The sequence below is a fragment of the Antennarius striatus genome, chromosome 7 (genome assembly GCF_040054535.1).
Source record: "Antennarius striatus isolate MH-2024 chromosome 7, ASM4005453v1, whole genome shotgun sequence".
Classification (NCBI taxonomy): Eukaryota; Metazoa; Chordata; class Actinopteri; order Lophiiformes; family Antennariidae; genus Antennarius; species Antennarius striatus.
Window position 1 is genome coordinate 22397362 of NC_090782.1, and position 55704 is coordinate 22453065.

General features: G+C 42.2%; 4 protein-coding genes across 6 annotated transcripts; 1 reads left to right on the forward strand and 3 right to left on the reverse strand.

Moving 5' to 3' along the window:
- Window positions 1-2373: 2373 nt before the first annotated feature.
- Window positions 2374-16745, reverse strand: dnai3 (dynein axonemal intermediate chain 3). Its single transcript, XM_068320414.1, has 21 exons — window positions 16730-16745; window positions 15832-16016; window positions 15461-15565; window positions 15223-15348; window positions 14942-15141; window positions 14654-14770; window positions 14308-14504; window positions 13841-13959; window positions 13054-13143; window positions 12749-12838; window positions 10839-10958; window positions 10100-10173; window positions 9817-9952; window positions 9558-9657; window positions 7779-7903; window positions 7010-7070; window positions 6560-6690; window positions 6240-6447; window positions 5962-6053; window positions 5721-5837; window positions 2374-3191 (listed from the first exon to the last, which is right to left on the reverse strand). Exons 1-21 carry the CDS (start codon window positions 16743-16745, stop codon window positions 3096-3098), a joined length of 2505 nt encoding a protein of 834 aa, XP_068176515.1. The 3' UTR covers window positions 2374-3095.
- A 2695-nt stretch (window positions 16746-19440) lies between these two features.
- mcoln3b (mucolipin TRP cation channel 3b) lies at window positions 19441-24170 on the forward strand. The gene is made up of 14 exons (XM_068319051.1): window positions 19441-19773; window positions 20399-20622; window positions 20704-20868; window positions 21253-21406; window positions 21644-21719; window positions 21805-21901; window positions 22070-22169; window positions 22312-22424; window positions 22790-22939; window positions 23023-23124; window positions 23246-23368; window positions 23461-23667; window positions 23771-23901; window positions 24033-24170. Exons 1-14 carry the CDS (start codon window positions 19731-19733, stop codon window positions 24070-24072), a joined length of 1725 nt encoding a protein of 574 aa, XP_068175152.1. The 5' UTR covers window positions 19441-19730; the 3' UTR covers window positions 24073-24170.
- Window positions 24171-24341: 171 nt separating this feature from the next.
- LOC137598652 (G-protein-signaling modulator 2-like) lies at window positions 24342-38446 on the reverse strand. 3 transcript variants are annotated; one of them, XM_068319048.1, is made up of 15 exons: window positions 34987-35727; window positions 33203-33424; window positions 32598-32733; window positions 32116-32255; window positions 30891-31014; window positions 30613-30728; window positions 29582-29737; window positions 28376-28484; window positions 28026-28191; window positions 27635-27723; window positions 27194-27361; window positions 26614-26779; window positions 25932-26117; window positions 25731-25846; window positions 24342-25125 (listed from the first exon to the last, which is right to left on the reverse strand). In XM_068319048.1, the coding sequence occupies exons 1-15, from the start codon at window positions 35124-35126 to the stop codon at window positions 24961-24963; spliced, it is 2199 nt and encodes a 732-aa protein (XP_068175149.1). In that variant the 5' UTR covers window positions 35127-35727; the 3' UTR covers window positions 24342-24960. The 3 variants fall into 3 exon arrangements, with proteins under 3 accessions (XP_068175149.1, XP_068175151.1, XP_068175150.1); XM_068319050.1 differs by lacking the exon at window positions 34987-35727 and adding an exon at window positions 38329-38426 and having other exon boundaries at window positions 24345-25125; window positions 33203-33446; XM_068319049.1 differs by lacking the exon at window positions 34987-35727 and adding an exon at window positions 38329-38446 and having other exon boundaries at window positions 24346-25125.
- Window positions 38447-40480: 2034 nt separating this feature from the next.
- si:ch211-262h13.5 (uncharacterized protein LOC571127 homolog) lies at window positions 40481-45573 on the reverse strand. The gene is made up of 7 exons (XM_068319878.1): window positions 45267-45573; window positions 44353-44463; window positions 43785-43872; window positions 43062-43228; window positions 42591-42698; window positions 41995-42069; window positions 40481-41531 (listed from the first exon to the last, which is right to left on the reverse strand). The coding sequence occupies exons 1-7, from the start codon at window positions 45492-45494 to the stop codon at window positions 41049-41051; spliced, it is 1260 nt and encodes a 419-aa protein (XP_068175979.1). The 5' UTR covers window positions 45495-45573; the 3' UTR covers window positions 40481-41048.
- Window positions 45574-55704: the final 10131 nt, after the last annotated feature.

Genomic DNA, 55704 nt, shown 5'->3' on the forward strand with positions numbered 1-55704 from the left:
GATCACTTCTCACCTTCAAAACTCACCTATCAACAATTTAAAGCATCGTCAACAAAATTTGAACAATCCCAAATCCACAGACAACATGAGCGGGTGAGCTATATCAGATTTGTTTGCACAGTCTTCTATTTTTACGCTAAGCTAAGCTACCTGTGTCCTGGTGGTAGCCTCAAACTCCACATTCCATCTTTGCTTCTGTTTCCACTATCTTTCGTTCACTGCCGGTAGGTCTGTAGCTGCTGATATCGCTAATAGCAGCATGGTGACAGTATGAAAATACGGTTCAGACTTCCCATGGTGAAAAGCCTTGCAGGTTTTCCCATCTGCCTGCTCCGGTAGACTGATTAGATTAGATCACAGGGCCCACTCTTAAGATACAACCTGGTCTGACTGCAATGGACGTTTCCAGGAAACAGCATCACATTGAAAACCTGCCTTGTATTGCGCCAACTCTCCATCCACTATGCTGCTAGCTAAAACTCTCGTTGATCTATCGTCACTCAAAGAAGATTCACGCAAAAGTGAATCGTCGACACAACATCGCGGTGGAGTATTTTGAACAGGGCTAACTTTAGCATCTCTCTCCATTAGCTCGGGACCGGGCAAAATGAACGGAATGCAAACGTTCAAGAGTTTGAAAATTAGAAAGTGAAAACAAGTCAAGAGGGAACATTCCACAGTGGAGCCCCCGTCACCCGATCTCTTGTGAGGTCAAAGGTCGACTCGTGAACCTCGCCACCAGGTTTTAAGGAGAAACAGTGTTACAGTTTACGGCAATGAGATGCCGATAAGTTCAGCAAGGATATTTTTAGCAGATCAGCGGTGATTGTGTAGTTTTTTTGACCTACATCTTTTTGATGATGTGCAAACTCATTCATTTCTCTGAGGGAAACATTTAGACTCCGTTTTAAAGTTCTTCCCCATTTGGAACTTGAAATGTTGTACAACTCTTTGACTGTTGTTAGGGAAGGCTATGTGTGAAATGTTCAGGTCGGGGTGCTCCCATGGTGGGAGATTTAGGCAGTGGACCCTCACTCCACTGCAGCCCACCAAACACCCTCCCCAGCAGGAGCGGCTAAGAGGCCATCCAGAACAATGCCGAGGGAATGGCTTAATTCGCCAGGCCAGATTTACAGCCGCTCCTTACACAGCACCTGCTCACATTGTTTCCTCGGATTTGGTTTGAAAACAAGAATTGGGAATAAAAACTGAACTGCAGGCATGCCGTCCCACACGGACACCACCCTGAGTGAAAGATTTCTTTTAATGTTAAGGAAATCTCTTGGACTTAGATGAAGAAATCAACTGAGGGGAAATTGGACATTATGAAAACCCTTCATCCTGGGGTGGGGGTGGGTTGAGGTTTGGGGGGTCGCTAGGTTTATACGATGTTGTCCATTGTCCGAAACATAAAAGAAACTCGAGTTCTAAGCAGAAGAGCCTAACCTGCAAACGGCTCTTCATACGTCTGTGGATTTTTGAAATGCCACAAGTGTTTACACTGAATACAAGCTCGCTCAATTGCACAACATTCTTTGCATCGGCGATTACAATAATAACTAACCGAGGCGGGGGCGAAGACACTCCCAGCGTGTCTCTGTGCTGGTTTGCAGAAGGCACATTCTTTAGCTGGCCTGGGAGAAAGTGAGAGGCTCCACAGAGGAAAGAGGTCTGCAAAAACAGAAAGGTCTGAGGAGGGGACGACTGGAGAGCAGAGGCCCCTTTTGTCACCCGGGGTCTCAGCGGAGCCTCTGGGGGCCATATGGACGCCTGCCTCCGTGCACCCCTTCACATCGGCCCATTCTTCCCCCTCCCCAGCGCTCCGTGACGGGACCGTCCACGTGAATGAGTCATGGCTGGACTGACGTTGACACCAGCTCACTTCTGTTGAGGGGAATGAACCCCAGTCCCTTCGTCCCTCCCCACCCCTTTCGCACCCGACATTCAACCGTTTCTATTGCCGTCCTCGCTGTCCTCGTCTCTTTTGAAGCATCTCCGACACAGTGTGACAACCTGGCAATAGACAGCAGCCACCACCCCCCCACTCCTGCCCCCATCCCTGCACCCTTGTTTTCCAGGAGAATACAGGCTGTCAGTTGTGACTATAGGTTTGCTGGACTGATCGTGACCTGAAGTGGACCCAGCTCTCTGACGCGTCCTTATTTTCTCCCAGAGAAGGAGTGAAACTAATAGGAGTCCATAAAGCTGGACAGAGAGTTGAGTCTAACCCGTGATTGGACAGAAGCCAGACAGGGATTTATTGCAAGAGGCAGAGGCGACAAGTCTACTAGCAGATTCTAGCTCTGGGGTCGACAACCCAAAATGTTCAAAGAGCCGAATTGGACCCAAATAACAAAAATAAAATCTGTCGGTAGCTGCAAAAAATTCTAAGTCTTATATGAAAGCAACACAGACTGTAAGTGTGTATTATCCTACTGTCAAAATGACTAAGTAGGCTATAAATACATGATGAGTTTCTCCGCTGCCCATCGGAGTTTACACACCTGAACAACAGCGCAGTCTGTTCAGTATCGATCACATCACACAACTCATCGCAGGCAATTGAGTAGGTTGAGGTTGAATTAATGTCCTTGATTTGCTGATAGGTGACGTTGTTTGTCCTTTCCTTCACTGTCTTCGCAGAAAGAGGTATATCTTTATTTTTCTTTATTATCTCTCGGGGTGCAACACGGTACTGGAGTTTGGAGATGCAATCCACTTCTTAAATGTATTTTTGCGCTCCTCTAACTTTTCCAGTAGTACTGAAATCACACTTTTTCTCTTAATCCCAACTAGGTGGTCAATCCCAACTGCCTTCCCTGGGAGTGTCTTTCCACATTACTTTTTTTGGTGTTCGACAGCTTCTCCTTGAAAAAGCAAACATGCAAGCAATCCTTCCACATTGTCAGTGAAAAACAATGATTCGGTCCATTCTTTCTTGAATCCTCTGTTCTCATCAGCTTTCTCTTTTCCTTCTGGGATCCATGGCCCATCACACACCCACCGATTTGTTGGTTGCCGACTCCTGTTGTAGCTGAACCGCTTTATTATACACTATGCTATAAACCCTGGATATCATTGTTATTGTTGTGCCTTTAACAGCAGATTTCCTCCATCACCAGATATTCCTCGTATTCCTTCCTGTATTCCTCTTCATTTTCTTCATTGGATTTTGCAGGTTTTTCGGGCTCCTGTGGTTCAAAACAGACAAAAGAGTCATGAATGAAAAGAAGTTGGTCACACTTAGGTAGGGCAACCGGAAAAGTCTCCTCCATAATAAAATACAGGAAACGGTGGCCTCAGGAGAGGCCTGCTGGGATGCTTGAGATGGGAGTACAACTCTGTATCATGATAGTCTTCATCACTTTGAGTAGTCCTACTTTTCCTGAGTTTTATTTGATAAATTTTCCTTCTGACATCTCCTTTAACCAGAGGCAGAGTGTTTGTCAAATGATAATATTCTGTAATCACGGTTATTCTCACGACTGCCCTCTAAATGATCCAGCTTCCATACTTAGCAAACAGACTGCCGGGCAATGGCTGTCGATAATTATACTCTCCCTGGAGCAAAGGATCAAATACCGATCTGGATGAATTAAACATGAGGGAAGGGAGTTGGGAAGAGAAATGGGGACTAAGCAGAGGACACAGAGGAGGTGGAATGGCCTCTAGATTTCCAGGGTCAATCTTGATGTACGGACTTTTAGCAGGGCCAAAGAAAACGTTTGGTAGATCTCACTGTCAGGCTGTTGACCTCTACCAGTTGGATCAAGTGTGAGGAGAGAAATCATCACACTTAGCTTTTTTCTACATTACATCAACCAACCAACAACCCTTCAGGGGTGAATGAATCTAAAGTATATTGGGTACACTTGATCAAAGATCTGTGTTGGGGGTTTTTTTTAACTATTAATCCCCGAAGAATCCAGAATTAGGAATTGAGAATCCACTCTACACACAGGTGAGTAGGTACATGCATATATACAGTGCCTTGTGAAAGTATTGGCCCCCCTGTTTTCTCAGCTCAGCTAATGGACTCCAGAAGTTCCCTGATGACTTCTGAATGATCCAATGTTGACCTAAATGACTAACAATGACAAACAGAGTGCACTTATGTGTCATTTGGTCTCTGTTTAAATGCACCTGCTCTGTGATGGTCTCAGAGGTCTATGAAAGGAACACTGGAGAACAAACAGCATCATGAAAACCAAAGAACACACCAGGCAGGTCCGAGATAAAGTTGTGGAAATGTTCAAAGCAGGAATGGGATACAAGAAGATTTCACAAAATATAAACTTCTCCCGGAGCACTGTGTGAGCAATAATATCAAAATGGAGAGAGCATAAAACCACTGCAAACCTACCAAGACCTGGCTGTCCCTCTAAACTTTTAGCCCAAACAAGGAGGAAACTAAGCAGAGAAGCAACCAAGAGGCCCATGATCACGCTGGATGACCTGAAGACATACACAGCTGAGGTGGGACAGTCTGTCCATCAGACAACTATTAGTAGTACTCTACATAAATCTGGCTTTTATGGAAGAGTGGCAGGAGGAAGCCATTTCTGAAAGAAAACCATAAAAAGGCCCGTTTGGATTTTGCAAGAAGCCACATGATGACATGTGGAACAAGGTGCTCTGGTCAGATGAGACCAAAGTTGAACTTTATGGGCTGAATGCGAAATGTTATGTTTGGCGTAAGAGTAACACGGCACATCACCCTGAAAACACCATCCCCACCGTCAAACATGGTGGTGGCAGCATCATGCTCTGGGGTTGCTTTTCTTCAGCAGGGACTGGGAAGATCGTTAGAGTTGATGGGAAGATGGATGGAGCCAAATACAGGGCAATTCTCGCAGAAAATCTGTTGGAGTCCGCAAAAGACCTGAGGATGGGGCGGAGGTTCACCTTCCAAAAGGACAATAATCCTAAACATAAATTCAAATCTACAATGAAATGTTTTAAAACTAACCATATAAAGGTGTTAGAATGGCCAAGCAAAAGTCCAGACCTCAATCCAATAGAGCATCTGTGGAGAGATCTAAAAATTGCTGTGCACAAACGATTTCCATCCAACCTTAAGGCTTGAGCTGTTTGATACGGAGGAATGGGAAGATAGTTTTGTCTCAAGATGTGCAAAATTTATAAAAACATACCCAAAAAGACTTGCGGCTGTGATCGCAGCAGAAGGAGGTTTAACAAAGTATTAACTCAAAGGGGGCCAATACTTTTGCACATCCTACTTTTCAGTTTTCTATTTGTAAACACAATATACAATGTTGGATAAATTTGGTTCCACTTCACGACTGTGTTTCACATGTTGTTGATTCTTGAAAAATATTTTCAGTTTTTTATCTTTAAGTTTAAAGCCTGAAATGTAGCAAAATGCCAGTGAGTAACTTGTAAAGGGGACGGCGCCTTGCTCAAGGGCGCCTTGGCAGTGCTCGGGAGGTGAGCTGACACCCACCCCTGTCAGCTCACCCTCCAAAGTGGCTAGGCGGGAGCAGGAATCGAACCGCCGATCTTGGAACATTGGACGACCCGCTCTACCGCCCGATCTACCGCTGAGCCACCCCCACCCCCGTATTTGTCCTTCTTGCTCTGTATATTTGGAATATATCTATACAGGTGGAACAATAATTCATCAGTCGTTTTCTTTGTTTTCCTTGGTTCACTGATGCCTTTTTATTGGGTTGTTCATCGGCTGATTACAGTCAGCTCACCGTTCTCATCCTGGGTTCTCCAGCTTCCTTCTTCTGTGTTGCCGGTGATTCCTTTTTGCTGGAAATGTTCTTCAGCCTGTTTTCCTCCCGCTCAAAGTATTTTTCCACACTTGATTTCTGTAGGCAAGCATGAAAGAAAGATTATTTCACATCTTTATTTCTCTTTGCATATGACTAATGACTAAAAAAAAAAAAAATTAAAAGTGAGTGCAAAAGATACGACTGGATTGAATTACAGTACCTCATTTTTGGAGGGGCGGTAGAGTGCCTTTGGGATTTGTAACACGCTGACCGCTCCTTTGTCATCTCCCACAGCCAGGAAATGCTGCTTTGCTGTGAGAAGAAAATACAAGAAAGAAACAAGTTTCATAGATTGGAACTCTTTTATAACAAGGGAGATTATTCAAATCCTTTAAGGCAATTATTTATTCAACTTGGTGGCTTATTTTAACCTATTTTGATTATCTTGAACCCAATCTTATCTGTTTTTGTTACTAAAGCAGGAGGTGAAGGGCTCACGGGAGGCGGTCCAGGGTTTGATGCTGGTGATCTTGGCTTCGGAGGCCTGTGAATGAACGTAGACGGGCTCGTTGGTCTTTTCGTTCAGGTTCCACACCTCGATGCTGCCGTCCTCCTTCCCCGTGAAGATGATCGCCGGCCGGGATGGGGACCAGCACCCCGTGGTGTACAGCTGCTGGGAGCTCGGTGACAGGATGATGGGGCCGTGCTGGGGGGTTGAAACATTGAGTTGAATATTGATGATTAACACTTTAAATTCTAGGACGCCTTTATTCGTCTGATTTTAATCTATGAGGGTTTGTAGGGACCGGTGGCCTTACCATGATTCTTTCCTTCCAGATGGCAAAGTTATACCCTCCAATCGTCAGAACGACGTTTTTGAAGAAGGGTGATCGCTGCACCGTGTTCACACACGAGTGATGGATGTTAAAACAGTGAAGGGGTCCAGTATCTGAGAGAAACAGGAAGTGAAACGAGGCAATACTTTAATAGAACAATTATTATATGTGGCATCGGCAAAACCAAATACCGTGATGTTGGTTTAGACAAACTTGCTCTCGTGATTCAACCGACTGCTTCTTTTTCACTCAGGACTTCCATTACTGTTGTGGTTAACATTAGAACTAACTCAAACGAAAACAAACCACACCCCGGCCTCCTTTGGCTCGTGGTCAGTCGAGCTTTGAGGTTTTTGGCCGGTCAAGAATATAAGATTTGCAGGTTTATTTTGCTTTCAGATCACTCTAATAGTCACATGGCAGAATACTCACTGCGCAGCCGACCAGAGTCGTCTTTCTCCATTTTCCAGTCGATGAAAACAGTCTCCCCGATCTAGAGGTAAAAACAAACACATAACAGAACGAGGAAGCAAGGAGTAATCCTGGAAACGCCTGATTTCTCTCACACAGATTCTGCAGGTTCTACCAAGTAAACTTAGTCTTTTGAAGACAATAACAAACTCGACTCATCGCCCATTCACTTCAGACCTAATCCATCTTGCCATGACAACACACAAGTATGTGTACACATGAGGAGTGTGTGTGTACACAAGAGCGAGGCTAAAATAATCCAAGCTCTTCGCTCTTGGTTACAATTTCCACTTTTGGTGTTGGAATGGATCCAAACGCTGCAGAGTCGTTGATGCATTGTTGGTGATGAGCGGGTCATACCGAGGGCCCGACTGGGAAGATGCTCCTCATGTAAATACAGAATAACGTCAGGGAAAGGTGGGCCCTTAATGACGGCCCTTCAACACAGATTTTTTTTTTGTTGAGGATTTTCTTACTCAAAGATGCAGCGGACTGTAGAATTGGTATTTCCAACAGGTTTTAAAAAAAAATCATATTTTTGGGTCTGTTAATGGATTAGATTATTAGACGGTTGGATTCTGAAATTTGAAACTGATTGTGTTTTTGTTTAAGAATAAATAAAGATAAGAAGAGAAACGGATTACTTTATTACTACTTAAATACTTATTATTAAAGTCAGACAGGAGTTGTACTGAAACACGGTACTGCTCATTACTGTAAGAACATTTACCTCGGTCCCGATACAGAGCTTGATGTTGGCATCTTCGAGGGTTTGTAGAGTTTTAGCCGAGGGCACTCGGAGCCGGCTGTAGTCTGGGAGGAGCTCTGATCTATACCCACTTCCAACTGGTTTTTCTACCATAGAAAACAGCGGGAGGGGGGGTAAGGAAGGTGCGGGAATTAACAACTAATTGTAACATTCATGGGCTTTTCTCAGACGAGCAAGAAAGTCAGTAGAACCTCATGAGGGGCAAACATGTACATCCCAAAAAAACTCACACATTTAAAACCAAAGGAAAATGTAATAAGGGAAGAATTTCAAAATACACCTGATGTTCCAGGAATGAAACATACATAACATGAAAAAAAAAAACGATTACATGTATTTCTGATTCAATGTATGGCAAGGAAAGAGATTGAACAGTGGCATTAGTGTAGCCTGCTCTGTAATCTGACCATGAACAAGATGACAGAAGGACAAAAGAGGGGGCGGTGGAGAGGGGGTACAGCCGAAGTGAATGGGCTGGTAAAAGGGGATGTGAGTGGAGTGGGAAAGAAAAGAGGTGGAGGTGGGAATGAGGATTGTGTTGAGAAGGAGGAGGGAGGGAGGGGGGCCGGTAAGGGAGAAGGGTGGGACGGTTGAGATAGGCAGGACTGGTTGTGATGGTAGAGTCATTTTCCATCACAAAGGCCTGATGGTCTGTCAGGGACAGTGCAGGACTATCTGTTCACACCCGCCGATCAGCGGCCTGCTCCCAATCAAGCCTCTGCTGGATTAGTTTCTCAAGGTCGGATCGGATTACCCGCTCACACATCTCCTAAATCCACTCTCCCCCAGTTAAGATGTGTGTAAAGATAAAGAGACAGACGATACAGCTGCACCTGTAGACATTTTACGCAATTTTGCGACGACGCGCCGTCGCTCATCTGTTTCTACGTCCCACGAAAGTGGAGCTTTCCTACGATGGCTGCAACTGTTTTAAGGTGCAAGATAAAAGCCACAGAGAAAAGATTTAGATCGGCGTAGATTCAATGTCAGCTATTAAAACTTTAATAACAGGGTAGCTGGAAAAAAAACGGCATATTTATTAACTCAGTTAGCGAACATATTAATTCCATAACCGCCAGCATTCAAAGCTGTGTTTATGGATGGACCTTCATCCAGACAAAGACCAGTCTCTTCTTGACCAGCAGGACACACACGATCATCTTCTAGCCTTCGAGGAGCCTGAGCAGCATATTGCAAAGAGCTGACAGTCAGCAAGGTTAATGCTCTGCAACTATGAGGGCCTTGTCTTGGAAGTAACACTTAATAAAGTGCTATGAAACCAGAGGAGAGAAGAGGGAGACGGGCGGAGAATGAGAGTACCTGGAGGCGAGGTGAACCCTGCCCCAATGATCACTGTGTTCAACCATCCAAAGCAGAATTTGAGAATCTAAGATCCTCCCCCCCAAAAAAAGAAGAAGAAGATAAAAGAAAATCCTTGCAGACATTTGAGATTGACAAACTGGGATGGTTGTGTTTGTAACGGCTGTTTTTGCATCATAGGTTTTTGCGTTTAAAGGTGTGACTAAACATCGATGTGCCTTTACTTGACAATTTGTTTTGTTGGTAAGCAAGTGGCCTTAAGTTGCTTGGCATCCAAAACTAAAACCAGACAGTGGTTATTTGTACAAATCTGTGTTTGGTTAACTGTTATTTGTGTGGGTGACCGAAGGGAATAGGGCGAGGCGCTGCCACAGACAGAAACAAATAAAGCGAGGTCGCCTGAAGGCGAGAATCGCTCACCTGTGGCCGGACCCGTATTATTACCAGCGCAGGTGTCGTGTCCCAGGCTGAACTTCAAGGGAGTGTATTCCCCACTGGTATCGATCCTGGCAAAGGAAACCTGACACACCACAACAGAAGGAGATGACGTTTGACGTCTGAAGAACTGACAGATTAAACAACGTTCCAAACAGATTTGTAGAGATTTGGAATCTAAAGAAATGAAATGTCGAATTTAAATAAATTGATTTATTTTCATGTTGAAAATGCAGCCTAAAACCTTGATCAGAGGTTTCCATGTCCGGTCCAGGTGTTTGAAAGTGTCGGGGGCGCCGGAAGTCGTCGACTGGGGATTCCTATCCACGGCTGATTGGCTCAACTGTTTCTGCACTCGCACGTCCCAGAGCATCAGAAAGCTACCGGGGGACACACACAAACAGTAGTACCTGCAGACCTTATGACTTTAATCTAGCAGATGTAAGTTTAAATCTGTCAAACTGTAAATACATTTGATAAATGAACTCTTGAATGTTTACTTGCATGTTTTCCGTGTGCGACCTTACCCGTCCGGTGAGCAGGAGATGATCTGAACTGAAATGTTTAACCTGTTCTCCACCACTAGGCCCGTCCTGCTCATCTGAACAGAGAGAGAAAAAGAATCAGAAAATCAACTAGCATCCATTCAGGTGGTTGGAAAAAGGGTTCCTCAAGATGCTCGACTAATTTATTTATCCTGATACAAAATGTCTTATTTCATCATTAAAGTGACAATATGAGACGAACATGCAATTATTGGAGGATGCCAATAATTGTATATTTATGTATAAGCTTGGTGCCTCCTGGAACCCCAGGGGCCTAATCTCCTGTTGATATTGTTTAATTCAAGTGACTTTTAACCTTAGCCAGATAAGAAATTCTAAAACCAGATATAGCAATCATTAGAGCAATAAGAGACCTGACTGTGTGGCGTTTCGTGTTTATTTTCACTTCGAGTCTTAGGTGTACAGGAATGAAATGTACTCTTGCTGCCTTTGGTATGTTGGAAAATGTTCCGCAGTGTTTACATTAGATAGAAACATGGGAATGCGAAAAGGTTTGACAATGTTTTGCTGAGAGTTCTCCTGGGTCGTCACACGAAACGGCTTTTGTTAACAAAGAGAGGCCACATAAAAAAAATATGGTTTAACCTTGTGGGAGCATTTAGCACCTTCACAAAGCACCTGGGATGGGAAAAAGGTCAGGAAATAAGTGTCTTTAGCGTTCGCTGTTCTATTTCAGGAGATCTGACGATGGTCTGCGTACCTCAAATGTCGGTGGCAACCAGTGGATGTCGGTAACCGGGGCTTTGTGTCTGCTCTCTAAGGCAGAAAGCCCACAGCAGCGCACAACAGGAGTCTTTTTCTCCAGGTTATCATCGAGGTCCTGGTGGGAGGTTGGACACAAAAGAAGCAGAATGTACAGTGATCTCTGACAATCCAAACACAACGGTGTTACGCGACGGTGACCAGACATCGTACAACGACCCTGCTAGGTATTCACACACTGTAAACCATAGTGGTAGAGCGTGCGTTAGAGCGTGTCGTCCAATGTTCAGAGATCGGCGGTTCGATTCCCGCTCCCGCTTCCTGCTCTACTCTACCTCCTGCGTACAAGCCCCCTGTGTGTGTTTGTTTGTTCAGGGGCTGTGTACAAACTAATGGACTAACTAAAGTGTGCTCTTAATTTCCCTTTGGGGATTACGAAATTAAATTTTAAAAAAAGGTTCTTTTCTCTTGAACCTTGTAGGACTTGTCAAAAAATACGGAAAGCTCCATTTAGAGGAGATGTTTGGTTTGTTTATTCTGGGATAGAAAAGCGTAGAAAAACATAAAATGCATGAAAGCAGAGTGATTGTGTTTTGAGCGATTACACAGGGATTAAAACATATTCAAGAATGAATTTGTTGTCAATTAAAGATCCTAAATCCCACATGCCGGACCATTAGTAAGTGATTATAATGCCTTTATTGCAGCACACAGTTGAGTACTTAACAAAGTAAAGAAAGAAAGGTTTAAAACCTCGTAGCTCGCTTGATAGCATTGTGTACCCATAAATCAACCTACTACAGGGTTTTTATTCTACATTTATCTGATAGGCTACAGTAGCAACAGGTGTTGTTGAGCACAGCTTTCACACCGCTCGAAGTGGCAATAAAGACTTTTAGCAGATAAGCAGATACGACGGCTGCTGCTTGCACTGCAAACAAAAGGGAGAGGAGTGATCTGATTTGCCCGGGTGTTATCTTCTATACGGTGGAGGATGGAGGACTTGTGTAACAGCTGGAGTCCCTGAGCTGATGCTGTTGACTCTGGAGAATGAAGAGCAAACAAGCACGGAGAGAATGGAGGGAGGTACGGAGGGTGGGAGAGGGGAAAGTATGAAAGGAAGCAGCAAGAACTGGGATGGAGACAGCTGTTCTTGTCGAGGTAATAAAAACACACAAAGCAAATGGGGGCTGGATGATGGGGGCATACGTGTCTATTTAAACACAGCGGCCGAAAGGAAGGAGGTCAGACTTTGAGCGGCAGAAAAGGTTTAATATTTGGATGTCTGGATGTCTCGACAGGAAACGGTGGATTTAATGGACAAACTAACTGTTCATTTAAATCTGAGTGCTGGTTTTTGTCCCTTTTACCTCTCTCTGTGCATCTTTTTTTATTACAGTTCATAATCAGATTTAAATAGCGCACACATACCATTAAATATTAGTTTACTCTGTGGTTTCAGTATTTTCAATGCAGTACACATACTGCTCTATGTGGGTTTTTTGCAAGAGCCATAACAAGATGCTCTTGCAGTGGGGGTCACGAAAATGACACAACCGTGCTTTGAGTCAGGCTTGGCATTAGCGGGTTTGCGGAAATAGCTTTGACAGCTGTGGCTAGTTCAAAAAGGACCATTACACCACTGCATTCCCATCTAATGAAAGGGTGAGGATGAGGAGGGAACCCAGGAGTCCATGTTTCATCATCTCACTCTGTCATACGAAGAGTCCAGCCGCGTGCTCCACCACACCGAGGGCCCACGTTTGAATAAACCGAGCTGACATCATCGCTCGCAAAAGAACTATAGTAACTGATACCACACGTAAGGTAACAAAAGTTAGACAGGGAACACCGTGTGTCACTAGATCAACAGTGTGTACATTATAGGGACAGGATGTGAGCGCTTACAAGTGTGTCGGTGTTGACAGAAACCTTTTTACTTCCAGCCTGCGGTGCTTGTAGGTGTGTGACATGAGCAGAAATGTCCCACAATGCAACCTGTGACAACAACAGTGAGATACAATCAATCAATCGTGTATCAAATACAAAGAAATGTAATCAAAATCAAAAAAAGGGATTTAAAAGATGTGAACGCGATTGAAAATATATCGGATTCATCACATTTATTCTTAATCACTTTTATTTTGAAAGTGCCGAGGTAGCAAACGAAACTTAGGCAGCAAATGAAGAGATAAACCAGATCGAGTCAGTACCTGGCCATTTACGCAGCCGCCAACAATAATATTTGGATCGGTGGGGCAGAACTCAAACGCAAAAATGTCATCTGGGCACTCCAGCAGCAGCTGCAAAGAAGACAGAAAGCCACAGACACAAGGCAGAAATATTAGACTTCAAAAGTACATAGACATACCAAGTGTTCGTTTATTCTCATCTCTCCATATGACGTTCATCTTTTAATCCACAAAACCAAATGCAAACAGTAGATTCCATTTCATTAGGCAAGAGGGGTAAAAGACCCAGGAGAGGCAGGATGGGGTTACAGCTTTTCAGCATCGTCTTTAAATCCCCTGGGGTTTAAATTAGGGGCAATAGTGAACTAAACACTGCCCAGACTAGATAAATATAATTATTTCCATTATCTGACGTATCTGGTTTCCTCTCTGCCACTTTGACCACCGCTCAGGCAGATGGTGAAACCGAAGCACCAATGGAGGCACACTTCATCCACAACTCATATTACCTTATGAGTGATTTTTAGCAACGCAGCTCTATTGATTGAAAAGCCCAGATCAAATCAATAGAGCTTCTCAAATTTTCCTAGAGAAAATAATAATAATAATAATCCTGAGACAATGACGCAAAGCAAATCCTTATTTTACAGCCATTTGTCAGAGAAAATTGTGTCTGGAACAGAAATGATAAGAACAGAATTTGCCTTTAAGCTGTCAGTGAGACACAAAAGCGTCTCCATGGGGTTTTTTTTTTAAACTCCTCCATTATCAACTTTGACTCTGACAGCCCATCATGTAATTTCCATACCTGGGGGTCACAGGGGTTAGAGAAGCTATGGAAACAAATCAGTGAGGGTCTGCCAGGAGAAATCCTGGACTCGTTCGACTGCTCATCTTTTTTCGCTGTCAAAGCCACAGCTAACACACCTATCACATAAAAAAAAATACATCACAGCAAACAGTTTGTGCACTGCCAAGCAGCAGAAATACAGATGAAAGCTACTTAGTTAGCTATCTTATTTAGCTGTACTGCTGCCACAATAGATTAAGAGTTGAAGTGAGAGTAACTCCTTAATCATCAGTGTACAGCTTCAACGTTTTTAAGGTTTGTGTTATAATAGACATATAAAACCATGTACTCAATATCAATATCGATCACATTTGTTCTGAAATATGAACTGAAGAAATCTGATACAAATAATGGATTTTACACCAAGAACTGAACGGAGATTATTGATGACATCATGGTATTTGAGTAGCTAAAGAGTCTCGTACCGTAGATGGTAGGATGCCACGTGATGCAGCTGATCTTCTTGTCCTTTGTGTTCTTCTGGTCTCTGAAGACCTGATGGAGCATCAGACCTTCAGAAATCTTTGTCGACCAGTCGCCGTCATCGGCTTCTGTCTCCAGATCGCTCCAGTCGTCGGAGAAAATGTTCATGAGTTGTTCTTGCTGAAGGACTTGGAGAACCCTGAAAAGCAGACATTTTTCTCCTCAGCGTCCTTTAGAATATGAATGTGTAGTACGGTAAAGCGTGAGCTTGGGTCAGATATCAGTTCTCCTCTAAATTTTAAAGTCACTTAGGAAGCAGAATGAGGAATTGCTAGCGCATGCTTTTACCCGGGTGTCACAGAGATGCAAAAATTCTTCAGACTCTCAGACTGGAGGATTTTCTCTTTGTCTTCATCACTGAACTCTCTTGGAATGTACTGGGTGAACATATTTCTCTTAATGATCCTGAAAAAGTGGGCAGAAAATAAATATGCAATGCATTAGTGGAGACTCTGATATATGGTGTATAAGGTGGATTTTATTCCATGGATATAATGTGCATCTTCTGAGTGTAAGGCACAAAGGATCCGCTCTACAGAGAACAGATTCATTTGTGCTCCAGCTTTGCTGGCGTACCATTGTGTTTGAGTGGTGAGGCTTTGCACCCTGTGAACCGCCTGCACCCCGCAGTCCCTCTCCATCTGCTTGATGCTGAATCTGCTGTCTTCGTAGGGGTCGTACTCGGCGTAGCTATTCTTAGCACGCGCAGGGTCTTGGTCTGAAAAACTGACTGGTGCACCAAACTTCCTCTGCAGTCTGGATAACTTGTACTGCAGCTGAGGACAAAGGGAAAGAAAAGGGAAATGAAGGAAAATAGCATTTTTTTTATGTGCCTGATGTGGTTTTTACCGCACTACCTTTGGTCTGATCGTTTTGACAGATTCGTTGTCTATTTCCAGTTCGCTTCCAAGAGATACCCATGGCTTTGATTTAGGGGGTCCACTGCATTCATCCTCCTCTTCTGGTTTCTCTGTTTCTGGGGGCTGCAGAAAAACAGAAAGGTTTGAGAGCATATGAAGAACATAAAGCATTACATCAGAAGTTTATTACCTTTTCTTTTTATTTACAACAAAATAAAATCTAGTGTGTGTTTACACTGAAGAGTCTGTTCTTGGTCTCTGGCGTGATCACCAGGTAGAAGTTGGAATTGTAGGTGTAGTCTCTGTCATAAACCAGCAGGAGCTCCTCCTCTGGGTAGTCCTATACAGGAAGACACATGTGTGATTAGCAGTTATCAATCAATAAATAAATCTCTGTCCAGATCCTGAATAAGACAGCTGGTATTACTTCAGACACAACAAAACCAAAAATTTAAGAGGTCACATGATCTCACCTGAAGCACGAACACTCTCTCACTTTACGTTGATCTATTACTGTATATATTCATCACCTTTCTCTTTGTTAAGTCCAGATGTGATGTAAGATTAATTCTATATTTAATGCATTTTATTACTGGATCACCTCACCAGCACAGTCTGCTTGATGGGGCTGAAGTCCGACACCGCAGCCCTCGTCTGTATGTCCTGTAGGATGTCATCTTTTTTAAGCAGCTTGTAAGGATTCTCCTCTGTGACGTCATCATCGGCACGGCAACCGAAGAGCTCCTGGGTGTTTGATGTCACGATCAAGGGTAAGACATCATCGGGATGATCTTGGTGAGAGGGTTCACAATTAGTATGTGAAAAAAATATATAACAAGTTGGAATTTCTTTTTCAGTTGACCTGGATTTGAAAGGTTAGCTTGTCTTCTTTTCTCTCCTGTTAGCTGTTTAAAGTTCAGGTTCAGGTTTTCATACAGCTTCATCCATTAGATGAAGTGATGGCAGAAAAAAATGAACATATGAAGACGCAACACACTGGTCAACTGAGATTCCCAGAATAGACTTAACTTTAAATCTTACATTGCCTGAGGAGTTTTTACACCTATCCTTGCCCCTAATTTTCAGATCAAACACAGGCCTCTGATCTTTCACCTGCCCCTCCCTCCAGGGCGGACCACCCTACGACATCACAGGATGAAATGCAATCCATGCAGCATCCAAAAAGAAATGATTTTCTACCTTACAAGTATGCTAACGGCAGATGGGCCTGCATGAACTGCAGACGTAAACTGCTCGGTAGATGGACCCATTACCACTACAAAGCTTTCCTATAACAGTCTTTGCAGACGCCTCCATATCAAAGTCAGACTCGGTCCGGGACATACGACAGTAAACATGGTTCTCCATAATGACAGTTTTCATCCCGCTCGCGGCCTCTCTGTTCAAAGCCTCTCCAGAAGGTTGCTGAGGGAACGCTGGGAATGCTAAAGCACAGCTTAAGTAACCACTTCCCAGCTGGGTGTGTCCACCTTTTCCCACTCACACCACTTAGGCTTCATGCCAGATCATTGTAGTAGAAACACACACTCCTCGTGTCAGTTTTATCTCAACCGTGGCATTAATGTTTTTATTTGTTTGAGATATAGAAAAATGCAATGACCCATTAAGGGGCTCTATGTTTTGATTTTATCTTTCTCTGTTAATGTGAGTTAAATATCCCAATCGTCTGCATCCATAACCTTCTGTATTATATTTTAGGAAGAAGACTTTTAGGCGAGGTTTGAGGTCAGGATTGGGTTAAGGTTTATTTTAAAGGCATGATCTTTAACTGCCCCAGGAGTAAATGACATAATCTATAGTAAATAGATATGCCTGCATTGGGTCAAAACTATGTTTAAGTGCTGGTATGTTGACAGTAAACCAGATGAAGACAATGGGGACCCACAGCTGACTGGAGTGCATGTCCAAAGGCTATGTAACAGGACGCTCAAGATCACGTCAGAAGAGGGAATATCCTTTCTCCAATTCCTCAAAGACATTTTTTACACCCCTACTTCAAAGCGAGTTCTGTTTTTCCTTTGTCATTTGGTTTATCTATTATAAACATCTGTCTTATCAGACAAATCAATAAAGCTGATGAATTTTAATTTGAAATTTGAAATTAAATAATTACACTCAAAAGTTATACAACATTTAAAAAGTTTTTTTTTTTTAATTTATTTATTGTGAAACACAACTTAACAAGTGGGCGGAAAAAAACATTCATACCTGGTTTTTCCTCAGGTGGTGGTGCCGGTGGAATCTTTTTAGAAGTCTTTTTTGCCTTTTTGCCTAGTTGGGAGAATCGGTGAACAGACGTTTGACTACTATATTGACCTGATTTGATTATGCAATGAAAATCAAATAAAAAAAATTCCCCATGGGGATAGAAACAGGATGGTTCTTCCTCTTCAAATATGCATTTAACATTTACTTTACTTGAATAATTGCACTCACTTTTTTTTGGCATCTCACCTCCTGCACTGTTTCCTGCACTGTTTTATATAATTTAATAGGCAGCAACCTGTCTGACGACAAGAACAAAGTTTTACACCGAAATTCACCACCGAAAGATTCTATTTCCACGTCAGACACTGACGGAGCAGCGTCCGAAATATCATTATTGTCGCAATGTCGCCATCTTGTGGACAGAATGATGAACTTTATTTTTCATTGTTGAAAGTATAAGTCATGCAGAAAATTGATACACTTATTTTCTGTTTACTGATGCATTAATGTGTGAGCAGCAAAAAATGGTGTTGTTTCTCATTACACATTATTGGTACTGTTATCACGCAGACTTGTCAGTGGTTTGATTGAGAATGATAATAAATAAAACCATCTTTACTCAAAGCACACAATCTGAGGCCTGTTAAACAGGAATGAAGACTGTTGTTTTGTTTGTTGTTCACTGTTGCTATGGAAACTGAGTCCATTGACTGTCGAATGCTGCTGAAGAAATAGAAATACAGTATGCTGGTCCTTACTGTTTGGACGGGTCGTTTGCTGCAACAGCTGGTTGTTCTTTGGAATGGCTTCTGCCATGTCAGTAGGGTTTATCTTAGCAACTTGGAAGGAGATATTACTTTGATCTGTGAGCTTCAAATGTCACTTGAAGATTGAATGTCATGAAAACATCAAAGTAAAGTCTTGGACGAGAGTTGGAGATCAGCGACATCAAACATCTCAATGGAGGTGATACGCCCTTGTTGCAGAAAAGAGGAATGGACTTCGAGTGAAATCATCCATTCATCTTCAGGACCAGCTTCTTCCGCCGTCGTGTGTTGCTGGAGCCTTTCCCAGCAGACTTGGATCGTGAGGCAGGGGTACACTCTGGGTACGACGCCAGTGCACCGCAGAGCCACATGAAAGACACACAAACACGCCAGTAAAAGTTTGTAAATAATCCAGATCATTTTATTGTGGTGTGAGATTTTAAAGTTAAACCTGAGGTCAAACTGTGCATCTTTGTACAGACAAGGTAAAGGTTGACTCTTGATCAAATACATACATGCAATTGGGATTACTGTACCTGTTAATATTAGCTAAGATAAAATATGAGAGCAAACTGATAAAATATTAATCATTTCACTAACATTTCTGCAATTGATTAAAAAGTGCATTTATTCGAATCAGATTTATATGAATATATATAAATTATAAATATAAATTTATATAAATATATAGAAATGAACATCTAAAATTTTTTTCAATTGACTCTTAAATTGTTCATATCATAATAATTGTTACTTTGTAACGCAAAAGAATAGAAAATTAACATATTTTAGTACAGATTAAACCTTTCCAGTAGCAGCAATGCTACACAGGTTAACTCAAGGACTGTTTATGTATGCACAGCTAGCAAGGAGGACTCAAAATGTTTGAGTCGTTGCTTATTGGATTGAACATTACGTCACATAACATTTAACTTTCTTTTTTTTTGTAATTAAACTTAATGCTTTAATTAGTATTCTTGGTGTTCTTGTTTTGCTATCCTGTTCTAAAGTCAATGTAGCACAAATTAGCATACTTGCTCGCTCACTACCGGTAGTTTTGTTTAGCAAGTAAACGTTTGTTGAATCGAATATGTTGCCACTCGGAGATAAATATCATTTAAATCCAAATATTTTATTATTATTATTATTAAGTCAATAGTTAAAAGATAATTAAATAAATTTTACCGGTAGCTAAAATAGCTTGAAATCCTCTTCGCTCATCCGGTGGAATGTTTGGTTCCCATGGTTACAGGGTTACGCTAAACATTTGACTGACATATCCGAAAGCCAATCGGATTCCAGAAGATGTGTGACGTAGGCAATCGTAGGCTGGTTACCTGAGACTGTCACAAACAGATTTGTGGGATTCGCTCACAAGACAAGCCGCAGTCCGGAAGTTTGAACGAGCCTGATTACGGTTATTGAACAGCGGAAGAAAAGAGCAAATGAGTTAATAAAATAATAATAATAATAATAATATATAGTAATAAAATAAATAACAGAAGGTGGATGCGACAAGACGTGAATGAAGTTGACCTCGTCCGGGACTCAGGTGAGCAGACCACCGACACAATTTATTAATGTTCGATATCGTGATCTGTGATGGCTTTCAGTGGATCGATGCGATCGAATGCCCTATCATCCTCCACGACAACAGGTCTTGTTCATAATTGATGGTGGAAAGCGATCAGGTGTTTCTGAATGTGAGCTGCTGTGTGTGACTGAACACTGCTGTGTTGTGGTCAACAATTTACTTGTTGATCTGAGGAACTGGAAGAACGACAGTTTTAGATTCTTTGATTGCTCAGGAAAAAACAAAAAACAAATAAGGAAGTATTTTGCTCCATTAAGTCGTTTTTTGGACATTACTATTGTATGAGAAGCAGTAATTGTAATTCCTATTCTTTTCCATTTGTGTTCTCTTTTGTGTGTGTGTGTGTGAATGTGTAGCTTTTGATCGCAATGACGTCAAACACCCAGGAGAAAGTCCCATAAACAAACACTGCAGCCAAAACGTCTGAAACAAAGCAATAATTTCTTGCACGTCAGTTGTGTTTGTCCCACCTCGAAGGCAGTTATACTGCATTTATATTTGTTCTACACCACCTAGAATACACTTTGAGGTTGTCTCACTATTTGTCCTCACACACAAGTTCCATTTGTTCATTTACTTGCAGGTATGGAGGAGTCGAGTGAATTCTATGAAGCGTATGAGAGAAACGACCCCCCTCCGTGGGTAGATGGGCATCAGTGTGTGGAGGATAACAACAACAATGTGGAGTGTCTGCGAAGGAAGATTAAATACTACTTCATGAATCCCTGTGAGAAGTACCACGCTCGTGGCAGGAAGCCGTGGAAACTCATCCTGCAGATCGTCAAGATCGCCATCATCACCGTCCAGGTATTCTCAGAGCAGGTGTTTGATGTGTCGTTCCACCCGTTTTTGGGGGGTAACAAATGCTTTCTTCTTTCCTCTTTTCAGTTAATATCTTTCGGCCTGAGCAACCAGATGGTCGTCACGTTCAAGGAGGAAAATCTGATGACATTCCGGCACCTCTTCTTGAAAGATTACGATGGAAGCATCGAGACGTACGCCGTTTACAGGCAGACCGACGTTTATGATCACATCGGATACGTCATGGATCAGGTGGCTGAATGCTTTCCTGTATCATGACACCATAATATATATTTGCTTATATTTGTTTCTTTTGAGCATGTGACTGATCACCTGAGGAGTTTTTTTTTTTTTTCTCTTATTGCTCTTCCACTGCAGCAAATCATGATTGGGATTTTACAGTTTCACATGCTCATCCGTGCAAAAAAAGCTTTACAGGCTTTTATGATAGGTAGCAGCTTGTCATGGGATTGGACTTTGTACATATGACCTTTAAGTCGATCAGTTTGTCTCTGCTCGGACTGCAACGAGCTGTAAAATCCATTTCACTTCAACTGCTTTAACTTCATGCTGTGCCGCCAGATTGTCAACACACCTGACTTTACTATACCCAGCATCTCCATTATTTATTTTCAGTATGGACATTTGCAAAACATCACAGTCGGAAATCACGCTTATAAGAAAGATGGCAGTTTCTACACCCCCCTATCGCTGTGTCAGGAGTTCTACAGAAACGGTACCATCTTCCCTGGAAATGAGACCTTTGAAATCAATGCGGAGGTGGACACGGGTATGTGTGCACATTAAATACTCTAAACTACACTAAAAATGAAAAGTTGTTTTTTGGAAGTGATGAACTCACATTCTAAAACAATAAAGTGCTCTTGAAATGGAAGTAATGTTTATTGCTTATTACTTTTTGCACAGTTTGACGTTCAACATTTCAGGCCAACTGGATTCAAATGAGCTCATTTAGCATTTGTCAGGGTCAGTTTTACATCGTCTCCTCGCCGTTTGTATCTCACAGATTGCCTGGAAGTATTCCCGATGAGTAACTCATCATCCCAGGAAGTACTTCAACATCTTGACTTGCATTTTAAAAGGTTTGTAAATCAGTCGCTACCCTCTGTTAGTTCTTGTGACAGATGTGAAAGCCTTCAGTTCAATTGTACCTAATCTGCCTTCCAGGATGGTCTCTGTCAAGATCACATTCGTTATAAAGGCCATAAATTTACAGACAGTGAGACACCGAGAACTGCCAGACTGCTACGACTTCACAGTTATGGTACGCTGAGCGGATCGCCTTAGACTTGGGCTAAAAACAGAGATATGACACCTCTGATTACTTCTCTCCTCGAGGCTTTGTAAAGACTGGTTAAAATGATAATGTAAGAGTCCGTGTGAGTGGACGTTTATTCCCTTCCTCCCTTAAACAAAGTTTTCTGCTCGACAGGTCACTTTCAACAACCAGGCTCACAGCGGCAGGATAAAGGTTGACCTGGACAATGACGTAAGCATCAATGAATGCAAAGACTGGAAAGTAACCGGAGCTTGTGAGTTCTCCTCCACGTTTGAAGGAATCACCCACGTTTCTTCAAACCCACGTCTAAAAGTCAAGATTCTAAACTTTCAATCTGTGCTGAAAAGTATTTTCAGATTCTACAAAGAGACTGACTTTTCTTTTTTGTTTCTCAGATTCCAGGAACATCTTCCTCACTGTGCTGTTTGACTGCCTCATCGTTGTAATGTGCATCACCTCCTTCACCCTCTGCACACGCTCCGTGATCAACGGCATCCAGCTGCAGTTTGTGAGTATTCAATTGATAATAAAACACACAGTATTTCTGGCATTTCACTTTACTAGTTTGGATGTAAGAAGGAAGAAATGTCTGATGCGGATCACTGTTGAACAAAACTGGACCTTTCCACACAAAAAAGAAAATGCAATTTAGAAAACCCTTCTAGTGATATCATATGATGCACATTTCCCCTATGGATGATTAGTTAAGGTTAATTCTTCTTCTTGGGCCTGTTCTGTTCTAAAATGCTCTTTTACACATTTGCTTGGGTGGATTATTTACCCCTGCAGTCAAAAGCATCTGCATGTCTCTTATTTGAGTTTCACTTTCACCCTGGAGTCAAGTCTACCTGTATTTCTATGAATTGTAAACAGGAGTACACCCTCTACTGCAGAGAGTATGGTGGTAAAGAAGTCCCATGGTCAGACAAGTTGGAGTTTTTAAATGGTTGGTATATCCTCATCATCGTCAGCGACACGCTGACCATCGTTGGCTCCATCCTCAAGATAGAAATACAGACTAAGGTAAGGATTGGGGTTTTTTTTTAAGTCGCACAGTGAAGCTAAGGCGTAATGTCACCTTTACGAACGTGCGCTGCTTGTTTCAGGCTGTCACAAGCTACGACATCTGCAGCATCTTCCTCGGGATGGGCACCATGTTTGTGTGGATCGGGGTCATCCGCTACATGGGATACTTCAGGAAGTACAATGTAACCACGCTGGCTAAAATTAAGATTCTATCCATCACAAATACAACAGCAATGATATTTTTCTTTTTTGAGGACGGGATGAATCTTGACTTTGTTTCTATGTTGTTGTTTTTTTTACCAGATTCTCATCCTGACACTAAGGGCGGCTTTCCCAAACGTGATTCGATTCATCTGCTGCGCTGGAATCATCTACCTCAGTTACTGTTTCTGCGGCTGGGTCGTCCTGGGCCCGTATCACGAGAAGGTTGACGGAACTAAAAGACAAATCAGAAATACTTGGCCTCTGCTCATTTCACCACTTATGGAATAAATCTTTTGCATTTTTTTTTTTTAAAGTTTCGGACGTTAAACACAGCATCGGAGTGCTTGTTCTCCCTGATCAACGGAGACGACATGTTTCCCACCTTTAAGAACATGGGGCAGAAGAGCAGCCTGGTGTTCGTGTTCAGCAGGATCTACCTCTACACGTTTGTGTCGCTCTTCATCTACATGGTCCTCAGCCTCTTCATCACAATCATTACAGACACCTATGACACCATCAAGGTACAGCTAACCCTCCATTTGGATATGTGCAACGTATATTTTATTGATTGCAGTTGTTAAAATTTAAGTATATTACATATTTTTCCACACTTTGATCATCTAGCAACAGCAGCAGAGCGGAGTGCCGACGACTGAGCTGCAGAAGTTCATGTCGGAGTGTAAAGATCTACCCAATTCTGGAGTCTACAGACTGGACAACACCAACAGCTGCTTCCTGGACCGGTGCATCACCAGGTAGATTCACATCATCCTCATGGGAATTTATCACCAGTGTCCCATGACGTTATTAAACTGGGAATGTGAGTGCATGTCAAAGCACTTTTGCAAGACAATCAGTCCTTTTTTTTTTTCTCCCCTCCTTTCAGGTTCAGGAAACATCGAGAGAGATTGACCTCCGAGACGTAACAGGCCTTTAATGTGAAAGGCTGCCCTGTATGATTTAACAATGATATGCACTTTATTTTATTCTATTCAGGAGACGGTGTTTGAAAGTTCAGGTGAGAAGTTTCTGGGTTCTGAAAAGACCAAACTACTAAATTTAAGATGTATTTTGTCTTCCCCAAAAGCATTTCGCTGCGAAGGAGCTCATGCATGACACTGAAGAACATAAATCAAAATGAAATGACTACGCAGTAAATTCCATTTGTGACAATGCACGATTATTTATTTCTCCATTGTCAGGAGAAAGCATCAATAATAATAATAATTAAAAAAAAAAGAGCTAAAATCACATTTCTTTTTTTCTCACACTAAAGTAATCCTGTGAAAGCGGATCGATCCCATTTTGCTTCGATAACCCAAAACAACCTTTAACAATGTAAAACCGTTTCGCATGACTGGGAAGAAGAGTCTATGAATGGCTCAACTCGTCCCCGGAGGAAATGTGGATGAGAGTCCAGTGAAGATTTCAGTTGCTGAGATATTGGACAAATTCAAACCCAGGCCTGTGAGATGTGTGGATCTCGTCCACAGAATTCTGTCTTCAAGTACAAATCTCTAGCTTGGTTTGAATATATTACTTTTAGTCCAAACATAAACTAAATACAAATTAATGGCTTGAATTAAGCCTTTAAAAAACAATCTTAAACAATATTTCCAAGTATTGTTTGATTCCCTCTCGTCTTTCTTGTAGGAAAGTTCCACAGACACTCCAAAAAGGTAGGAATACCAAGTATTTCAGGTTGCAAAAGGATGATTACTTCATTTAAAAAAAAAAAAAAAAAAAAAAAAATCAAAGTTAAAGTTGGCCACTTCATCTATTATCCTGAGACGATTTGAAGAATACCTCGAGGATCAGTCCGGTTTGGATTGTGTGTCGCCGGGTGGCAGGACTCGCTGCTCCTCCATCCTGTTGGACTGGGAACGCAGAATGAGACTGAAAAAGTCCTCATCTGGAACGGTCAGTCCTTTATTTGCAGAGGTCGGCGCCGCGCACCTCTGATCGTTCAACCGGGAGCCCTAAAAAAACCCAAAAAAAACCAATGAATAAAAAGCGCCACAATTAACTCATGTTTATGAAGAACAATTTACAGCCTGCTTCGTCAGATCCTTTACAAATGCTGCTTTAATTTAGCTGCGACTAAATGTGTGTTTCTATTGAAATAAATCATAATAAGAACAATTCTCCAGTTGTTTACCCGTTATGCATTGTGCAGGCAGGGAGGAACAGCTGGGGTTTCTGGCTCTGGAAACTGCAGCTGGTTGATACCTTGAGATTATCGGCGCTTGTCGCATTGGAGACACGACGGCAAGCCACGCATTACCTGGAGCCAGATTTCTCGCAGGTGGAGCTACCCGGCTGCTTTATCATAATGTGCCAGCGACGGATTAAGCAGCTCGAATAAATAAAGGTGCACCAGCGTAGTTGCACCCAAGACTGAATTTATAAATTACCCTGAAATGAACCTGCAAGAATCTTCCCTGCACCTCCACTGAATACACCGATGCTGCGTTCAGGAGAGCAAACGGTAATTTTATGCATCTAGTCAAACTAGATGAGTTCTGATCTCGAGACAAAATGGGTTAAATAATTAAAAGATTAAGAGTGAATTTCTGTAAATCACCTGACATTTCACCAGCATGTCGAAGAATACGTCATCCCCCTCAGGCTGCTCAGCACTTGTCTCGAGGCGACTGTACAGGGAGGGTATGTGAGGGGTATCTGTGTGGGAGACTGGGGCTGGAAGGAGAAATTGGTGGTCGTCATGTTCTTAGTGGAGATTCTAGGAATTGTAGAAATGGGAAGAAATTGGAATTTAATTTACCTTGTGGAAGGACTTGATCTGTGCTGGAGGTGGAGGGTGTACGAGGCGGGTTGGAGGTGCTGAGACGTAAGCCAGGAAAATGGCTCAGGCTGACTCGTTGGTCGTCCAGACGACGGGATTGAGAGCTGGCCAGCAGCTCCAGGAAATGAGCGGGATCCTGCGATGGCGTTTCGGAGTCCAAAATAGCTGGAATCAAACAGTTGTTATAATTATTATGGATCGCAGAAGGTAAATCAAGGAAAAAAAAGAACACAAAATAAAATTTGAGACGGATGGTGTTCCAACACTCCCGCTCAGACTTGAAAAATGGCTTTGAAAAATAGTTTCATCCTTCATGGAGAACAAACAAGGTAACAAAGTTGGATTTGTGACTATTACAAAGGAGCCATGATTACAGATGCTGCTTTGTTCTGGGAAGAATTTTCCATGAAACTGAGGGAGTGTTTGATACGGAAATGATTTACATTTAAGTCACTGGCACAAACTTCACAAAGGATTTATCACAAAACGCAAAAAAAAAAAACCGGATGTTCACACCACATGTAGCTAAAAAAAAAAAGAAACCCGAGAGATGAAAACCCTTACATGTTTCCACTTGTACTCTATTCTTGAACAGATAAACCAGGAAACTGACACATGGCGTGAACATCACAACACAAAGGGGAGGGGGGCCCCGACTCACATTTCCTTTCAGCTACAGGTGGGGTGGTGGAGGAGGGAGAGGAGGGAGCGGGGAGATGGCTCTGGCCATCCAGTAGGGAGCACCTTTGGTCGTCCAATCGGTTTCCCTGGAAACGAGAGAGGAGGTCGAAAAAGCCATCCTCTCCGATAGTGTCCCGAGATCCTGGCTACGGTGTTGGAAGACAAAACAGAAGATGCAGGCAAGACGAGGGTTTCTTTTTATTAATTCATTGCGGAGGTAAGAACTATTTTTACCCAGCAACCATAAAAGAAACAACAACAACAACACACAAATCACTCAAGGTGGTGAAAGCTGAACTGTAAAAAAAATATTCCCATCGTTCCTTTCCCGCCGCCTCCCCACAGCCTGACATCCTTTTGAAACGCATGACTCAGAAACCGTGATCTCATATCGCCCCGCTAAATCGTTTCCTCATGCGGTCCCGCTTCTGAAAGAACAAAAGTCTTGTGTTTCACGTTTCGACTTTCAGATTCTTCCTGGGGGGGGGGGGGGGTGAATCGTTGCTCACAAACACCTGCTGCGGGTCGTGGGACGGATATGAGTGGGCCGTTAGAAATACCTGAGGAGACGCCGGGGCCTTCAGCTCCGGAGAGTCGGGCTGGTCTTTGGGAGGCGAGTCCGTGTTCTTCTGCTTCTTACTTTTCAGCCGGTGGAAGAGGAAGAGTTTCGTGGAGGCCTTGATGGTGTTGTTTTTTGAAGACCCAGGGAAAACCTCCTCCTCACAGTCCTGTGCATTCAAACAGATTTTAGCTCTCCATCAGCAACAGAAATGTTTCACTCATGCAGACAAAAGACCAGATAAACAGCATCTTAAATTAAAATTTACTTAAGTACAATTTTTTTTTTTCACATATTCCTGACATAGCGACGTTTATTTAACTCAATTTAATGTTAATGAATATTACATTTTCCTGCTGTTGAATATATGCATGTCAATGAAAAAACAGGAGCTAAAGTCAGTGTGTTACTAATCATTTTAAATTTTAACACACTTCCGTACCTGCTGCGTCGGTGAATCTCCAGTTCGATTTTTGCCAGGATGTGGACTCAGATTCTCTGCACTGTTTCCACCTCTAGGGGATTTTGCTCCTTAAAAAAAAAAAAAAAAACATTATAAAATTAATTAGTGTAGCCACACGATTAACTGTCTAGACACATTTTCACAGCATGGGATGAGATTAGTTTTCAAAATGTCAGAATTGAGAAGAAAGAACAAATTTTTTCTATTTTCAGTCTTGCTCCCCTGAGGTCTAGCAAACCTGTTGCATGTATTTGGATATATACATCCCCATGTTTGCATTGAGAACGGGTTTTTAAGATATGCCAGAAAAACAATCCCGCACAAACATCATGTAAACATTAAGTGACATTTTCTGGAGATGAGGACTCACTCTGGAGGTTGTGGTAGCCGTGGAAACTCATTGCCAGAGGAGAGCTGTTAGAGTTGGTGTTACGGAAGATGTTCGGGTGGAGGTTGGAGTTGGATTTCAGGCCCACGACGAGTCGCAGATCTGACAGGTTCATCCTGGCGGTCACTTCGCCACTTTTGTCTCCGGTCTGTGATGTATCAAAAGTAAACAAAGCTTAATTTAAAATAACTATTTGTGGTTTTGCATGTCCAGAAAAACATTAATGTGTGCAAAAAGGAGCAACGATTCCCTGCTGTTCTCCACACGGCCAGTAGGGGGAGGTGTGGCCTGACTGTAACCACTGATTGGACTGAGGAATGAGGTGAACCAACCTCTTTGGCAATTTCCAGATGTTTCTCAGCAAAGTACATGGCTTGCTGATGATTCCCTAGGGCAGTGTGGGCATTTCCGAGACTCCAGTAGGCTCTTCCTTCACCGACTCTGCAGCGGGACGTAGACAGAAAACAGGCTGAGCAACTTCAGTTGAGATTATGCAACAACGGGAAGGGCACGCATCGGTCTGCCGAGAAGAGCGTTCACAAAGTGATCAAAACATGACCTGATTCCGGTTTTCAGGAATGGCATATTTACAGGTTTGTAGGAAGAATAGTGGCATGAGTAAAAGGAACAATTTAAAAATGATACTAGAGGACTGGATGGAGCATTTCAGTCTGAAAAGTGAAAATGCAAAGGGATCTTTAACGTGGATTATTTCACATGGAGCCATGAGGAAATAAGCCTACTTTACACCTAAATTATCAGCTCAGTAAACTCTTCCCTAAGGAGTTCAGTCACATCCAAGTCATCTTCAATGTGGCTTGATGCTCATTTAGACTAAAAAAAAAAAAAAGAAGCCATAAAACGCTGTATGATTTAGGGCCTGGTTAGCTTTACACTGTGAAACTGTGATCATAGGCAGTGGTGGGAATCTCCTGGGAGCAGAATAAAAATGTACGAGAGAGGAATCCCTGCCAGCTCAAGGACCCTACTGCAACAGACAGACTGAAGACAATTAGACACTCAGTTTTTAGTGAAACTCCAGAGACTGTCTGCTCATTAAACCGCTGTTTACGACGAGCAGCACTGATTGGATTCATTAAAGCTTCCCTCAACTCCAGCTGCTGTAGTCAGCAATATTTTATCTTCACTAATCAAATTACTTTGACTTCGATTTGTCTTTCTCTTATTCAAAAAGAGAGTTTCTGAAGAGTTTCTGAAGCATTTGTTTTCTTCTACTTTTGCTCAAATTGTGCCTTAAAATAATCAACTTTTGCATTCAGTCTTCTGTGATTCAATGTTTTTTTAGTTAAGCAACATTAAAAATATGACAAACCGGATTCTAAAAATGTTGGACAGGGGTGGGGTGGGGGGGGGGGGTATGATCATGTTCCAATGCTTTTTTTTTGACATATACTCAACAGAAAGCAGCACAAAGACACTCCATTAATCGTTGTACTTCAGAGTCGTGTAAAGATCATTTGGGCCCAAGGCAAAAAAAAAATAAAAAAATCTGACAACACATGTCCTCCAGCTGATACCTGTCGTTGAGGTTCTGAGCAATGACCAGATGTTTGAGGTGATAATCGATGGCCCTCTCGTAATCCTGCAGCAGGGTGTAGGTGTTGCCCAAACTGTAACAAGCCTGAGCCTCCACCGCTTTGTCCTTCAGAAGCCTGGCCAGCTGCAGAGTCCTCCTGAGGGCAGAGGAGGAGGAGGAGGAGGAGGAAGACGATCAAAGAATGTCTAGGGTGGGGAGCAAAAGAATGATAGCCATCTACTCCCTTCTTCTGAGAGAAGAAACAAGCAGCGTCATAACTTCACGTCTCAGGGTGAAGAAGAAGCATTAAGAGGAGATGAACAAACAGTTGGAAGTTGATTAGATTTAAGGATGTTTAAACTATTTATTAATGTAAAGTAGTATGAATTCAAATCATCAATCATTACAAACAGTGTTTAATTTTTGTTCTGTTTGCTCAGCAGTCTCTTACCAACACCCAAGAGTTGGAGTGAGTTAGGAAGCCTTTACATCTTCTTATAAGTGTGTTATAGTGTATGTGTGTAGTGGAATCAGATGAATACAGATTTTCGTAACTAAATTATTGAAGGTTGTGGACTCATTTGTGAAATTTTGCCTTCTTGCTTGTGTCAGCTTTTATAACGAAGACTGCAAATATAAATTATACTGTTTAAATAATGAAAAAAATGGTGACATCAGCAAAAAATAAATAAAAAAATAAGACACTCAGGCAGTAATGACGTGATCTGACAAACTGCTTCCTCCCTTCCAGTCAACAGATGCTCAATGACAAGTTTAGCCTCAAAAGACAAACAGTCTGTGGCTCTAAAAACTCATTAATGTCTCCAGTCGTAGCAGAATAAGCAGAACCAGATGATGTATTAATGAGCGCCAGTCAGACATCAAAATGCTGGGGAAATGGCTGGTTCCAAAAAAATAGGTCCTAGCTCCATCATCTCATACAAATCAAATGGAAGTGATTCCGACATTTACACATTTGTTTTAGCTCAAAAAGTTGCAGATCACTCCATCATCCGACGCTCATTTACTCACTTGTAATGACCGGCCGCCACCTCGAACTGGCTGAGGAATATGTGAGCGTTTCCGAGGTTACAGTGCGCTCTCCTCTCGGCGGACTTATCCCCAAACTCTTTAGCGATTAGCAGGCGCTGCCAAACAAACAGTAGGGGGCAGATTAACAGGAAACATTCTGAGGTCAGCGACACACCCTTCACAATCATGATGTAAAGATTTAAAAAAAATTTTTTTTAAAAAGCACAAAGAAGAAAAGATGTCATTAAAAATCATTTGCAGGAGAGTTTGCTACCTACTTTTTCATGTGCAGCCACCGCGGATTCAAATTCACCCAGCAGATAGTAGGTGTTGCCAAGGTTACCGTAGGTGCGACCCTGAGCCGCCTTATCGGCCAACTCCTTCACCATCGACAGGTTGGCTCTTCAGATAAAACACAAGTACACACACAGACGCTTTTAACGGCTCATTATTCACAAGAAGAAAAAAACCCCCAAAAACTAAGAGCCCTGAAACAGAAACACTTATTTTCCTTTTCTTCCTCGTGATGAATTAATGGGGTGAGCGGCAGACCGTGACAGAAGGCTGTTTTGTCAAAAACGCCCTTTGCAATGTCAAGATCGAATTTCACACAAAAAAAAAAAAATCATAATAATAAAAAAAGAACATATACGCTGCATAAATCCACTGTAGTTTCACGCCGGTGGCAGTTGGGAGAATGTCAAACGGTTTCCAGCAGCAATATTTTACCTACAGGGTGACTGCAAAGACAAGGGGGTTAACATTTAATCAACGGCTTGTGAACAAAGCTAAAAAAAAAAAGTGAAGGCTGAGGCAGCCATGGTTCAACCTGGAGAAATGAAACTATTTCAGTGCAAATCTTAAATAATGGAGTTCAGGATAATTGGATATGCAGAGCAAATGACCTGCGTATCTTTAGGGTGTCGACGTACAAACACAGAGATCGGAGGAAGAGCAGCAAACGTTATCAAAAAGTGAAAACGTTTATATGGTGAACATCATCAGCCGCCGGTTGGTTTCTATGTAAGTTTGGAGCCATGTGCATCCACATCTTTCATCTTTCCCCGCAGATAACGCTATAAACAGAGAAGCTCCTCTGGAGAAGAGAAATAATTCAATAACTAATGTGGTTAACCTTTAAAATAAAACACGATTACTGGAGTCGCTGGAGCCAAAGCCAAAATATTGAACCCCTGAGGGGCTCAAAGGGGGGCAGGGGGGAAAGAAACTTGGATACCGATACCACACAGAGTTCAACTGTTCACATGTGAGACATTTATATAATAAATGCCTTCATTAGTTGAAGTTGCAGGATTTAAAAATGACTTTTAGCGAACACTTCTCTGGGAATTCAATCCAGAGTGATGACATGAATATAACTGGTAGCTGCAGGACTTTAACAGCCAAGTCGCTCAAATCGTTCATCGTGGAATTTTAAATTTAAAAAAAAAAAAAAAAAGTGCAACAAACACGGTGTTTGAGTAATGGGCGACACCGACTCACTCGTAGTACTGAGCTGCTTTCCTCAAGGCTGCCCTGGCCTCCTCAGAGAACTCTCCTGGCTCGGCTCCAGTCCAGCAGATGCTCTTCCCTTTGGCGTGGTAGACGTTCCCGAAATTATACAGTGCTCGGGCCTGCCCAACCTACAGCAAGCACAGCACATTTTCACAGATGCAGACCAGAGTGACCAGAGTGTTGTAATTATATACTTAAAATACCCTGCCACCAGAACCGCCTGGTTACATGCAGGCAGGCAAACTATTCTAGATGTCGGTGTGTCGATGCAAAACGTGTGCTGCGGTTGTAGAGCATGTATGTGGTGTGACTAAAAACAAACCCAGACCTGTTTATTCTAATCATCAACGGAATTTTTTTTTATTTAGAGAACAGCGCAAACACATCTATTTCGCTACGATTACAAAAAGGACCCGTCGCAAAAATTCGCTCTCTTCTCGCTCCTACAGCGTCGCTCAAACGTGACCCACCTTGTCGTAAATGGCTCTGGTAATATCCAAATGTCGTTGACAGCAAACCACCGCTTCATCATACCTTCCCAAAAGCTTCAAAGTGTTCCCGAGGTTGCCGCTGGCTTTTGCCTCGCCGAGCTCATCTCCGATCGTTCTGGGATTTCAAAGTTAAAAAAAAAAGAAAAAAAGAAAACGATAAAAGCGTTAGGATATAATTAGATGGGAGTATTATTGAATTGCTCGAGTGGATTAGGGAGCAAAACACAAGGGGCAAGAAAGTAATTTGCAGCCACGAGCAGTGCTACAAAGGAGTCAAGTCTGATCATTTCATTTTTGGTGGAGGGAGGGGTGACGATTAAAAAAAAAAAAAAAATGCCGAAAGTGCCTTTCAGTGACGAACAGACCAGGGGAATGCAGTAGGAAGGCAAACTGAGAACCCGGACAGAAACCACACAGACACTGGGAGAACATACAAACTCCACACAGAAAAGAATCGAACCAAGAACCTTCTTGCTGTGAGGCATAGTGCTACCCACTGCACCACCACACTGGAAATATTCCAGTTAAACATACTAAAACTAGCGTGAATGGTTGTTCACCTGAACCCTACAGCAGGCGTTTACCTGGTCAGCGTGAGGTCATGGCGGTGGTACTCCAGGGCTTTGGTATACTCCTGAAGGTGAAAGTAGGCGTTTCCCAGCTGGCTGTAGATGGCACTCAGGATCTGGAGGTCCTCTGTTCCAACCTGGATGGCGGACTCAAAGAAGGAAACACCGGCACGATAGTCACCGGCCTTACAGAGGCGCTCGCCCTCCAGAGCCAGGTCCAGACAAGATGACTCCATCCTGTGGGAGACGGGAACGTTATCTGTGTCCCAGAGTTGTGACATCATTAGAATATTAAGTAAGCACATGAGATCTTAGGGGGATGCATTCAATGTCTGCTTGAAATGAGGAACACGATCAGAAGACTTAGTCCTGGACAGTGTGTGGACCTCCATCTAGGTCCTAGAGGTTCCAGTACCTCACACGTGTCGTGTCTTACTGATAGAAATTCATTCTTATTTGCAGATCACTAATCATTTCTACCAAGTTTTGACAAAATCTATCAACTGCATTATCCTTAATGAATGGAGATGATGGAAATAACCCAATGGATGTTTAAGAAAGCGGTCAAACGACTACTAGCCCAACCCACAACTCAAAACGAAGGAGGATAAGAGGTAGCGATTAGGGAGCACATTGAGTATTCTACTGATATATTAAGAGTCTTGAGTATTTAATATGTCACAAAGCATTTATAATCCACACATTGAGTTCAAAGACCCTCTTCTAATGTCAACTTTTGTTTGACCTAGCCCCCAAAAAGGTCAAAAATAGACTCAATGTGGGCATGGTTCCTCAAACCGGTAGCAAACATAGGAACTGTAATGTAAAGCAGAGGAGCCCAGGCCACGTGGAGCCAGAAACAAACTCCATAAACTGAAAGTAGGACAGCGCCCTTCCTGCCAGTCGTGCGCCTAAGAAATTCCAAAATTACATAATATATGGCCAAACACAAAGTGAACTCAGATGTGTCTGCGGTGAGAGCTTTACAAGGCCCACACCTCCTGACGAACAAGACCACACCTTTTCCTTAACGTGCAATAAAAAAAAAAAAAATTTTTAAAAAGGGACCCGAGTAAATCCAAATCCACAACCAAGAGATTGTAAAACGAATCTGATCATGACGGCACAGGTGTTCACGGAATGAAGACGCCAATCGTTTAATTGGACGAAAAGCTGAACGACGTTATTCTAGTTCACTGGAACGACACGACAAACTCATCTGTTTTAAAGACGGGAAAAGATGTTTTTCCACATTTCTTTCGCTTCTAAATATGCAGAACTTGTGTGATGATATTTAAAGTAAGTCAAATGCAAATAGTGAAACTTGATGCCATCAGCCAATGCCACCAATCAAAAACAAGCTGATCCTATGGATCCAACACCAGAAGGTTTTGTGAATACCACCCCCAAAAAAAAAAAAAAAAAACACCCCAAAAAATGTCTTTCCCCGCACTCAAAGAAACTTTACGCAGATTTACAAAATTGATGGTCAAGGTTAAGGTTTAAATTTGCCAATCCCAGCATGCTTTGCTCCTTTAGATTATAGCTATCCAAGTCAAGAACATTCCCCTCCTGCACTACCTCAACATTAAGAACTACATTTAATCTCAGCTGGAAGCGCAGATTGGTTTTAAAAACCACATTCTGATGCAAAGCCAGAAGCGTGTATTCAAACTTTCATATTTTTTTTCCAGAATTTGAAACACACGCTGTCGTTGGACCGTTTCCATTCGACAACACATGCGGGAGAGCTAAACATCTGATTAGCGTTCCTTCCTTTACCGGGCGGGCTCACGTACCTGTTGCCTCTCCCCATATTGATGCACTCGAGACAGTTTGACACGACGGACATTTCAAGCTTCTCGATCACTTTCTGGCACAAACAAGGCTCTCCCAGCGCGGCACCCTTCGCCTTCTCTTCCTTCATGTGCACACACATGACGCACAGATCCACGGCGTCCCCGTTTCATTGAATTAACCGACAACGCTCCCTCGGATCTCCCTCTAGCTAACCTGGCTGTAACGGCGAAACAAAAAGGACTTAATCCGCTCCGTGTTCAGGTTGACCTGTCTGGGTGACAAACGTTTGTTTAGGAAGACCACGGATTAACACCAGGTTGTTACCGAGCAAAAATGAACCGAGACGGAGGTCATCTAGGTCGTGGCGTCAAGCCGATTGTCATACTTCTCTATCACTCCGGCCATTAGTAACCCGCATCTCTAGGCCACCTGATGGTGTGTGTCACTTTCAATTAGGCCAGACCTCAGTGGTAATTATAGCCACTTTAAGTGGCTCCAGTCAAGCCTGAGGCTCTCTGCTCAACACTCCATGAAATAATCATTCAGTGGCAGACTGCCCGGATGGGTAGGAAATATTCTGTTGGCCCTTCTAAAATAATATACCTGCATAATAATATACATTCTAATGAGAAGAGTTATTCATGGATGGATTTCCATAATTCTCAATTATTTCTCGGGGCAAATCCCAGTGAGACGATATAATTAAAGTATTAGAAGCAAAGCAAGCCAGAATAAATTGACGCCACATCAAGGTCCTCCTCTTCAGCTGAGGCCAATGCACAGAAATCCAGCAGAGCGCCCTCTAGAGGAAGAAATGCAACATGACTTCACCTTTAGCCAGAGCACAAGGACTGGAACATGTGACATTAAAAGTGGCCACCTCTGCTGACCAAACGCCAGCTCAATAATTACCCAATCAGGGGGAAGGGGGTTGGGGGAATAAGCGAAGCTTGTGCATGTGGAAATGTTTTAGAGCAGTAAAAACAGACGATCCTTCCATCGAGCAGGAAAAATGGGGACAACAACTGGGATCTGGTTCTCCGATTGCATCAGTAACCTGCAGACGGTCTGTTAGCGGTTAGTGAAAGCAGAGGGAGGGAAATGTGCCTGGGGGTGAAATGACTTGATGAGGCTTGTGCTCAAAGCTGAAAATAACAAAGAAGTGACAGGATAACATTTCAGATAAACGTGACGTGGCGTGCAACAGTTCCCACCATCCTGTCGTGAAATATTTACACTGCAGTCAGAGAGGACCTCCTGTAGTGTAAGGTGTCCTTTTACTGCCGCAGACACACTTATTTACTCCTGCATGTGTATAGACAAACAACTACTGATATACTTATGAAATAAAAGTAGAAGTACTTCTTATTTGAGCTGTATTTGAACGTGATTGTTAGAGACATCCCTTCCCAAATCAGAAGAAATGCTCAGAAGAAGAAAAAAAAAAGTTTGACTACTAATTACCAAAGTGCTTCTGTTAAAGTTGTGTTTGATTAACCAATAAAATCAAATATTACGCTTAACTGTTTAATCCAGATCAAAAAGAAACTGTAGAAAATGCAGGAGCAAGAAAGATTCAGGCTCTTTCATTTAATCACAAGCAGACTTTCTTCAGACACTCATCAGGGAAAACCATCGGTATTTAAAGATACTAGATCCCTACTCAGGCGCCAGCTCACCGCCTACCTTTGGCGGATGTGAAGTAAATATTCCCTATCCTGCGCATACTGCAGAGAAACTCCCCCATACATGTCAGGAAGTCTACCGGTCCCACAAGAACCGCATGACAGATCCACGGCCAGCTGCAGAGCTAAAGTGCAAAAGAGGAAAACCAACAAGAAACCTGCATCCCAACAGGAGTGAAAGTCCTCTGGAGATGCCGAATGATCCCACGCATGGTTTCCACCGAACAATGAGAGGATTCAGCCGCTGCTCTATCTCTGTCCCACCTCTCATCCTGTAACTGGAGCCGGGAAAGAAGAGTAAAACAGTCACCGACCCGCCAACAGTCGTGTGTTAGCACCAATCAGTAGAGTTTAATATATATATATATATATATATATAAAGAGAAAATCCTTGCCAGGGTAGTTAGAGATTCAAATATTACATCTTTCTTCACTTTTGGTCATAAATGAGAAAGTAAATCAACAAATCCTGACTTTGGAGAATTTGGAAATGCATCAAACTCTTCTCAATCCAAAAAATTGATTTACTCTTCTAAAAGTTGCAGCTTTCCTGTGGTTTGACTGGAGCGCCAGTAAAAAAAACAAAAAACAAAAAACAAAACCTCACCAGTCAAACCAGCATGTACTGTACTTCTAAACCAACAGAGAATGATTCACTCCATTCTAGCAAAAAATCCCAACCTATTTATTAAAAAAAACACCAAAAAAAAGATTATTTTAATTATTTATTTACATCTTCTGCACATGCTGCTGCTCAGGACTTGTCCGCCCTCCCGTTGATGGAGAACCGGTCTATTATCCCCCTGACATCATTCCGCAGGCTGAAGCGGTTTCAACCCAAATAACTTCAGCATGATTCCTTTGATGGTGACGTCATACTCGCCATAAAATGTGGGCTTGCGTTCCTGACGCAGTGGCCACAATGTTTGCCTACAAATCCTATGCTCGAAACCACTTTTAAGAATGTCTGCATGCACAGAAACAACTAAAAAAAAAAAAAAAGCATTTAAGAACAAGTCAGCTGTCATCTTTGCGCACATTTTCCTTTAAGGTTTGTTTGTCTTGATTTATCCACCAGTCGGATTTATTAAATCAAACTCGAGTTAAGTTTTACATTTCAAACTTTTACCAGTTTCGATCAACTTTCTGTTTGATGCAAGAATGAAACGTTTCCTTACTGGGATACTTTCTTTTTAATCTGATTCCCCCTTGTAGAGTTTGAATTTGTCCCAATCCTGCATTGGAGAGACGCAAGACAGGCGAGCGTGGAGGGGGAAGTTGTGTCAGTAAAACAAGAATAATAAGTAAATGTTTGTTTCTGATGGCTTTAATGTGTGTAAAAGCAGATGTGTCACGCATGTTTGGGAAAGTCCTACGAAGTTGGGAATGAGTCAGTTTATTATAAGCGCGTCGTCACCCGTCTGGGCGCCTGGGGAAGAACTGCACTTTAAATAAACTGACATAATTTATTTTGTCAAAACGCTGACGAGAATTACATAAAATAATAATATTTTTGTTTTTCAAATAAATTTAAATTAAAAAAAAAACTTCAGGAAAGACCGCTCTAAATTAACTGATTTTTATTTATTTATTTGTTTGTTTGTTTGTTTGTTTGAAGACAGACCGGAACTACTCGGGCTTTTTCGTTTCACCTACCTCAAAGTGACTCGAAACACGAAAATGTCTTCAGCGAGTCGAGGATCTCCAAACTTCTCGCTCCACCATGATCACTCGTCCACTCGGGGAGGAAGACGCCTCCGTTTGGTGAGGGGGGGAGCAGGAGCTGAAGAAAGCCACTCCTAAGCGCTGAATTTCTGCCCCCTCCAATTAGGACTCCACGGTGGATGCCTTCAGGGACCGTCGGATATGTGGGAATCACTAATAACCGCTACAATCAGTAGAAGATTGATTTTAATGTAAAGTTTTAAGTGTGTGTGTGTGATTGGTTGGTTAGGGGAGGGCGTGTCCTCAGTGCTGAATTCGCTTCTTATACATAATGTACAGATACAACTATGTTCACAAAGTCTGTTGTTTTAGGTATTTTGATTAATGTCCCTACCGCCCCCTGGCGGACAAGGTGGTCAGGGCTAGTTTTCTAAGACAACCATATACAGTACGTGTATTTCAACACATACACACAACACACACGCACACACACGCACGCACACACACACACACACACGCATACATATACATAAATACATGCACACAAATTATATACGCATGTATTGTATGTATGTATATACCTTGCATGCTTGCAAATTCAGACAGATCCATGTGTGTATACATTTATGTCTTGTTTATGTATGAAGTAAATAACACTGACCTCATTAAATCACCAGGGGTGTTGATAGACGTGTTTAATAAGGGTAGACGCTGTACGATCTATCTCCTGTGCATCAGGAAAATCTCATGTTCAAGTTGAAAGAATTTCCGAAGTTTAGCGGTGGATTAAGCAGAAAAAAAAAACAGAACACATGTTCCTGATTTCTCCTGTAACTGTTCTGCAGCCTACCCACACCACAAAAGTGAAAGTCAGAATACATCAGCAGCAGATTAAATGCGCTATTGAGGCCAAAGTTACCAAAAACCACATTAAATCACAGCAGAGGCCACACAAAATGCAGCATATCCTTGTCTTATACATTATATTCAAACTCACTGTAGATGGTTTTAAAAGAGATCTGCTCCATTATTTTTTGTTAAATGGTGTAATCCAACACATCTAGCTGTGTTTAGACTGTGATCAGATTACAACAGAAAGGTAGACCTCTCATTTCAGCCGAGGAAGCATCAGACAATTTCTGGAATAAAAAAAAAAAAAAAGAAGACAGGGAAATAAAAAGGATGGAAATAAGTTATTTGAATTATTACCTCATGCAAATTTGTCAGTTTGGAGGTTTTTTTTGGAATAATGAGCATGGTCTGAATAGAAAGTTGTTCCTCATAAATATGCATAGATGAAATGTTTTGACTCTCACTCTCACAGGCCACATTTTTACAGGCATGAAAACTTTGTCTCTGGATGTTTCTGGATGATTATTTTAACCTTTTTCCCACTCATATTTCAAACTTCTTGTCGTCTCTATAAAAATGTGTGCTCCGCTATCCTCAGAGGACTTCCATGTCCTTTAAATGAAGACGGAATACTTTGTCTCGACCTGAGGGCTTTGTTCTGTCTTAGTTATGTCTCAGCTCCTGATGTATGGATGTCTGTGATTGTCATCGCTTCAGAGTTCACATTGCTTCATCCTTGTTCGGTGAGTGGTTTTCACAGAGGACGACTTTCTGGGGAATTTGGAAAGCAAGGATGCTGCTCTTATCTCAGAACCGGACGGAATGGCACTCCAGCCTCGATCGGGATGATTTCTCATTACGTCTTCGCCCCTTTTCTCCTTTGGGCTGTTTCTAAAAGCTCTAGTTTCTGTGTTGAGAAAGGCACTTTTGGCGACAGCCTGCTTTTATAGCTTTCTTCAGATGTTTGTGCTCATCTTTCACCTCAGCGCTATTCGGCACAGTGTCGGCCCTGTGGTGAAGAATCCTAATAAATCCTGTTTTCTTTTTTCTCCTCTGCTTCACTGGACATCTTTCTAAAGCCGTCTGCAGTGAAGCAATCCAGGTCAAAGAACCCCATCTATTCATCATTTTACTGTTTGTGTTATACTTTAAAACACTGAAGGCCAACTTCAGTGAAAGTGACATTCATTTATCCATCATTCCTTTGGGTTATGAGGAATGCTGCACACGATTTTCAAGAAAGTCAATATTTTAGGTTTTTTTTCCTTAATTGATTTAATATTTATACCAATAAAAGACAGAAACTTAACTAATATACACACCCCAGGTGACCAGATTTCTCACTTTATGTAGGACAACATATTTATCCCCTATCCTATGTCCCACAACTTGAAAACCGTTTCATATTTTTCATATATTTTAAAGAAAATTGTATTAGATCAAAATACATTTAATTGAGAAAGGATGAGAAAAATGTGCAGATTTTTGATTCTTTTTCAATTACATCAAATTTTTGCAGATTTCATTGATAAGCCATTGATAAGCCCTTAAATATTCGCATGTAAAATCATCATTGCTTCAAAAAATAGTCACTGCAAGTATTATCCAAGTAGTTCTCATGAGTTTAAAACCAAGATTTATTCAAATTCTAAAATTTAAATCACATTTTTCTTTTAGCTTTGGATGGAACAGTGTAACAGCAGCAGCAAATAATTTAAGCAAACAAGAAAGAAGAGACAGACTTCCTCCAATTAATGTAAATGAATCAAAGCTTCCAGTAACGGAGCAAAAATAGTTTATCTAACAAAGCTGCAGCTACAAATATCAAACATGAATGATGGGCTCCTGGGCTGCACAGGTTACACCGTGGTGTATCGAGACGGACTGGGACAGGAGCGGAAAGGAGAGGAACCGCTGGGGAAATCAGGCAAGAAGATGGGGTTGCGAGCAGGCGACGCCTCCACCAAGGCCAGACGTTTCTTGCGGTCGCTTTTCTTGTAGCGGAAGTTGAACGGCGGTCGCAGCGCCACGGGTCCTCCGATCTCTTCAGACGATGAATAAAAAGCGTGAGGGGCTGGTGCTTGATGTTGCTGGTGTGGTTGATCTTCAGCAGACTCACTGGAAGACGAGACCCTGGGGGTAGCAGGGTTCATGTCAACAGTGGGGTCAAAGGGCATGGGCGTGGGGTCAAATGGCTCTGGTTGAACAGCAGGGGGCAGTGTGGGCTCAGAGGGAGCCCAATCATTTCCAGGTTGGTCAGTGGGAGGCTTAAAAGTGGGGATCTCCGGGTCTTGGGGGAGGTTGTGAACTTGAGGTTCTACGGGATTAAAGATGTCCGCATTCTTTAGAAGAAAAGAGAAAATCATACATTAAAATTTTACAAAAAAATGGCGTCAGTTATTCCATCTTGTGTTACACACCACTGCTCCAAGAAGAGCTAATTCGAGCACAGAATCCAAGCAGTTTCCAATTCTTCCATAACACACAAGATGCAGCGTGACAATTGAATTACATGGCCAGCCGCATTCATTTCAAAAGTTTAATTAGCTTTTAAGGAACAGTTTGAGTAAAACAAAAGGGGGCTTTAAACATTCGTCACATTTCAACCAAGCAGCATGTTATTAAATTACCAACTGAGGTCCAACATTGTGAAAGTGGCTTTGTCTTTTGTTAACCTACGCTCAGATTTTTACACTTTATATAACAAATTTGTCAAACGTGTGCACGACCACTCCAAAAGGCAGCGCAAAAGTCCGTTTTTTTTGTGTATGAAAGCGAGTTTATTCCTCGACAAATTTTCCATACCTGTATTTTAAACATCTCGCAGGACACCTGAACATCATATTCCTCATGCACAGATCCTGTGCAAAATCCAGCAGTCTGAGGGGAGAAGATGAGACATTTTCTTTATATTCTTTTTGGATTATTTGTCTTTTAAGGAAGAACTAAAGACATGTCAGAAGAGAAGGAAAGACAAAATGCGTATCTGTAAATAGATAAATGTAAAAATGAGAAGAGGAGCTGTCTGAGTCTTTAATGAAAGAATCAATTACTGCAGCCTTTTAGTGGAGATATAAGTGGAAATTAATCTGACAGGTCATCAAGACTCTCTTCCTGCTGCAGGGATGGTAAACACGCTGTCTGACTGAGGTTTATTTAAGTTTTTATTACAACAGTAATTTGAGTCATACCAGCATCAGATTTTCAGAATCCTTTCTTTTAAATGAATGCATCTTCACAGTTTTATTCAATGATTTGTCATTATTTTCCTCCGAGCAAACACTTTTAAATATCGGCATTGAGATTGGAATGTTGTGCAAGTAATGCTTTTATGTGAAGATTGAAGTATTAAAACAACATCTGGGACTATTTTAGGGTTTCTGGATTTAAATTTTGATTACCTCTGCTTCAGAGTCATGTGACAGCGGATGGCAGGATCCCGTTTCTGAGGCTCTCTCTGGACATTCTTGGACTGTGTACTCCACAAAGGTAGCTTTCACTGGGATAGTCTCAAATGTAAAAATAAATAAATAAAAAAATAAAATAGCCATCAGAGCTATATTGCACATTTAAACACAAAATAAAATGCAGAACAGTAACAGTCATTATATAAAATGTGAGGGGATAATGATCATCTAAGGTTTATGTAAACAGGAACAGAATATCGACCTTTTATCCTAATGTGAACTCTTCAATGACGGATTCTTGCTCAACAAACAAAAACCCTGGCTGGACAGAAAGGTCTAAATGGCCTTCAGTGGTGCTTTCAGTCCTTGTAAAAAATTAATTTGCATTTAATTTCCCCATAAACACAACATTCCTCAACAATTTACCCCGCTGCTTCCCTCATCCAATCAGAATTCTTCTCATACCTGCGCTGAGGCTCTGAGGACCCTCTTCACTCCAAGCCCCGCCCCCAGCGTCGACTGTCTCTTGTAGGATGCCATGGTGACCCGAGCGGCGTTCTGGGCCTGTGGGCTGTCTACGGCCAACAGGAGGGGGCAGGTGGGACAGGTCTGCTGCAGCTTCTCTGGGGGGTCTGCAGGAATCAGAACACGGGGTCGTAGAAAAATAATGCATGGAAAGATAGAAATAATTAACTGAATTGGAAGCATTTTAAATAAAATATCCAACAATGGCATTAAATGTCTAAACAGGTGTTCTAATTAATTTTGGATGATTGAATGCAAATGAAGATCGTCTGCAGAGACGACTTCCTTGTCGCCGATAGATTTCCTTTTCTTGTCTTTCTAATGAGCCCGGAATGCTGAGCGCAAACATCACCTGTTGGGGAATTTAAACCAGAATCAGCAGTCAGGATGATCTATGTTCTCTCTCTATGATATCATATAGTAGAAATTTCTTTTAGAATTCCAACGCAGTTGGTTTGAGGGGATTTATTCTCATCATACATATATGATGTTGACTCAGCATGGAGAGGAATAGAATCACCTTCAGGCTTCATCGTAGACAATTATGAAATCGAAACAGGCGCGTAAAGCCACTGCTGTCATTCTGTGGTATAAATTATAGAAGTAATTTATGACTAACCGCCAGCATCAAAACCGCTAACCTAACATTATGTTAATTGATACCTGGAACCAGAGTGCATTCGTAGCTGTACAGGTAGGAGTATCCCTCCGGCGTGTGGAGAACGGTGGTGTTACAGTTTCCAGAGATTTGCTGGAGAGAATGAAACAGAGGGCTTCCCCAGTAAACACAATCACACACACTTTGCTGCAAAGATTTGGCAACTGATCCGACTAAAACAGCCCCGGATCAAATCAATCCAAATGTGCTTGTACTGTACTTGTTTTGCTACCTTTGTGAGGACTAATGTTTTAAACCATGGAAGCGAGAACATTGTTAGGACCTGAGGACATTTTTGAGTGGGTGGTTTTATGGCATACTACTGGTTTAAATCAAAAGTTGTATAAAGAGTTAGGGTACAGGGTGACAATGGAAAATATTTGTATCTGTAAAAAAATTTTTTTTAAAAAGCAGAATTGCACAGAAATGTAATTACATATTTTTATCCATGCATTGAATTTGTAAAAGCTTTTTTTTTTTTTTTTAAATAAAGTCACTCATTCACCCAAACTCAGTCCTCACAGGTATCATAAAGCTTTGTGAGGTTGTGTGGCGTGTTTGTGTGTGTCTAACCGTTTCCATGAATGGTCTGATGTCACAGCGTTTCCATGATTTTGGGCTGCCTACGTGACACTTGGTCTCCAGGACGTCCAGGTCCAGGTAGTACACATTACCTGCAGGGCCCTGAGGTGCACAGCCCAAACACAAATAATGAAAAATACAAAGTTTTATTTTTAAGGGACCATTTTTGGACATGATCTTAATTGTTTTGTATAGCACCATATAGTATATATAGAACTGAGTGGCAGCATTATAAATGAACCGAGTCTCTTAAGACCAGATCTAACCCGCGCTCGGCCTCCAGCAGCTGCTAGCATGGAGCTAAAATGGCCTGTAGACTCCCAGGGGTCCCGGACTGAAATGACCCAGACTTTATTAACAGTCTGTTCAGTCCTTGCTAATGGTTTTATTACATAAAAGTCTGTGCTTCCATTTTAATGTCACATTAATAATAAGGGATGTGTGGTGATGGTGGTCATACACGACAAAGTGCAAGCAGGAAATATTTAATATTGTTTTCAGTCTTAAATGATTGCACACAATTTGTAACCGCTGCAATTTTTTAGTGCAGTGGCTCCAAAAATGTGATCTGGGGAGCAGAATAAGACTTTAAAAGCTTAGTTTAATTTCATTATAATTTCCCCAGAGTGAGAATGCTCGAATTGCACCAAAGTCAGAGGTTGATTTCTGATTAGAAATGTGGCTGCGCACAATCAGACCTGACATAAAAGACAGATCACCTCAAAGGGGATCCCACTGACATTAAGATTGGGCGAGGCGTCCTTTTCTATTAGAGCAACAACAGAGGGGGAAAATAACCTTTCTACCCCACTTCTGGTGTTAAACCAACAATTACCACCCACTGACACAGTATTACTGAGGACCACAGGCGACTTCCTCCAATGGACGCGCGTCTCCTTGCTTACCTGAGCGTGCAGGTGGACATTGGCGATGTGGTTGAGGGCGAATTTAAAGCCGTCATCACGGTCCTCGTTGATGTAAGTGGTAGCCAGACGAGATAACTTCTCCACCGCTTTGTCATTACAGGGGACAGGAGCGATGGGCGTCCGTGCAAAATCCTCGGCGTACACCCTCACAGTGTCAGAGGATAGCAGGGATAATAGTAATAATAATGTGTAAATGGATTTGTCCATGGTGGCAGAAGTTCAGGAGAGATCTGGCGGGATAGAGAGGGCTTAAAGTGAAGTTTGTTCTCCTGTGTTTGCGTTTTGTGTCTGCAGTGACTTTTGGAATGAAAACAGCGCATGGATGTTGAAATGATGCCAAGGACAAAGTGTATTTGCTGTCGAAGGACTGATATTTGTGAATGGATGTACCTCTGATTCCAGAAAAAAAAACAACCATTCGTCCCCAATAGGTCAAATAGAGTTAACAAAAAACATTTCATGACATTTACGCATGCAAATAAGATTTCAGGTGGTTTATTCTCAGTGCAAGGGAGTGTTTTAGATGCCCATAGTGTATTTAGCAAAACTGCAAAGCAATTGTCTGTAATTTATATTACAACTTGCACCAGAGAATTCCTTTGTGGGTCATACAGTATAATATGGGTGCAATACATGCAAGTCACCATTAGGGGCCGCTGTGAGTCTGAAGCGCTTCATTGAAGTGAATCCGGTGAAGCAGTGGGTCCATCAGGCAGAAGTGGGTTAATGATTCACCTAAATCCAGTTTATTAGACTCACTGTGGGATTACAACCTCGTAACTCTGATATTTGTCTTTCCCGTCTTTTACTGAAAACCAGATCGCCCTCAACCTGACTGAATTTATTTCATTATAATAATGAGCAATAGCAATTATTTCAGCAGCTCCAGACCACATTGCTTGTCTCTAGTTTAACAGAGCTGCAATTCATCTTAAGGGAGGGGTTCACAACTTTGAAGCTGTCAGATCTCTTCCTTTGTTCCAAGTCGAGATCAATTCACGTCTGACAGCGAGTTTAACGCAGGAAAGCGCTCACATTTCCTCCATCTGCCAAACACATTTTATTTGTGATTTTATCAAGTGTGAAAACAAAATGCACATTTCTAAATCATTTGATTTAGAAACTCATGCAGGAAATAAGAATTTTTTTTTTAGCAGCCTTATTAGCAGCATAGCTCCAGGGATGATAGAGTTAGCTGGTGGTGGGTCCATCGGTCTGCCGCCACTTTGATCCAAATATTCAATGTCAACCGGATGGATTGTTATAAAATCTGCTACTGATATTTATGATGCCCCCAGGACAGATTTTAATGACAGCAGTGATCCCCTTTCTTGTGTCTGGCACCAGCAGCAGGTCAACGTTTTCAGCTGATATCAGTTTTAGTTAACCTCTCAGTCTCTACTCACTAAAGTCATTCTTTATTATTGAATATTATTTCCTTATACGATATTCACGTCTCCACTCCCCTACCTCCCCCTCGCAAAGGAGGATTGGTGTTTTAACACATGCAGACCACACATCTGAACAATATTTGTAATTTACACAACATGAAAAATGTGACATTAATCATTGGTATCGTGTTAGGAATACAGGAAATAGTCTAGCGCTAATATCAGATTATTTTTTTTAGCCACAAATCTTGGCCAGGTTTTTCACTCTTCAGTATGAAAATAGTTTTTATTGTATATTTCAGTTTTGAGCTTATTTGCATTTGTGTTTCTGATTTAGTTTAATATTTGAATGAACCATTACATTAATTTTTCTTGTATTTTAGTATTATGATTGCTTGATAGAGTGATTCACACATCCAAGATTCACGCATTAAAAAACCAATCAAAGATCCAATTGGTTCTCCAATCATTACTGATTTTAATTGCTTTTGTAGACGTCAGTGATTACAGGCTCTCTTTACCTCCATACACATGATAAGTTAAAAATGTTTCTTTGTGTTTCTACCCAAGAAAACACATTCAAAGATGAGTTCCGTCGATGGATTCTTTGGGTCATATCGGGAAAATCTATTTGTGATCATAAATCTGTCTCAGTTTTTCATTTGGCAAGTATTTTGCAAATGTTAACTTTGTTGTGAGAATGCTATCATTAGCTCAAAGCACATAGTGGATGCATTTAGCCTGGCAAAGCAGTTAGCATGTGGATTATTTATGCCATTCCAGGTTAGTTTTTAGATTTGAATCATTTGAGCGATCAGGTAGTAAAAAGGCCTGAAACTTGGCTCATATGTTTCACGATAGAACTGTGTCCACTTTGGTTGCGAGCCCATTTTTTGCGTGGTTAAAGTCAAATTCAAGTGCAGTGCGTCCTTTTTACCACCATCTGTCCAGGGACAATCATTTAACCAACTTGAAATACTCGGTGAACCGGGTTCAGCTCCCGACAGAAGCTGGAGGAGGGAGAGAGACTCACTCAGCAGAACAAATTCTACTAATACACATCAAAAGAGAGAGGGAGAGAGAGAGAAAAAGAGCTGCCTCCATGTGTGTCGTCCTCCAATGCTTGTGCAAGTGTGTGCGTGTTTTTTAATACAAGAGAATACGCTCTGGTGTTTGCCTGTGTGCACGTCTGACCGTGCAGAGCCGCGATTGCAATGTGTCAGTGTTACCGGCAGCCGCTTGTGTTGCGGCAGAAAGCGGAAAGAGTCTGTGGGGGAGAGATAAGAGCGACGAGGCCGCTCCAAGGACTCGCTTTACCAGCACAACGCCAGACCCAAGTTAGACAACCCTCCTTTGATGTGAGCACAAAGTAATCTCCTCTCCACGCTCACTGCGGAGAGAGATGCCTCGCCGCAGTGATACCCGGGTCCAGATACGATCGGGGCCGCTGCCACCGGGGGCCCCAGTGGCGATCGACGGCTTGTGAAGCGTTGGGCAAGAGGGGTGAAAAGAGCAGGAAAGATAATTTCAGTCTCATGTCTACTGAATGGTGTTTTGAACGGTTTTACCAGCGCACCTCACGGTGGAGAGTTTAACTCCGACATGGTTGAAATGGGTATTCATTAGCATTGTTTTCTGCAGCGCCGTCTGAATGCTAAACTGTTCCACATCGCCTGGAACACATTTCTTAAGGGGGGGAAACACTGGCAAGAAATCTCCCCTATTATCACATGGTTTGCCAGTTGGAGAGGAAAAATGTTGGTTTCTTCACTGCATGGCACATTTAAGATAAAATAAGGCCAATGCCATTTCTCCTCTTTCACTTCATAACCACTCGGGATTTGTGCGTCTCAGTCAGCTTATTTAAATTTCAGTCTTTTATCTTTTTTTTTTTTTTCAATTTTTTGTACATCAAATGAATAGAACAAAATTATAGGGGGAAGCCGGTCTTTATCTTTTGCAAATCATCCTCTTTGTATCCAACTCGCATGCTTTCATTTACACAAATACTATCTTTGATTTTCTTCTCACTCTTTCAACTGTTCCTCTTTCTTTTTCTGGTTTTTCCTGTCTGATTCCTCTCAGTCTGCACAGAGAAAGGAAGGCATTGTGGAGACTGAGCAGGAAGACATCTCATTTCCCCATGTAATTGGTTTCAAACTTTGTCTCCCCCTGGAAGATTTGCTTCCAACACTGTTGGGGCTAAAACGCTAACGCTAAACCTTTTACATTCCGCCGTAATTGGTCAAGCTACGAGCTCACTTTAACAAAGCTTTCACAGCTGATTGGCATTCTCTGCAGCGCCGGTCACAAATCTTTGTCGTTTTACTTGGATAAAGTTGTCAGCCTCAGACTCTTAATTTCCCCATTATGTAGGCTATTCAGCTCTTTTTACTGCAGCCATGGGAAGGAAATGGGAGCAGGAAACCCGCTCTGAAGCGGCGTAATGTGAGACGTTTGGTGTTTTTATACCCATAACTAGTGGAAGATGCCTCTTATATGGGGGACAGAAGGATACTCTCATGAATTCTAAAACTTTGGTGCATCACCGTACACTTTACCATCAACAATGGACTATTTTAGGTCAGCCTTGTGCACCTTTGACATCATATATCTCAGAGCTTGTGTATGTTATAATGGAAAAAACTGTGTTTCCCCATACATTTTCTTTATGAAATTTTTTCCAAAGTTCCACTTTGAGACACAGTTGTAGAAATAATTGGGGCTATTCAAAAATCTACTGATCTCAAATTGCTTTTTTCAAGAAGGCCACTGGGGGAAAAAATAGTTTATCTTGTTACTGAAGTTCAATGTTTGAGATTCACTGTGTAGAATGATGTATGTGGAGGAAATTGAAAAATGGACTTGACCATTAAAAACAAGATTTTGTGTTTCCAGCACTTAAACTCGTGACATGAAAACTCTTTAGGACTCTAAGGATTTTAATGCAGTTATTCTACCTTATTACGCAAGCCCCACATTGGAAACAGTCTTTGTACACCGTAAGCAATGGAGGGAAGCGTTCAGGTTGAAACACGTGCTGGTTCAAGGTCCTGCAGCTGATTTCCTCAGGTTGTAAATTTCTGCAGGCTTGTTAACTCTCTAACGATTAAGTTTTAGTAAAGACTGTAGCAAATGGTTAATGTTTTATTAAGACAGAACGTGCCGACGGTACCACTGCAGCCTGAAAATCCATCATTCCTAATGGTCGTGCAGCACCAGGCGCGGCGCGGCGGTCAGAGTTCAACGCAGAGCGCTGTGACCCGTGTGACCAATAGAAATGTAGCATCCAGCCAGGCGTGTAATGCAAAATGTTCGGAAAAACTCACAGTGTGTACGACTGAAAGAAGTTTACAAAGACACACCCAGTATGGTGGTCATTCTTTGATGCTTTAGTTCCTAGATATTAGATTTTAATTCCAGTGTTAAGAGAGCCTTTTTGTTGCCAGCAATGAAATTAGGTTCCTGAGTGCTGGAATTAAGTTGGGCGATTATTCTGAAGTGGCCTTTATTCAGACAAGCATTCATTTGATTCACTGTTAAAACAGAAACACATCATTTCGTGCAGCCTTGATCTTTTTACATGACTTCTGACTGGACGGGATTTTTCTTTTCTTCCGAAAGCAGAAAAAAAAAAAAAAAAGATTCAAAGGCATCCTGATTCGCAGCTGTTAATGTCATCGCCATCAGTGAAGGATACAGAGAGGAGGATGCTTTTATCACGGCGTAATGTAGAGTACCCAGAGCTGGGATGATGGTGCACAGTATGGGAAACTGGCCCAATCAGTGAGTGTGATTGATGTGCCGTTTGTGGCGCTCCAAACACTTTCCGACATGACGCAACGCTCGCTCCTCGACTAAAGATGCATCACGACTCGCCTCCCACCCAACGACCTAAAGTATATCCTTCTGCCTGCTATTTATTTGCACACTATTTAAAATGTTCTCAAATATGTTTGGATGCTGGTATTTATTTGCTCCTGCTGTACTTGGAGGTTTATATCCACACTCTCTTTGTTTTCATGTGCTTTTATTCATGAGAGGGGTTAGGGAGAAGTCACCTACTCAATATGTGACCTTCCCCAACCTGACAGGGGTATCAAACTCCACGGCGACTAAAACTTTTACAGCCCTAAAGCCTATTTTTATCATACGGGCCTCTTTGATGTTGGCACTTAAAAGCACCACTAACTTACCCTGGAGGAAGAGCCCGTCGCACAGAGGATGCTCTGGATGTCTCTGCCAGCGTGTCTTCTCAAGTGCATGGGTGCACGAGCGTGCACGTACGGGCTCGTGCACGCTCACCGTGTTGTGTTTGGTGATGACTACCTACTTTTCCAGACTTAACATCTCTCAACCCCTTTTATGTCCATCTGATGACGTCCGGTGAGTCCTTTTGTTTGCGAGAAAGTTGTTTTTAATGCTTTTTCACATCTTTAAGTTCTCCCAGGATGTTTCCAAATTAGAATTTTATAAAGTACTTCCTCGTCAGGCCGAACCTGTGCTGCCATTTCTTTTTTCTCCAGTTGAGTAGATTTACTGTACCTGTTTCTTTTCCTGTCAACGAATCCATTTGCTCACATAGTTTTTATCAGACTGACTTCCAAACCGCGGATGTGGGATGTTGTTGGCATCACGCCATTTCAATTATCTTTTGCTTTCACTTTCTCAGGAGTAATCTTTTAATCTTACGTCTACACCTCAGTTTCAGCCCAGTCTTTGAAAATCACTTAGCTTTTTTTTGGTCTCTCTTTATTAATATCCATCAAATATTCAATTTTTAAAGTGTTTTCTGTGGCTGGCAGCTACATGTTAGCCTACGGGAGCCGGTTGCAGTTTTTTTTTGTTTTTTTTTTGTTCATCACAGTTTTTGCTGCAGCTGCCTGATTAATGACAGCAGCGACTTAAGAGAACCGTCTACATAACACAGGCCTGTATTTCTTCTGTTCTGAAATTTATAGAATAAACTAAAATAAATGGATAAATTGACATTTCTCTCAATTCATCAGGTCCAACTTATGAATTGGAAATAAAAAAGGATCGATGCACCTGGAAGGAGCTTTAGGCATCCTTAGACATCCTTGTATGCAAATCACTTTGGAGAGCACCCCAAGAGGTCACTGTTTTCTGATTTAGTTTCAAACAAGGTCAGTTTGTCTCTGGTTTATCTCAATCAGGTTGTGTTATCCTTGACTTTGCACCCACTGCTGACGTCACAGGATGCTGAATGACCAGATAACCAACCAAATGTCCTGAAATAATACCACAAGGGGGGTGCATCACAATTAGTGCATTTCAAGGAATGATATAATACCACAGCCATCTCTCTTGCTGTGTTTTCTCTGCAGTGGGTTGTGTGATTGTCAGAAAATAGGAATGGAAGAGCAAGGCGGAGGTTGTCAACCAGCTGATCGATCACAGATGGCATCGCTCTCTCGGATGGATGAAACAATAAATATGAAAGATGCTCCAACGGGTCACCAAATACACCTCAGTAACCCGTTCCATATCTGGGCTGCCCGCCAAAACGGACTAAAGTCTGTCTGCGCAAAACCTATGATGTGTTTTAGAGAGAGGGACTTTTAAAAAATAAATAAATTGGAAAACTTAATATATTGTGTGCCGTGCTGATATGGTAGCTGACCAGACTGACTTCGGAGGATACTCGTATCGTTCCTGTAGCAGAGCATGAGTTTCAGCTATCTCCTGGCTGCAGGTACACAGATACCACCACCACCACCCCCCCCCCGCCCCTCAAAATTAAGACCAACTATGTGACAAACTGTTTTAATCCAATAGGAAATAACACAATTTGATGTGGTTAAATAAGGTCTTGTAGCATTACCGGTGAGGTGAAATATAAATATATATGCAAAATTTCAGCATGGCAACAGAGTGCATTCTAGATGTTTATTTATTTGCAGTTCTTAGCATGTTGGCAGGGGGTGCCGCTCACATATTTATTTATTCATGATTCGGTTCGCCTTGAAGAAGGGCTGATGTGGTGTTTTTGTTGTTGCTATTAACGCGCTCGCTGTTGTTTTTCGGCCTTGTCCTTACCTACCTGAGCTGTTCTGTAGGTACAAATTGCCTCTCTGAGGATAATCAGGTTTTTCCAAACTACGGCGAAAGCAAACTTTTCCATCACTGCGGCAAGGTGAGGAACCGAGCCGTCTGAGGTCAACGGGAGCAAAAAAAACTTCCATCCGGCGTTGGGTTGCTCTTTAGACTGTGTATTTTAAAGACATAGGAATACATTTTGACCAGTTTTTAAAATAAAATGATGCAAATACCAATGAAAATTCAAGAGTGCTGTCTCCGTTCATGTGAACTCTGCCTTCCCTTCCCATCGGTTGATGTTTGATTGGACATGGCTGGTTAGGGTAAAATAAAAATTCAGGACCTGGCACCGCTCCTACACAGTTTGTGTCTTTGTCTGCCTGCCATTCTTTGCTTGGCTGCCTCTGACCAACTATCTGCTTGATTGCACTCCCTCTCTGTCTCCCTCGCTCCCTCTCTATTCATCATATCAGTGTTGCTCACAGTCAGGGAGAGAGGAGGTGTGAAAAGCTCATGTGGAGAGAGCAACCCCAGGAAATGCCAGCCAAAGAATGACTGAGACAAGGAAAGTGTGTCAGTGCATGCACGTGTGTGTGTGCGTGTGTGTGTGTGTGTGTGTGTGTGTGTGTGTGTGTGTGTGTAAAAGACAGAGCTGACTGTGTGCACGTTGTTTGAAGTTCCATGCATGCAACGTGCGTGTCTTTGTGTGTGTGTGTGTGTGTGTGTGTGTGTGTGTGTGTGTGTGTCTGTCTATCTGTGTGTGTGTGTGTGCATGTGTGTGTGTGTGTGTGTGGTTCCTTCTCTTTCCAGTTTCCAGCCTGTCTAATTCCTTTCACATGAAAGGATAAGAGCCTCGGCCTGACGTTGTTATAATGCACGGCGTGAACGTCGGAGCATCAAAACCTTGTTGTTTCAGTCAAACTTCTAAATGCGCTGAGACTCCCATCAAAATGCATAAGCACACACACACACACACACACACACACACACACACACACACACACACACACACACACACACACACACACACACACACAGACACACACACTCACAGTTCAAATATAGAAAACATTTCCGTGTAACAGTCGAGCTTGTAGCCATTGGGACCAGAACATGAAATCCATTTTAGGACCAGTGCGTCCACCTGCTGTGACATCACCGAGGAGGTTGTCCCACATCAGGAAGCACACGAGGAGCGTGAAGGGAAGACAATGATGTCACCATTTCAGGCCTTTAATCATAGATGTTTCGACACTTAAAACGCTGCAGGAGAGGATATGGAGAGCCGTGCCAATATTAAGTATTAATGGATAAGAAAAACACTCATGCACAAACACACACACACACACACACACACACATACTCACACACACTTCAGTGCCTACCGAGAGGAACGGTTCTGCAGCTTTATCAACCCTGAAATGGGAAGTGGTTTGCAGTATTAAAAGGAATACGTGACTGTTGAAGCAAGTGGAGTCGGATGGGATGTCGGTCCGGGCGGAGAAAGAGGAAGAGCTGGTCTGGGGGTGGGGGGTGGGGGTGGGCAACGGGCTTCCCTCCAGTGTGACTTGGTGTAATTGAAGCCTGCTGGATATGCAGCTTAACACAAACTATAACTTAAACACATGAAATGTTCATTACTTTCAAATCGAGACACAAATCATCACCTTATCGTCAACTTGTCTTTATGAGTTCAGAGTTTGTTTCGGTCACAACCAAATGCGGAGATTTGTGGCATCACTATTGTAAAAGTGGGTCTGATTGTGAACAAGTTGTATGCATGTCATTGGTATGATGTGCAAAAATCCTTTCAGTCTTGGGTTTGGATGGTTGTAGGATGATGTAGCTGAATCGTTCCAGATGAGTGTTGGAACGAAAACCTGACGTCCTTGTTGCTGAGTTAATCCAAAGTTGACCCTGGACGCAAAAACTGACTTGACTGAATAATATATTTTCTCAACATTCTTAACTTTTATCTTCAACCCACCATTATCTGAGCAAGGACAGGATTTAAAGCGCTGCGATCGGATGCGTCTGCACCTTGGGACTCATGATTAATTTTGCCCTTGACATTTATACGTAGATGGACGTGTACCTTTGGCATTTTAAGAAAAAGAAAAGAAAAAAGAATTATTTTTTTTACGGAGGCTTCTTTTCTTTCTATTTTAATTATGATTTATCTGTTGGTGTTGATTCCTGCTGTAAAGAAAATGACCGCAAAGATAAAGTCCACTGATATTTCACTAGCTGCAAAGCAGCTGCTGCAGCTTGTGGCATCAAAGTAGTCCAACCCGGCTGAAAAGACTCGCTGTTGGTCCATCATTGTAATGAGCTCCAGCCTTGTGTTTCTGCATGTAAATATGCAAACAATGCCTTGAACCGTGTGGGCACCTCCCTCTGTGGGTGCCCGCTGTCGCCCCTGCTTCCACATCTGGTTGTGGGCTTTGAAGTGGCAGGTGTGCCATCCACATGCGATCCACAAAACGCACCATGACACGCACATAGACGCCGCCGGAGCTTTGGAGAATAAGAGCGAGACACGGGCCTCTATTTGCAAGAACAAAAAAACAACAACACACATATTGTCGTTTTTTTGGCGTTCGGGGACTCCCTTTTGATACGGCATAATCAGATTTGCACATCGCAGGTTACAGTGGTTTTAATGAACAAAAGAAGACAGCCTTAAAGCCCCTGTGGTTTGGGATGAGTGTTGACTTGACTTGTGTGTATGTGCGTGTGTGTGTGTGTGCGATTTCCCCTCCCGGCGGTGCAGCAGAATTTTCTCTTACATAAAAAAGAAAAGAAAAAGAAGAAAAAAAGATGGGATTCAGGTGCGCGCTGGTGAACACAGGTGCAAACATGCGTTGCGCAGGTGAGCCCCAGTGGAATACGTCACACACTTTACAGGAAGTCCTCGCGGGCTCTCTTCCTGTACGGCGACAGACATCTATTCCTGAAGGGTTCAA

What these genes read in the sequence shown, in the direction of transcription:
- dnai3 (XM_068320414.1), bottom strand. An exon ending in CTCACCACTCAAACACAATG is followed by an intron (nt 14,771 to 14,941) that starts GTACGCCAGCAA and finishes CCACTTTTTCAG; the next exon opens with GATCATTAAGAGAAATATGT. An exon ending in TCTGGAAGGAAAGAATCATG is followed by an intron (nt 6,448 to 6,559) that starts GTAAGGCCACCG and finishes TCAACCCCCCAG; the next exon opens with CACGGCCCCATCATCCTGTC.
- mcoln3b (XM_068319051.1), top strand. Translation starts at nt 19,731, where the DNA reads ATGCGACAAGACGTGAATGAAGTTGACCTCGTCCGGGACTCAG. An exon ending in GCTACGACTTCACAGTTATG is followed by an intron (nt 21,902 to 22,069) that starts GTACGCTGAGCG and finishes TCTGCTCGACAG; the next exon opens with GTCACTTTCAACAACCAGGC. An exon ending in GATACTTCAGGAAGTACAAT is followed by an intron (nt 23,125 to 23,245) that starts GTAACCACGCTG and finishes TTTTTTTACCAG; the next exon opens with ATTCTCATCCTGACACTAAG.
- LOC137598652 (XM_068319048.1), bottom strand. Translation starts at nt 35,126, where the DNA reads ATGTGTGTGCACATGAAGGAAGAGAAGGCGAAGGGTGCCGCGCTGGGA. An exon ending in GCTCAGAACCTCAACGACAG is followed by an intron (nt 28,485 to 29,581) that starts GTATCAGCTGGA and finishes GTCCCGCTGCAG; the next exon opens with AGTCGGTGAAGGAAGAGCCT. An exon ending in ATCTGGAAATTGCCAAAGAG is followed by an intron (nt 28,192 to 28,375) that starts GTTGGTTCACCT and finishes GATACATCACAG; the next exon opens with ACCGGAGACAAAAGTGGCGA.
- si:ch211-262h13.5 (XM_068319878.1), bottom strand. Translation starts at nt 45,494, where the DNA reads ATGGACAAATCCATTTACACATTATTATTACTATTATCCCTGCTATCC. An exon ending in CGAATGCACTCTGGTTCCAG is followed by an intron (nt 43,229 to 43,784) that starts GTATCAATTAAC and finishes TGATTCCTGCAG; the next exon opens with ACCCCCCAGAGAAGCTGCAG. An exon ending in CACATGACTCTGAAGCAGAG is followed by an intron (nt 42,070 to 42,590) that starts GTAATCAAAATT and finishes TTCTCCCCTCAG; the next exon opens with ACTGCTGGATTTTGCACAGG.